Here is a 65,820-nt window from a genome sequence, read left to right as displayed (position 1 = left end):
TATATATATATAGTCTTTTTTCAGAAATGTTGGACTACTTTGCACATTCAGTATGGCAATATATTGTATGCGTTCACTCCTCAGTATATAGGACCGTTCTGATATTTATTCCTAAACTTATTGTGGTTGTTTTAGATGTGGGTTCGCATATCCACTTCCGTAGCTGTATCTGGCTGTAACTCCTGCTATGTGTTACAGGTCTATAGGATATACAATTCAGTAGATAGGTTACAATTTCTTTTGTTGTGTGTTGTCATTTTTTAGCAGACGGTATGCTGCAGAGAAAGTAAGGTAGACACATCCCCTCATTTCAGTAGTGCATGTTTCATTTGATGTCGAATTCCAGCCACAACTTGCTTTTCTAGTTTTGGACAGATTGTAGAAGGGTTGGAACCTCTGTCAGGGCTTTACTGCTGTCTACTTTATTGGAGTGGCTTCATTATTTTTCTTGCTGATCATTTTCACTGGGTTAGAAAGTCACAAGAAATTCAAAATGTTATACTTGTCACTGGAACTGCATGTGAATGGATGTCTTCCAGTAGGGACACCAGGCAGCTATGTCATTTCTCTTTGATTTGGGGAAATTCCTGCTACGTGTTTGGGTTTTTAAAACAGGAAATTAGGTAAAACCTTTCCAATGGGTTCACTGTCTAAACTAACCTATGAGGTTCTAACCCTTTCCCACTCTATTATACCCCATAAATGAAGTATGAAGTTCTACTTTAAGATATTAAGCAGCCTTGGGCTCACTGTCTTTTAATCCCTGTTCTTGTGTACGTGTTATATTAGTGTTGGGGGATTATATTGGGGACAATTAGGTGGTACTAGCACTGATGCTCTGAGGAGCTGCAGAGAACACTGGTCAGATAACCTTGTCACTTGTATATAAAACATACCAGCTAAAGGAGGACTGCATATACCTTGCCACTTGTTGTGGTTCCTCCAACCAGCTAATACAATATGTAGTGACATATGAGCCAGCAGAAGTGTGTGAATGCTTGCAGAGTATGGTGAGCAGTGATCTGGTGGCTTTTCAAGAAACGGACCACTGGGAAGTTGTGTATATGCAGTCGTCATTTTGCAGGTATGTTGTGCTTACAAGAGCCCTCATGATACAAAATGAACACTGGATGAGAAACAACTGGAAACCAGGGCTGGGCTACGACATAAAAGCTGTCCTTACATACTCATGTTTGAGCACCTTCAGCTTTGCGTAGTCCAATTAGCACAGAGAGTTGTCATAGTGTACATTAGGGGTTACCCTGTGAATGGGGCTGCCAGGACGTAGAGTAGCCAATGAAAGCTCAAACCAACATATTAATGCTTGTAGACCCACCAGCTTCCCCTTAATAGTCCCTTATCATCCCTCTGCTTGCCTCCAAGAATAAAATCGCCCTCAGCGGAACATTCTAGCACTACCACGGTTGCAAGTAAACCAGATGGAGTTTTGGCTCAATCAGGATCTGAAAATGCATGACATTTTTCATTTGAGATACCTGCTACAGCTGACAAGACGATGTCCATCTTCCTCCACCCTTCTCCTTTGCAGTATTATGTGTACTTCTGAATGACAGGTGCACTTTAATGCAGATACATTCTTCCATCCTAGGAACCTGTGGCTGTTCTCCATATTTGATCATTTTCCTATAGTTTAGACACCTTACTCCAAGGTCTCCTGAGTTTAAGGTACATATGTCGTCTTCAGATTTTGTGTAAGACACTAAACCATCTAGCTAAACATACATCCCCCCGCAAATAACTCAGTCATGTAACCTCCTGAGCATTTGTCAGATGGCACAGTGCTGGCCACCGTCTGCCCTTGTATTTTCAGTCTTAAACTGGTGGCTATGTAACATTTACTCTCTGGTTGTTGTCCCAACCTCTTCCCCAGCCCCAGCCTTGATGAAGAAAAATGAATTGTAGAAGATTTGAATTGTTAAAAGAGATGTATATATAATCTAGTTTGAGGAGGAAGCAAAAGGTTCTTCCAGGTGAGCTACTTAAATTGCTTTATTTCAAATAAACGCCTGCTTCTGTTCTGCAGGTATTGAGATGAGACCATACCAGGGCAATTGTTGAAGTCTTAATATATCGTTCTGAGTTGAAATGACTTTCCATTTTTACATTTGTTTTATCAGTCCCGATTTTGTAACCAGAAGCATTTCACCTTTCTGGTATCCCTTACGTGCAGTACTCTTTGCAAGCACCTTACCAAAGATTTAAAGAGTTTCTTCAGTAAACTAATGCCTGGGATGCCATATTCCATTCAACAGGCTGCCTCTAATTTGGTCTTAAAGTCGGCAGACGTCTGTGAAAGGCGCTGGGCCCATTCTGGCGGTGGGAGGGAGTGAAGGATTCTGAGAACTCTGAATACTGTAGTAGTGGCAGAGTAGACGCAATGGACAACAAGGTGGGTAGCAGATTGTGTAATAGTGTCACACATACTTGCTGCAATGGCTTGCCATTAGAAGGCTCACCTGCTTGTCATGTGAGGTGTAAATATTGCGGTCGGCTGCAATCTCGGCGTGTTCTGTGCCGCCATGGTTGTAGATGGAATTATTTTTTAATTTTTTGGAACATACTGCTGTTCTTGGAAAATGGCCGAAGTAAATGGCCCAATTTGAATGAATCAAACTGAATCTCAGTTGTCTTTAGTGTTAGACGTGAAAGGACTGGTTGGGCTATAATTAATGATGATCTACAAATAAAGAAAAATCAATATTTATTTTCACTACTTTTACCAGTTAAAAGCACGAAGCCCCAGACAGTGATGGACAATAGCTTGTATAGTATTGTGTATATTTTATATGAACTCGATTTTTCTTTCAAGGTGCTGTCCAATGTCTAAAACTAAAACCATAAACAAGTTTTTGGTTGTGGGATTGCTCCCATATACAATTGGGTAAGTTGAGAAACACATTGTGGCAGCTTTAAAACACATTTCATTCTGGATCAGAGGGGCGCACAGAATAGGGTGTTCAGGATAATAAAGGTAATGGCAGGTGCCTTGGAGTACTTTTCACATTACAAGTAAAATTCAATTGATGAATATAAATGTTACTGTAACCACTCTGAGTGTCATTACAGGGTACCATACTGGTACTTGCATGGTCCATAATGGAATGCCTAAGGCCTTTCACATGGGCTGATCAGGAGGGAATCCATGAACAGATCCACTCCTGATCAGGGCCGTACAAATCAGATGTCACCGCTGTGACATTTGTGTCCCTCCCAGTTTTTTGTTTCCCCCCCTCTATCTTGTGATGGAGAAACCTGAAATTACTTGACCCATTTTTGTTTATGGGGAATTAGATGTAAATTTACACTAGATTACCCCTGATACGGCACGATTAGGTCCGTCCAAACAGAGCACTGTTCCGTTAGTTTTTCCAGACCTGGCTGCTGCCAGGGGTAACAGGGTGTGAATGGACACCCATCCATCTAGACCTGGCTGCCCATAGACTAGCATTGGGCATCTGATCGGGTCCGCCTAAAAAAAACTGACAAGCAGACTCGATCTGAGGGGCCTCATCGAAGGCTTCATCCACAATCACACAATCTGCTCCTTTTACATACAAACTACATAATATACTTCTTATTATCAACATGTCTGTTTACAAGTGTCCCATTTTAAACTCTGCTAGCCAAAGTTTGGATGTAGCTATGCACGTGGAAATGGTGAAACGTTGCCTAACAACACATTTTCACATGTTTTTGAATGGAGAAGACTGAAAACTTCCAGGCTGCAAACCTTTTAACCTCGGTGCAACTCATCGCACTTAAACACACTAATGCTCAAAATGATATGTTTTTTTAACGGTCTGAGTAAGAATAGATCCTAGGATAGATAGATATATTATTGGATGTTTATAAGTTTTTGCATAACAAAAAGACAAGTAGAAAATCCACTTATAACAGATACAAAGTCCACAATGCCCAAAGCAGAATGTAGACCGGGTTTCTCAGAGATAAGCCTAGAAGGACATTGCTTAAAGTGACACTACACTCAGGAGTTAAGTCTTAAAAATACATTCCAGTACTTTAACTAGTAACAAAAATGTATCTTATGTGTATCACTCAGCTGTAGATCCTCAAATCATCTCTGAATTGGTGCTGACACTGTCCTTCCTTCTGGAGGGTGGCTACTTTTCTTCCCAATGGTCCCTGTGTGTGTTGTAAAGTAGTCACTGCTCCAAGCTCACTCCCATGATGGGCTACAATCTCACGTTTAGTTTACTAATTTGTATTGAGATTGTAGTGCATTACAGGAGCGAGCTTGGAGCGGTGGCTGCTTTTTAACACACACGGTGACCATGGGGAGCAAAAGTAGTCACCCTCCAGAAGGAAGGACAGTGTCAGCACCAATTCAGAGATTTCAGGATCTACAGCCAAGTGATACTCAAATAAGATGCAACATTTTTGTTAATAGGGTACGTGAATGCATTTTTAAGATTTAACTCCTGAGTTTAGTGTCACTTTAATAAAAGAAAAAAACCCATACACAATGGTAACATCACAACAGTTAAGAAATCCAGGCCCGTAAGTGTATTTTACCCATTGCAGTGGTGTCATGATGCAATCGAATGCATCAGTTCAAATGAAGCCTTTTAGAGTGATCACATGCTTCAAGACCCATGGCAAAACCAGACAGTGAATGATGGGTGCACACAGCTCCTGTATAGGATCAAACAACATTACTTTGACATTAGAACTGCTATGATCACACTAGTATGACAGAGGGTGGCTGTTCTATAAGGCTGTAGCTACACAGTGGTCTGTGTACATCATCTATGACATTTCCTGCCTTGGACAGATGTGGTCACTGGGACAGGATTTTGAGGGGAAGCATTGGCATGTCTGCCAGGTTTTTATTTCTATGCTTCTGCTAAATGGTTCACCCTCCTCTCCCGTCCTGAGGACAGGTCACATGGGCAGGAAAATGGAGGAATCTACTCATTGGAGACAGTCGGCAATAAAACCTGATGGACATTTTAACCCGTACCCTCTCTATTTTTAACATTCCTGTCATACTGACTTTCTCTTCAGTACTTTGGATCACTAACTCAGAGCAAGCATGCGCGTAACCAGCGTTATTCCGGCGTTCACGGAAAACACACTTTTCCTGTGTTTTTCCTCAAGGCAGGGCGACCTTAATGAGGACATTCTTTCTTTATATCTATGCTCCCACTTGTGATTGGTTTTAGCTCCATTTTTCTTGGGCGTTGCTTCTTGTAACTAATGTCACTCTTCGTTAACCTCCTGGTTTCCGATATGACTTTGACAAACCTTCATGCTATTTTGTGGTGGCTATTTCTTCTACTTAGTCTGGCAGGTGAGACCACAAGCATCATGTAGTCTGTCAGTTACACCTTAGAAAGTGTTTTCAGCAAAGGACTTGCACCTGTGTTAGGAGAAAACTAAAGGTGCCCATTGGTTGTAAAGGACACCTTACAACCATCGCAAGACTTTTGTCTTGCGATGGTTGTAAGCTAATTAAAAGCTCGTACGATTTGCCCATCTTGGACAGGCAGATCGTACTTGCGATCATCGAAAGCCCGCCCTGCTGAGGGACGGGCTTCTGATGACCGCAATGCTGAACGGGCAGTGTGCACACACCGGCCAGTTCCACAGTTGTCGAACGAGCACGCCACTAACCCGCCGACAATCGTACGATCGCGGGTTTTCTAGCATGCTCCTTCGACAAGACGTCCGACCGTACAGTAGAAACGGTTGCACGCCTTCCATACACCTTGCGATTATCGTACAATAATCGCAAGGTGTATGGGCACCTTAAGGCTAGCCTTGCATAGATTTCTCTCATTCAGGCTGCTAAAAAAACATGGATGGGGGATTCGCCAGTATTTGGCTATTGTATTCAGGCAGCACACACGGCTACCTGAATGATGGTTGTATCTGATAGGATGAAGTCACTATTCAGCTGATCATTTTCCACTTGGCTCAGTCAGTTTTTGAATTGACTTTTGTCAAACCAACAAGGCCACCCATAGCTGAAAGTTTAGCCTATTCAGCAGGATTTGGATCGAATTCAAGCCATGTATGGCCAGGCTAAGATGTACATAAAAGGTGCGGCTGAGTGGACAAATGATTGGTTTGCTTATCTTGAATAGTGATCATTGAGTTTACAATAATGAAGTAAATGCAGAGCATGTGAACTAGTCCACAGTGACCAGCTAGATCCTTGTTTCCACTTCTTTCCAGTACCTTGTACGCTCATTTTCTTGCAGTGATGTCTTAAATTCTCACCATTGCACTGATACTTCAAACTCTTGTTTTTTTACTCTATTTGCTTGCTAGAGGGCCACATATGTGCAGTCTGTCAGTGTTTATTGTACATATTGCTATTTACTCTCTATAATGACTCTTGTCATGAGAGAAACATGGAGCCTGCCGAGACTGGCCCCTCATTCTGAAAATGCCAATTTCCTAGCTGTCATGCCAACCCTCTTCACATTAACATTGCGTCATTCATCTAGAAGAAGTAAACAGATCAGGGCTGCTGACTTTCCTCGGACTTTGCTGACGTTCCTGATTTGTATGCTTGTCTTGGGTCAGTAGCTCCACGTAACAGACCGTAAACTAGCATTGTCAGGAGGTGCAGAGCAGTGCCATCCCCTGATTTCTTTTGTTGCAGGTTTACGTTCACATGTTGGTAGATGATGCCTTTCATTACTTAAGGTGACGCTAAACTCAGGAGTTGCACCCCATTCACACCTAGGCGTATTGTAATATGCGCCTCTGTCACACGGTTTGAATCGCGGTAAAAAGTTGCGCGATTCCAAAAGCTACTTGGCTGTATCCCAATGGAAAACGCCCTACAAAACGGCCCAAAGTAGTCCCGGGACCTTTTCAGGCGTGGGCCGTTTTGTAGGGCGTTAGGGACGGGCGGAAATACGGCGAGGTGGGAACGAGGGCATTGACTACAATGCAATTTATATTTTTGACCGTTTTGTAGAGCGTTCGTCGAGCGTAGAACGCCCTACAAAACGGTCAGGTGTGAACGCAGCCTTAAAGCTTAAAAATACATCCAAGTGCCTTAACTATTAGCAACAATGTATCTTATTTGTGTGTCACTCAGCTGTAGATCCTCAAATCATCTCTGAATTGGTGCCAACACTGTCCTTCCTTCTGGAGGGGGGCTACTTTTGTTCCCAATGGTCCCTGTGTGTGTGTGTTGTAAAGTAGCCATTGCTCCAAGCTTGCCCTGTGATGGACTACAATCTCATGTTTTTGTTTTAAATCAAATAATCTTTCAGAGGTTTTTTTTAGTTTTACAAAAAGAAAATGCATCGAAAATGCAAACAAATGATGACTATGAAACAAGTCAAAGAACAAAACGTAAAAACAGTTGCAGCAGGTCGGCAAACCAACAGTAGAGACTCCATTGTATGATGTTGCCACGTCATCCATCATTTGTCTACAACAATATCATATTTAGTTTACAAATTTGTATTGAGATTGTAGTCCATCACACGAGCAAGCTTGGAGCGGTGACTATTTTACAACACACACGGAACATGGACAGCAAAAGTAGCCACCCTCCAGAAGGATGGACAGTGTCCACACCAATTCAGAGATGATTTGAGGATCTAGAGCTACATTTTTGTTAATAGTTGAGGTAATTTAAGGCATTTATCAGATTTAACTCCTAAGTTTAGTGTCACTTTAAGGGTTAGTCCACCCCAAACAAGTGCTCAACTTTAAGGTGGATGGTTTAAACACCTCCTTCACAACATACACTTCTTTAATCTCTCAGATGCTAGTGGTGAGATCTCAGCGCTGCTCTTCCAACCTGCACAGCCATTACAAGTGACCTCACTTTTGATTTTTCATTTTGTTTTATTTGTGAATGTCAGGGAAAAAAAGCGTCTCTGGAAGAGAGAACAAGGGAAGGAACGCAAAGGTGGAGTTCATGCTGCTGGACAAATTAAAGCATAATAAATTCAGGCCAGTAAGGTTCACCTTCAGTTTAAGAATCCAGTTTAGGTTCACCAAAGCTAGAAGAACTACCGTGTACCGAAAATCCAGCATTTGTACAAAAACAAAGTGTTCAGAGATGGGGGATCATTTGGGGGGCTATGATAGTTGGAGCTTTTTGATTTTTTTTTTTTTGCCTTAAATCAAAAATGTACACAGCATTCGCTTTTCCAAAAACACTATTTTGATTTAAGATGGCGTCAAAGCCGGTTTAAGACTGCATAGAGTATCTACAGAAAAAAAAAATGTAAACTTGAAGTGTAATGACTGCTGATTTATGTTGCCTTGCACATTGACTGTATACACACATGAATGATGTATGTACAGTCTGTTATGAACTGGGAGCTTGTTGGCTGGGGATTTTGTTTTCCTTGTAAAATATAAAAGTATATAAGGTGTATGGCAATATTTCCCTGGATAAATATCCAGTTCTTAATGGTCTTTAAATGGTGTACATTTTTTTTTTTTAATTTGTAAAATTTTTACTGTACATTTGATGATCATGCATAGTGTGATTCAAACTGCTTGTAATTTAAAACACTATTTAATATTCAAAATAAAAGTTATATATTTATAAATCTCGTGCTTCATGTTTTTCAGTCTTGGTTGGATTGCGTACACGGTCTCCTAATTGTAAATAAAAGCTGTGCATGGCAATACTGTTCACTTTAGTTAATATGGTTGATTTAAAAGATAAACCCAAGAACAGGGACTTATTATATCACAACCATGGCCGCCATTCCTATGAGGCAGCTCATAGGAATGGCGTCTGAAGGTGCGAATTGTGGCCGTCAGCGACTAGTCAATGTTAGGGCAGAACGGAGAGTGGCAAGACTGGTACAAGACAACAGAAGGGCAACATTGCAGTGTCAGATTCCTCGAATCACCTTTCAACATCTCGTGGAGTCATATCTCGTGGCCCAACGAAGTCATCTCGTGGAGTCGTCTCGTGGCCCAACGAAGTACTGATGGGGTGGTCATAATAATCCGGCCACTCAGTGTAAATCTGTCAGGAAATGTTACAGCATAGAATTGTATTTGTACCTTAACATATCTGTTTGAGACAGTTTGGCAACAAAAACAAATTCCTTTCAGAGTGACAAATATTAGATTGTGCTGACAAGGTGCCAGATTTGATAGTGTGTGCCATATAGGTAACAAAAGTGGTGCCCTTGATTTTCTGCTCTAGGGCATATAAATATACCTTTCGGTTATTAAGTTCTGAGATAATCAGATAACAAACACTGATTATTTCTGACTGTTTTGTCATGACTTTCCAGTTGCCAGTTGACCTGGGCTTTAATAAGAGACTCAACACTCACATCGGACATATAGTAAATGTGACATTAGAAGTTAAAGGCATTTACAAGGAAGTACTTTATCGAGCTGGTTTCCCAAGAAACCCCCAACCCCAGAGCACACAGTTGATAAAGATGGAGCTTTACCATGCCCCATTTTTATGTATGCATCTTCATTGGCCAGAAGAATAATACATTGGTCTGGAAGCATCTGAAGAAGGGGGATGTCCGAGCTCTATCATTTTTATCTTCCATTTGAAAACTGTCCAGATGCTCAAAGCAAAACTTTACTTGCCTCCTCTCTAGCAACGCGACAGCTTCCGGGTTCAGGATCTTCTGCCATCTTCATTGGGCAGGCCAGGATAATGTAACTCCCATCCATGTACACCGGGGTTATTTATCTCGCCACACAGGAGATGGTGGGATTATACAGTGAGCTAATTATGTGTGGTTCAGTGTAAAGAGTTTGCAAGGAGGAAGGTAAGAATCCTTTATAGCTCAAGAGACATAGAGGGGAATTTTTCAAAACTGGAGCAGACAAAATCTGGAGCACTTGCCCATGACAACCAATCAGCTTCTCTCTTCAGTTTGATCAGTTAAGATTTAAAAATGAAAGCGAGAAGCTGATTGGTTGCCATGCACAGCTGCTCCAGATTTTGATAAATTCCCCCCATAGTATGCGTCTCCCGCAATTAAAAAAAGAAAACTCTTCCTGCTCATTATTTTGACCTAAAGTTCTGCTTTAAGGCCCCGTTTACACCAGGGCGTTTTGTTCCGCGCTGAAACGCATGCAGGTTAAAATCCCATGTATTCCTGTGGGGATCATTCACGCAAGCACGCTGAATTGTGCGTCAAAATACGCCTGTTTGAAATAGTCCCTGAGCTTCTTTTGTTGCACTCTATCAGCTCGTTTTGCTCCATAGACTTCAATAGAAATGCGCTGATCAGCGCGTCTGCATGTTTCTGCACTTTTTTTTAAGCACGGTTTTGCAGCGGAGACTGCTTTTCAGTGGACAACTGATAACCCACCTTAAAATTCCATTACATATGAACAGGAAACACGCATATAAAACACACTAACGCTGACGCTCTGGTGTGTGGAGTCTAAAGTCTAACTCCGGGCTTGCCAGCCCCTCTTCCACAGGAGCACCATACTGAAAGATAAAGGAAAGATATTTAGCACCCATACAAAGTGATGTATTGTTTAGTTTCATCCAATGCCTGCAAAAGAGGCACCAGAATTTATCCAAAAAATCACTAAATTACCAATACAAAGTTACCAGCAATCTAAATGTAATTTTTTTCTTTATAAATGTAATTTTTGCTTCAGCAGGTTCTATACACCATACAGATGCGCCACTTTACAGGCAGTGAAAAGGGACCCCCCCGGGCACCATATTTGAAGGAATTTTTCATTTTTAATATTTAATTTTAAGTGATGTTAAATCACTGCTCCTTTTAAAAATTGTATTTTTAAAAAGTGTTTTTTTCCATTCATACATGTCCCCCAGGGCAGTACCCGGATCCCCATACACTTTTTATGGCCAATAAATTGCATATAAGGCTTCAACATAGGGACATTTCATTTTCTGAGTTCTACCCCCATAGACTTACATTGAGTTCTAAGTTCTAATTAGAACTTTTTCCATGTGCGAATTAGAACCGAACACGGGGGTGTTCGGCTCATCCCTAGTTTTGAGGCCACCGTGGGCCTTGTTTTCAGGTACTAGTGACAAAAGGCAAGTAACAGATACAAGGTTTAAATAGAACACAACAGCCAATCAAAATTCCTGCTCATAGAAACACCCACAGACTGCTCACAGTGTACAATCGAGATCATTCCAGAGTGATCAAATACGAGTTCACAAATATTGAGTAATCCCGTAGAGGAAGGAAAGCATACAAAACCTATTCTATTAAAAACTGTGAATTCTTATCTGCAATGATCACTAAATTAAAGTGAGAAGTTTCCTTGCAACCATGGAGACTAGCCTGATAGATTAGTGGCCAATAGGAGAAGAGCAAAGCATGCGTTTTGATGTGCTTTCATTGATTTGAATGGAAAATGCATCAGTGGGGAAAATGCATAGATGCAAAGATTCTCTCAAGGTGAGAGCACAACCATGTAACATCTAATACCGTATCAATCTGTATGAGTGCTATTAGGAATACAATTTCTATGTCCATTTAGTCCCCATAAATACCTTTTGAATAGATGCCGAACAACACATTCACATTTCCTGTACGTCCACATTTCATTCTGCCTTCCTAATTTCCCCCATTGTAATCACACATACAGAAGCACTGTGTTCAGCTCCACCGACATCCTCCCTAATGTCTTGGCCTCATCCCCTCCAACCTCTCTTACAGCCTGGAGCCCCCATGCATGAGACACAAGGCATTGTGGGAGATGACCGAGAAGCACCAAACAAATCATCAGAAGCTGCTACTCAAAAGAGGTCGGGATATACAAAGCTTTGTTATTTCTTTTATAATGCTTGGTTTGAATCACTTATGAGACACTGGTGCATTTAGAGCTCCTTAAACATTAATATTGAGATGACTGCTATATTTCCAGTATTTGACACATTATGGTCTGTTGTCTTAGGTTTAATCTGATTGGCCCAAAACATCTTCACGTTAAAAATGGTTCTGAAGTCCTCACACTTTGTGATACCTATACGTATCTGTTTTGGTGCACAAATCAAACCATTTGTCCCTGTGGAGCCTCCTTGGAATGTGTTCTTGACCCCTTCCCAAGTCAAGATTAAAGGGAAGGGTGTGGGGGGGGTTTGGCTTTGTACCTTCACTTCCTGTAATTGCAACATAAAGTGAGAAGAAATCTCTCCAAAGTAAGGGTCTCCTTCCTCCACTGACCACCAATATAAGTGGTTCCTTCTACCACTGACCACCAATGTAAGGTGGTCCTTCTCCCACTTACCCCTTATTTAAGGTGGCTATTTGTCATTGGCTGGCAATGTAAGGAGCACTACACTGATCATCAACATAAGATAGCACATCTCCACTGATCACCAATGTATTTCTTTACTAACTGCCAATGTAGAAGGTTTTTGTCAGCTAGGTAAGCCACAATCTTTGTTCTTTCATTTATTTTTCTATCTACAGCTTCTCATTCAAGCTAATATACTATGCATATTGACAATTGTCTTTGAAGGGGGTCATGGATATTGTGCAGTGAGGAATGTTTGTGGAAGGGGACGTGGACACTGCACAGTGAGGAATGTCTGTGGAAGGGGACATGGGCACTGCAGAATAAAGAATGTCTGGAAGGGGACGTGGACACTGCACAGTGAGGAATGTCTGTGGAAGGGGACATGGGCACTGCAGAATAAAGAATGTCTGGAAGGGGACGTGGACACTGCACAGTGAGGAATGTCTTTGGAGAGGGGGATGGACACTGCACAATGAGGAATGTCTCTGGAAGGAGTTGTGGACACTGCACAGTGAGGAATGTCTGTGGAAGGGGACATGGACACTGCAGAATAAAGAATGTCTGGAAGGGGACGTGGACACTGCACAGTGAGGAATGACTCTGGAGGAGAGCGTGGACACTGCACAGTGAGCAATGTCTTTGGAGAGGGGCATGGACACTGCACAGAGGAATGTGTCTGGAAGGAGGGTGTGGACACTGCACAGTGAGGAATGTGTCTGGAGGGGATGTGGACACTGCACAGAGGAATGTGTCTGGAAGGAGGGTGTGGACACTGCACAGTGAGGAATGTGTCTGGAGGGGATGTGGACACTGCACAGTCAGGAATGTGTCTGGAGGGGGGCGTGGACACTGCACAGGGAGGAATTACTCTGGAGGGAGGCGTGGACACTGCACAGGGAGGAATTACTCTGGAGGGGGGTGCGGACACTGCACAGTCAGGAATGTGTCTGGAGGGGGGTGTGGACACTGCACAGGGAGGAATGTGTCTGGAGGGGGGTGTGGACACTGCACAGTTTGGAATGGGTGGTGTCAAGAAAGGAAGAGGGCTGGTGTTGGTAAAATAAGGGGTAGGATTAGATGGAGATGTGGGCAAATTAATGTGTGGGGCTCAGACTGAAAACACTTTTGTGGAACTTTATACTTGTTAGCAGCGTTACTTTTAAAGCCCCTTTAAACACAAATTCGCTATGACAGGCCACACAGGTTCACATTAATGTAGACCTTGCAGTAGAGTGCAATGTTTGCTTACATTGTCTGGGACACACACACACACACCTGTAAATATAAAAATGTTTTTTTTTCTTTATACATATGCTTTACTGTAGCAGTTACTAACTGGCACAGTTAAAAGGGACAATAAATGTTTAGAAAGATTTCTTTTGAGCCAAGGAGGCAACAGATTTTCAGCTATGGAATTACTAATTTTTTTATTTTTTTTTTGCCATAAGTACCGAAAGTGTGCAGACAGGATTAGGATATAGCTCACAAAATACCAGGACACATTTGCATACAAAGAGGTAAAGAAATGAATTAACAAGCAGTCAAACCAGTATTTGTGTGTCCTGGCAAGTGTCATAAGAATGTAGCCATGTGCCTAAAGTTCTCTCACTCTCTGTTTAATTTCAATGTAAATAACTATTACAAATCTATGGGAGACATTCATCACACTACTGCTACCACAACTGAGCTGTTTTCTTCCATATTTTTATCCGACGCAAAATGCACAGTGGGACACTTTTTATTTTGTGAGATCATTAGCAAAACTGGGTATTTTAGACCTATATACCATGCGTAAAGCAGACCTGGGGGTGAGGGGAGTATGAACCCTCATTTTTTACATACAGTATCTGCAATACATGTACATTTCCCAGTGTTTCATTCCTTTAAGTAACTGTCAGGAGAAGTGTACCCTAAAGCTGCCCATACACCTTACAACCATTGCACGACTTTCGCTGTGCGATGGTTGTAAGGTAATTCAAATTTCGTACGGTCTGCCCATCTTGGACAGGCAGATTGTACTTGAGATCATCGGAAGCCCTCCCCGCTGAGGGGAGGGCTTCCGATGATTGCAGTGCTGAGCGGGCAGTGTGCGCTTGGCCCGTGCGGCATTCGTCTCCCGACCACGCCACCTACCCGCTGGAAATCGTAGATTTTCAAGCGTGCTCGGAAGACGAATATCCTGCGACCGTACAGTAATAGAGGTCGCATGCTGCCCATACACCTGCCGATTATCGTACGATCGCAGGATCACCCGCGATTATCGTACGATAATCGGCAGGTGTATGGGCACCTTTACACAAGTCCCCAGTGCTGCTTCCTGTAATTAACTATTATTAACTAGTAATGAACTATTTTTTCCTGAAGCAGTACGGTGATTGATTGCAGGGGGAAGTTTAGGGTTGGTACCAGCAGAGGAAACTTTCCTGCTTTGTGATCCTTTGTTTGCACTTTAGTGGTTAAAGGGAACTTTACTTTGTCTATACTGACATAAGAACTTTGGGAAAGTTAAAACCTACACAGCGCCTAACAATCTCCTTCCCCATGTGACAGCCCTCAGGCCTAGTGATTGGCTGCTCAGATACTGAGCGCTAAATTGTAAGGAGGCAAGTGGATTGTCAAATGGGCCCCATACCTGGATGTATTTCTTGTGATGGATCCGGTGTGCAGGTAAATACAGACAGCTTACTGCCCCTTGTAGGCAGCAAACCTACTACTGTGTCTAGTATAGGTAAGTACAGGCTCCTTTTAATTTAGTAATTTGCAAAAACAACAAAAATGCTTCTCTATTATGAATTTTAGTATACTTTAAATAAAGTCACTCTTTACTTTTCCATTCTTTATAGAAACTTCTCATGAAAAGGATCTTCTCGGCTAAAAACAACTCTGGTGCTTAATCAATGAACAACTTTTACAATCTGTCCTCAGAGACCGAGTTATTCCTCCATTGGGCGCTGCCATCTTACCTCTCACAGAACATAGAGAATGTGAAGCCTGGTTGTCCATCACAGCCCACATGTCAAAGACACCGTAGACCTTCCTGTGACATATACTTGTCATTGTTCTCTGCATACACCAATAGCCAAGGAGTGCTCAGATTTAAAGAGCACCAGTCAAACACAAATGAGTCAATCATTTTGTGAGCTGAGCCAGTGTTTGAAAATGCAGACCATCTGTTCACTAGTAAAAGTCTGTGATTCATAAAAATGTCCAGCACACGCCTTCCAGACCTACAGCTATTCTGAGTGCTTCAAGTGAAATGACAGGTGTCACCATCAAAAATGTAGTTCAAAACATCAGGCATGACCAGCGCACTATAATGACTGCAAAAGCAGCAGGATGTTTATTCGCCAGCAGTGCTGCCTGAGGGAGGGGTCCATAGCGGCTCTGAAATGTTTCACTGCCTACTGGCAAATGAACAGCCTGCTGCTTATACCACCATTAAGGTGTGCTGGTGATACATGATGCTTCATGCCATGGTGAAGCCATACGTTCCTAGTGAATTTGAAGAATCTTGAATCACCCGACAAAAAAATATTTTTTTTATATTTGGGGGAATGTCATATAAAACATAGAATATCATGGTTGCAATAGATATTAAAGCGGACCTTTACTAATACTTTAAAATACCAACACACACACCTTTAGAAATGTTTAGTTATGACAAATCTTCAAACACAAACTTCTAGATAATTGCAGGCTTTGTATTCTTTGAATACTTTATTTCTCTTTTCTTCCCCAGTCTTCTGGCAGCGGCCATGTTTACTAAGGGCAGATTACTAGCTCTCCTATTACTTCCTGGATTTCTGGCACATGTGACTAGGACATGTGACCATGCACATCATCTCAGGGGAGGAAAATGCGTTTCCCTGAGATCTCATGAGGTTTGCAGATGAGATTTCCCAGCAATGCTCTGCTGATGACAAGGCAATCCCAGTGTGCATTGCGTTTGGAAAACTGAGGTAATTTTGCCCTTTCAAAGCAGGAAGTGAATGCTCTGCAAGTGTAAGTATTTCAAAATCACAGCATTTTACATCTGATATGTCTATGTTATTATTAATCATCATACATAGAGGGATGCATTGGTAGCATTTTATTTTTGAGTGTAAAGGTCCGCTTTAAATAAAGACATATGGGATTACAGCATTTTGGATACATTGCATGTTTCATCGAACAGGAATCTAGTACATACAGAGGATTTGATGCACCCTGATGGTGGAGTGGTCTATCTTTCCCCACCATTTTCTAAATCTTTGTACCTGTAGTTATGTATGTATAATATAGTCATTGATGATAAAATTACCATGTAACAATAAATAAAGAGAACATAGTAACAAAAAACCAAGCTAGGATATTGTCTTAATATTGAAAGTTGATGTATTAGGGGTGGTCTAAAGGGCAATAGCCTCGAGTCTACAGGCTTTTAGGAAGAGTATGAGGCTGGTAGGCATTGGGAAGTTGGGTCATTTTGTGAGGCAGAAGGTTTTCAGGGATCATTAGAAGATAGAAGATCCAAGGATCCCTATGTTGCCCTATGTTTCTCACTGTGATACCAACTGTATGTTTAAAGGCAGACATAAGATCTTAAGGTTGGTTTCTAGTGGGGATGCACTGATACCATTTTTTTCAAGGCCAAGTATGACTGAGTGTCAGGGTTGTACGGCTGGGCTGTGAGTGGAACCCCTTGGCAAGGACAAAGAGTCCAAAAAACAAGGTACAGAGGGAAAATCCAAAAGCGTAGTCAGGTCCAAGTCCGGGTCGAGGCCGGCAGCGAGGTTCAGAAACGAGAAGGCAAGCCGAAGGGTCGATAACGGGGGTTTCAGGCAAGGGTTCAGGAAGCAACAGGTTTACACACAGGGAGCTGGGCGATCACACCATAGAGATAGAATAACAGACAAGGCTCTGTCTGGTTTAAATACACAGGGAACCCAAGGACCACACCCTGGTTGCTGAGGCGACCAGGAAGCTTCCCTAACCAGGAGCCAATAGCAGGGCTGACTGGGCGGATGGTGTGTGCTGGGGACCTCCCCCAACCTGGCTAGCACCTGAAAGCACTAAGTGGCGCAGGCACGCTACGCTCGCGCCCCTGTGCACGCAGCTTGTGAACTACGCGCGCCCGTCGCTCATCTCACACATGCACGCCAGCTGCCCCGGCGCCACGAGTCCTGCCAGCAGGACGGGAACCCAGTGCCCTGCGCCACCGCTGGCGAGCCTGGTTAGAAGCAGCACGCCTGGTTCCCTGACACTAAGTACCGATACTTTTCATCAAGTACTCACTGATACCAATTAGCGATACTTTTTTATTGTGCCATGTGACAGTTTTTCTAAAGCTATACAGACTAATGATTTTAGGACAGTGGCAGGTCGCCAGGGTCTGGTCGCAGCTGCAACCGCTGCGACACTGGTAGATCTGCCACTGACCCAAGAAGTAGGAGGAGATCAGGATAACAGCCCTGGAGTCTGCACCTTTGGAGGGAATGTATAGTGTTTTTCTGCATATTTTCTTCCTTTTTATTACAGTTAATACAACGTTGTGCATGTTAATGTGTTGCATTCTCCTTTAGAGACAGCACACAATGACACAATGCTAAAAGAAGACTGTGGTATACAAAGCTCAGAGAGCTGTGAAAGCAGAAACTCATCCCATTATCTTCAGAAGGAGGATTTGGGAATCCTGTGTCATCAGGGCAAGATATGGGCCCAGAGGTATGCATTTTAGAACAAAATAACAGGCTTATAGGCAGCAAATAGTATTTATCCCACTACAGGTTTGACTATGAACACTGGAATATATGTTCCAGGGTCAAAAACAACAAATGGTATATTCACCAGGGCAAGTAATAACATGAACACATGGGTTTGCATTTTACAAAAAGCTACCAAATTCAAAGTCAGTAAAAGGTACAATATACACATATACTTTATATCCTTTGGATCTGGCATAGTAGATTGGCACAGAAGGCCTAGTTCCTCTCTATCACAAAAAAAAAAAAAGAAATGTACCGAGCACGTACAAATTCATTGTTTTTCAAACCTGGAGCTTTGAGGCAGGGTGGACAAATTTATATGGAATTCTGGTGCAAGTCTGTCCAATCCAGGGAGCAGCAGGATTTATTTTAGGGCCCAGCTCCATTGACGACAACTAGAGAAAACCTCAAAAGTTAGGCGCCAGCTGTAATTTTCAAGGAGCATTCGCTACATGGCTTCTGGGATTTGTCCCGCCCTGCTTTAAGGTAATCCAGCCTTGGCCTACAACAACAGGGATGTACTTTTTCTGTAGTCTCTTAGTAAAAGTATCAACCACCAACAATAATACCAATACCAAATAGTGACCTACAGCCTTCAAGTCCCTCCCAGAAGCTACAGGACTAGCTCATACCAGCATTGGGGCTGCAACTAGTTAGAACTATACTAGTGTAGTGTTAGGTCTATTGTACTGTTCAGTATACTCCAGTCATGTGACTGGAGGGCGTGGCTACGGCGCCATTCACCTGAATGGCCCGTCACACCCCCTCCCGCCCCACTAAAAAGTGAGCCAGCCGCAATGTGAGGCAGTGCATCCTGGCCAAAATCGTGCTTCTAATGTGACTGAGCCCTTACTCTGGCTTCCTGTCCACTAACTCCGCAGTGACAGTTAGAATCCAGATAAGGAGGCTCCTTCGAAGGGATGATCTCACATTTGCAGGAATAGTGGCACAATGTTATTTATGAATTTTTGGGTAGGGTGAGGTAGTGACTAGCTGGAGGTTCTGTGAGAGACCTTCCAAAACAACAGTTAAAAAAACATATTCTTTAAAAAATACCAAAAAGCAAATTGACACAATACTTACCAACTCCGCAAACACAGGAGCTCATGTGCCCTGGTCCCTAGACCGTGACAACTATTATAGTTTGCCTTTAAAAACAAATATGGAAAGGCAAATCTATATACACTTTCAGTTAAAGTAGAACTGGAGCCAAAACATTTTTAGTTTTGGATAGCGTAAGGTAGGGTTATATAACTATCCCTTTTTTTTTTTTTTTGCATTTGTGTACCATTGGGGAGATGTCCCTTTACTCCCTGTCCAATAGTCACGGCAAGAAGTGAGAGGAAATCCCTCCAAAGTGAGAAAAATCCCTGGTGGTCAGCAGGGTCAACTTAACTATTGTCCCCGTTGAAAGATTTTCCATCTATTCCTGATCTGGTGACACCCCAAAATTTGGGATTTCCTTTCACTCTCAGTGAAACGGTCACCAGGACAAATAGAGGGGGTGAATCTACCCAACGGGAACACAGACAGCAATAAAAACCTGACAGGTGTTCTAATCCCTCTCCACTCTATCCAAAACTGGCTTCAGTTGGGCTTTAATTTAAATCCTAAATTACATTTAACTGACGTAGACCCATCCAGGTTAACTTTTTCTGCCCGAGATCATATGAAAGAACATTTGCCTATTGATAGCAAGCAGGAAGGCCTTATAACGCGAGGTCGAAGTTCTCCAACACAGAACAAAACTTGTTTCTTGACCCCTAAAAGCAATCTGATAACTTTTGGGCTTCTATTGGAATCTCAACCTCATCCCACCTCAACCTTATCCCACCTCAACCTAACCACTGAACCTTCACATTCTCACATAATTCATTCCCACAGCTACCACAGCTACCTCATGTATCATTTCCCCCTCCTCTTTTAGATTGTAAGCCCTCAGGGGCAGGGCCCTCCTTACCATCTTGAATTGTATTGTAACTGTAATGTCTTCCTTATATTGTAAAGCGCTGCACAAACTGTTGGCGCTATATAAATACTATGTAATAATAATAATAATCTGGGTTCTATACTACAATAATATTTATAAATATTAGTAACCTTTTATATTATGTGCAGTAAGAAACACACTTAGTTGTTTTTGGTCACAACGTATATTTGTTCTTCCTGTTCCCTTAAAATAACAATGTACGAGTGTGGGCCAAGTGCCCATAAGTGTTCTTCCCTGTGGAATAATATAAATCCTGTTTATCAGGTAAGAGCCCAGGACTGGGAGATGGCCTTTCACTGATGCTGTAATTTCTATAAGACGTTTATCACTGTGTGTGCTCGATAAGGTCATCACAACAGATGTGCATGATTAAATTTCATGCTTATACTCGTGTGCATAATGCCGCTTATTCTCCACAATGTGCAAGGCTCTTTTACTGAATTGCACAAGGCATTAGGACTTGGCAATGCAATGAAAGGGTAAGTGTTTTTCTCCACACCTCCATTACAAACCAAAGTGTGTAAACAGATTTCAGAGAGGCCGGTGACACCTGTCAGAAAGACCAAGCCAGATAAGCAGATATTATACAGATTGTGTATAATGGGATCAGGTGTATTTCAAAAGTAAGTATATGATATGTAAAATGGAGGTTGTTGTGTGACTCACTGGTCTCTTGGGACCCTGTTACATGTCAAGTAATTTACCTTACTGCTACACACCGTTTTTTACACAAATTGGCTTCGTTTACATCTCTGTACTTTGCTGTGTGCGCCGGAATGCGATACAACGCATGTGTCATAGGAACACATTAACCAATGAGCCCATACACATCTAAACGCTGCATTTTTTAAAAATGAGACATGTCCGTTTTTTGTGCATTTTCATGCACTGCGAGGCCCATAGAAATCTGTGGCATTGAATAAAAACACACGTATATTGCATTTTAGGCTACGTTCACACCTAGGCGTTTTTCGCTCAAAGCTAAATGTGACAAAACACTCAAGAAATTCCATTCATTGCTATGTCCTTGTTCATACCTAAGCGTTTTGTCGCACAAAGTTTCCCATTGAAGTCGATGGGACCAAAAATGCTGTAATCTGCCAAAAAGTATCTCATGTACTTTTTTCAGCGACAGGCATTTTTCTGCTTGAGAAAAAAAATGCTCAGGTGTGATCAGGGGTCGTAGAAATGAATAGGATAAGCAGATAAGAGTAGCTGCATGACCAGCCCACCTGAGACTCTGCAGAGCCCACCATAGAGAGTCTCAGATGGGTTGTGCAGGATCTATGGTGGGCTCTGCGGGGCCTCAGGTGGGTCTTGAGTCCAGTGCGTTACTAAGCCCTGAGTCCAGTGCATTACTAAGCCCTAAGTCCAGTGCATTACTAAGCCCTAAGTCCAGTGCATTACTAGGTTCTGAGTCCAGTGCGTTACTAGGTTCTGAGTCCAGTGCGTTACTAGGTTCTGAGTCCAGTGCGTTACTAGGTTCTGAGTCCAGTGCGTTACTAGGTTCTGAGTCCAGTGCGTTACTAGGTTCTGAGTCCAGTGCGTTACTAGGTTCTGAGTCCAGTGCGTTACTAGGTTCTGAGTCCAGTGCGTTACTAGGTTCTGAGTCCAGTGCGTTACTAGGTTCTGAGTCCAGTGCGTTACTAGGTTCTGAGTCCAGTGCGTTACTAGGTTCTGAGTCCAGTGCGTTACTAGGTTCTGAGTCCAGTGCGTTACTAGGTTCTGAGTCCAGTGCGTTACTAGGTTCTGAGTCCAGTGCGTTACTAGGTTCTGAGTCCAGTGCGTTACTAGGTTCTGAGTCCAGTGCGTTACTAGGTTCTGAGTCCAGTGCGTTACTAGGTTCTGAGTCCAGTGCGTTACTAGGTTCTGAGTCCAGTGCGTTACTAGGTTCTGAGTCCAGTGCGTTACTAGGTTCTGAGTCCAGTGCGTTACTAGGTTCTGAGTCCAGTGCGTTACTAGGTTCTGAGTCCAGTGCGTTACTAGGTTCTGAGTCCAGTGCGTTACTAGGTTCTGAGTCCAGTGCGTTACTAGGTTCTGAGTCCAGTGCGTTACTAGGTTCTGAGTCCAGTGCGTTACTAGGTTCTGAGTCCAGTGCGTTACTAGGTTCTGAGTCCAGTGCGTTACTAGGTTCTGAGTCCAGTGCGTTACTAGGTTCTGAGTCCAGTGCGTTACTAGGTTCTGAGTCCAGTGCGTTACTAGGTTCTGAGTCCAGTGCGTTACTAGGTTCTGAGTCCAGTGCGTTACTAGGTTCTGAGTCCAGTGCGTTACTAGGTTCTGAGTCCAGTGCGTTACTAGGTTCTGAGTCCAGTGCGTTACTAGGTTCTGAGTCCAGTGCGTTACTAAGCCCTGAGTCCGGTGCATTACTAAGCCCTGAATCCGATGCATTACTAAGCCCTGAATCCGGTGCATTACTACGCCCTGAGTCCAGTGCGTCACTAAGCCCTGAGTCCAGTGCGTCACTAAGCCCTGAGTCGAGTGCGTTACTAAGCCCTGAGTCCGGTGCATTACTAAGCCCTGAATCCGATGCATTACTAAGCCCTGAATCCGGTGCATTACTACGCCCTGAGTCCGGTGCGTCACTAAGCCCTGAGTCGAGTGCGTTACTAAGCCCTGAGTCCGGTGCATTACTAAGCCCTGAGTCCGGTGCATTACTAAGCCCTGAGTCCGGTGCATTACTAAGTCAAGCAAAACAAATGACAAATGCACTCATCAATTCATCACCAGCCCTACAGCAAGGTGCACAAGAAATGGAGTCTCCAAGATGGAGACTCTCATAGTTTAGAGTTAGGACCGCACTATAAGAGGTGCCTTGGGGTGGCTGTGCGGCTTTCACATTTTCTGCAGAAGAAGTGTATCCAAACCTCTGTTGTTAACCTTAGTAGTGAGACAAGTTTTTTTTTACATGCTGGCTTGTCAGTGTGCCATGATACCTTTCTACTGTTCCAGTGCATTACTAAGTTCTGAGTCCAGTGCGCTGCTCCGCTGTACAGAAACTAATGTGACTGGTTCAGTGTTTTCTGTACAGCACTGTGGTATATGTCAAAGTTATTTAAATGTATAATAATAGAGTGAGACTGTGGGGGGATAGCTGGGGGGCCTAGCCACATAGGCTGTATGGGGCCCCATGATTTTTAATGGTGGCCTTTACTGTAATCGCGCTCTAATTTTTTTGAAGGGTGAGGCTGGAAAACTTTTTTTCCGATGAAGTAGTGGAGCTTTCGTATGTTAGATATCACAGAGCAAGAGCACTGCACATGCGCAAACGTAAATCAACAAAATTCAATGAGTTAGTATTGCTAACTAACGATTATCGAAATTGACATCGGTCTCTGCTTGATCGGGTATTTGAGCTAGAATCGAACGAGGGTTCTTGGCAGCAACCAAAATTTCCGATCAAAAATCTATAGGTGTATGGCCAGCTTTAGGTATATGGAGTGGACTTTCTAATTAGTGCACACTTGCAGTGTTTATTGGATGGTATCAGCCATTTACTGAATAGTTTTACTGTCTATTTGGAGTGGCTCTTTATGTTACCCCTATTTAAAAAATGTCATTACAACGTTTCCCTGTAGTACTGCCTAATGATCTACAGGGTTATTCACAAAAGGGTGAAGAGTTTGGAGAAGTGCACAATCTAGGACAACATTGCTGAACTGGAAAGTGAGCTAAATTGGAGAAAATTTCCAGCTCAGCTATGTTGTCCTAGATTGTTCGCTTCTCCTGCCTTCTCCAACCCCTTCACCCTTTTGTGAATAACCCTGTAAATCTCCAGTTGTAGCACAGCTGTGATGTTCTATTAAAGTCATTCTTCCACTTTATGAGACTAATGATCCCAGTCTCTGACAATGTATTATGGGTCAGTAAGTCAAATACCATCATTAATTACTTTATGGTAAAGGAGTTGTAAAGTCCCAGCATATCCTATCCTATTATAACATCAGCATTGTAATAGGAATACATACTAGAGTTGTTTTTGATAATACAATCAAAACTTACTTTAAAATAATCTCTTATGTAGTGAGTGCTGCCTTCCATCTGCCCATCACTTTTAACAACTTCCTAGATTCCCAGTGTGCTTTGCATCTCTTTCCCAACTGCTTGATGTGATGCAATCCCGATTTCTCAAAACTACATATCCCATCATGTATTGCTTCCAGCAAGTAATAGTAATGTTACATTGTTCAGATGTTGAGTTGTAGTTCAAAAGGCAGGCTCTGTTAGAGTTGTGACACAAAAAAGTGCTGAGTGATATTATGTCAGTGTATTAAAAAAATACAGTATATCCTATGGGCATCTTCAATAGGTTTACAAACTTCTAGATGGATATAGTTATTAGGAGTGGGATGGAACTTACGGAAATTCAATCTAGAAATCCATATTTATTTTTAGTTTTGACCATAGATACCCTTTAATGCCTTCGAAATATCAATGACCTTAGCAATGGTCACTTGGGCACCAGGCTAGAAAAACAGAATGTCACCAAAAGTGCTCTTATCACAATAAAGCACATTGTTTCAGTATGGCTGCACAGATATGCGTATTTACCTAAGTGTTCTTTCTAAATAGGAATGGGAACATTTACTTACGGAGCTACAATGTGACAACTGGCAGAGCTGAGCATGTGCCACAGCTGGAAGAGCTTCGAGGGCTTGTTTAGTTTTTGCATGTGAGATGCTGCCAGATCCCTCCCCCTTCCCCAACCGTGCACTAAAGCTACGTGTACTATCCCCGGGCTCACAGCAATAGCACAAGACGTCTGCTGCCTCCCTGCATGTCACTGAGCTGCACCTGACCTCCTGGACCCTGAAGACCACCCTGAAATCCCCAGAGAGAAAGAGAGAGCAGGTAACGTGTGTGTATTTACTGCAACTCTACCTTCCCTTTTAATTGCACAGATACGGGTACTTTACAACATGCACAAGTTCTTCCAGCTCAATGAAAACTGTGTCTAGTATAATATGATTGCTTCATAACTGGACCTTTAAATAAGGAATCTTTTGTTGTAACGACTTCAAGTACATAGCTGCCAATTTTGTAATATATACTGCCTGGCCAAAAACAAAAAGTCCCACACTCTAATATTTCATTGGACTGCCTTTAGTTTTGATTACGGCACACATTCACTATGGCATTGTTTTCGATAAGCTTATGCAATGTCACAACATTTATTTCTGTCCAGAATTACATTAATGTTTCACCAAGATCTTGTAGTGATGATAAGAGAGTCGGACCGCTGTGTAAAGTCTTCTCCAGCACATCCCAAAGATTCTCAATGGGGTTAAGGTCTGGACTCTGCGGTGGGCAATCCATGTGTGAAGATGATGTCTCATGCTCCCAGAACCACTCTTTCACAATTTGAGTCCAATGAATCCTGGCATTGTCATCTTGGAATATGCCCAATGTGCCATGAGGGGGGAAAAAAAATCCATTGATGGAAAAACCGTCATTCAGAATATTCAGGTAGGCAGCTGAACTCATTTTTTGGGGACATAACGTTGCTGAATGTAGACTTATTATCAATGGAAGGCTCTGACCTATTTGCTTAGCTAAATCCAGGTGGAGACTTTTGTTTTAAACAGGCGATGTATTTTAGCAACTGTCACACTGCTTCCAAGCTTGCTATACAGTCATGCAGAGAGCAGAGAATCAACTGGCATCATACACCTGAATGATGTAGATATTCCACCGCACACTGGACTGATATGTCCCTTATCATTCCTTGTGCGTGCTGTAGTAGCTTAGAAACTGGAAACACAAAGCGCACAGTTCACCCCTATCATGCGCCCTTGTAATCCACATTTGGTGCACGGATCCTGTGGCGTCACTAGGGGGAGCCTGCACCCGTGTGACACCATTGGAGAAATGACTGTCACCCTCTTTGAGAAGCCGGGCACTCGGTCATGGACCGAGAGCCTGACAGTTGCCCGATAGATTAGGAGACCCGGCGGCATACCTTATCCCGCCGGGTGAATGTCCCCTTCTCTCTCTGCCAGCATCCATTACCAAGATGGCTGTTGGCAAGTAACAGTGCGTGACGTCATAAAGCACGTGCATGATGACATCACGCGCATGCACATTGGCGTCACTGCGTGGTGTCAGCCGGTACCCGCTCTGGGTGACACCCTGCCTCGGCACCCACCAGCACACGATGATCTTCTAAAGAAGATGATCTTACAAAGAACAAACACTGATGTGTTTCTGCCTTACTCTGCCTTAGTCATAGCTTGGGGATGGCACGGACACAAGTAGGAGGTAAGTTACCAGCACACCATCATTTTATCAATCATCATATCACAAAATTGTAGCTACATATGTGTAGTATGATGATTTATAAAAATCACTAAAGTCGTTCATTGATGAAGACTGAATGGTGTGCTGGTAGCTGACCTTCTGCACACGAGTGAGACTCGTTTCTAAAACCAAAACAGAAATATGTTTTTAGCATTAAGCTTTGTGCTCTTCGGAAAAATATTAACTTTATAAGCCGAAGAACATTGATTTATAAAAAGGGATAAGTGAGTTAAAAGAACAACTCTGTTTTTGAAAAATTAACCCTTGAAGTGGTGCTACCCCCACACTGCAAGGGCTAACTGCTCAATCATTCAGGATTTATTGATAGATGCATTTGACGTGCTTCAATCAGGTTTTGCATTCCCATAAACTTGTACAAAGGTTCAAAAACCCTTCAAAGAAGAAAAATTCTTAAAAGTTTTTAAAAGCTAACCCATGCACCGCGAAGGGTTAAGTGCTCGTTTTGGTCTAGGGTCAGATATAAAGAGGAAATACTCACCTGATCCTCAGTCCTGCCCCGGCGCTCACCTCTCTCCGCTGTGGTATGTCCCTCGTTGTCCTAATGCATAATAGACCTGTATTAGGCGTGATGATGTCACCGGTCCTCAGACCACTGGAGCCCGAGGGAAGAAGAGGCTGTGAGAACCGATCTACCAGCCAGGAGGGACCGAGGATCGGGTGAGTATTCCTTATTTTCGCCCCTAGACCAAAACGAGCAGTTAACCCTTGCAATGCATGGGTAGCCCCACTGCAAGGGTTAATTTTTAAAAATCCTCTTTGGCATGCAGAAAATGATCAGTTTAGTTGTACAGTTAACCTTTATGAACTAGAGGTATTTCCAGGGACATTTCTTGAAAACTGGGAACTCTATTAGTCAATCAAAGACATTTAGTAACTTTATAAGTAAATAAAGTTTGTTTAACCACAATGCAAAGAACAATGCACCATAGAACCAGAGATCATAGCAACCAGAGATGGTATTATCTGTAAAAGCTGCTGAAAGTGGATTTCTATCTGGTTGTTACGATTGACTGTGTATTGTTACCCGGAGCATTATGGGCTCTTTTATTTAAAGCTGAAGTAAAGCTTTAAAAGAAAAGAAAAAAAAAAGCCCCCCCTGGAGCTATAAGCTATATGCACATGATCTTAGCACATTATGGCAGGCTTACCTGCCAAGGCGATCCCCTCCAGCAATGCACTTCTCCCTCACCTTCCATCTTCATCCCAGTCTTCTTCTGGCTTTCGAGTGTTTGGCTGTCTGATTGGCCGGGCCCCCAATGATGTAACTCCCACGCCCACATAGGGCTCAGGTCAGCGTACAGAAGAAAAAAATTGCTGAACTGTAGAAAGAAGCTTTTATGGCAGAAGAGACTTAGACTTGTTTTTTTTTTTCACATTTACTTCCACTTTGAACTGAACTCAGGGTGAGCCGCTAAATACACATGTGAAATGCATGTATGGTTTCTGCTATACTTCCCAGGTTGGTGACCTGACTTTTCGCTACTGCCGTAAAGCAATACAGCTCGGTCACCTTCCTACCCACAGCCCATAACTGGTCAGTGAAAGAGCAGTAGAATACTGATGTGCCATCCCTCTACTCTATTCTACTGTCAGCATGTTCCTTTTCAGCACACGTGCATTTAATGCAACTGATTGGGTACTAGTGCTGCCCTTCCTTCTTCTAGTCTGAATGCTACTGTACAGCCTTGTGTTCAGCTTTAGTGTCTGTTAAAGCCTATCCATGGACAAAGAAACTCCCCTTGCTGGCCACCCTGAGGCTAGGTTCACATCTGCACTACACCGCACGACACCTGGGATGCGTGAACGTGTGCAGGTGCGCACAGTGATCGACACATAACTCGCGGCTTTTTTAGCAGTGATTTGTTCACTTGTACGGGCGGAATTGCAGCGGGAAACCGCGTGATATACCCGGCACGACGGGTGCTATTAGAAAATAATGGCACTCACAGCGCGATCGGTTCACACCTTGGCAACTCCCGTGCGGCAATCATGCACAAAACCGCGCAGATTGCCGGATTGTCAGGAGTCGCCTAGGTGTGAACCTAGACTCACATTGCAATGGTTAACTGCTTGTTTAGGTCTAGGGTACCTGATCCTCATTCTCCCTGCAGTCGGAGCTCGCCTCATCTCTCCTATGCTCCGGCTTGTAGACTGTGCCTCGGCGTCCACACCTATAATTCAGGGCTATGTCTGTGAGGATGCCAGTGGTCCTCCGACCGCCAGAGCATTGTGGGCAAGAGGCTGCGGTTGCTGGTCTTGGAGCCTGCGGGATCGGGCATCCAGATACCCTAGACATAAATGAGCAGTTAACCCTTTGCAGTGCAGGGGCAGCCCCATTGGAAGGGGAGTTTTTTTCTTCCCCGGATATAGGCTTTAAATCAGGACTATGTTGCCTGCAGCCACGATCACATTTAAGCTCTCAGGTCCCACCTTTAAATGGAAGAGCCTGACATGTGGCTGTGGGAAACGGATTCATATATTGAGCATTGTGTTATTAAATAAGCTTATGCAATTTCTCAGCATGAATTCTTGGTTATGACTCATCTGTGTGTATTGTACAAGTGTACAGAGAATTAGTTATACAAACAGCAAGTGTAAATTATCTCAGCAATACTTTACTGTATTCTATGCTGGCTTGTTTAAAAGCTGATTGCACTCGGGACAAAATAATACAAAAAAAACATTCAGTTTATCTCCCCAATACATATAACATTTACCTATGCGTTATCCTTTTAAAAATGCTGCAAGTACACAAGCATACCTGTTGAACTGCCAGAAATCTAGTGTGTTCCTAACTTCCTGTTAGCACCAACAACACAGTGCCTTTTCTGTACTGAAATCCCATTCAGAAGATGTAAGCAATGCATGTATGGATGGAGCTTCCTCGCAGCCATAGCCCAGCCCAACACACACCACCTCAAGCTAACACTATGATTGCTCAGCGCGAGAACTGACAATACTGCGCTAGGGAGGGGCTGAGAAGCCTCTCACCGAGAAAAGTGGAAGGCACGCGGCGACCCACTGAACACAGGATCGCGACTCACTGAACACAGGATCGCGACCCCCTTTTGGGTCACGACCCACCAGTTGAGAACCAAGGCTCTAGCCGATATCCTGACCAGGTTTTAGCAACCTGCCGGCCAGAGCAACCCAGGTTGCTAAGAGCTGGACAGGATGATGTGTAAGGTCCTTACATATCTCCCCAACCAGCTCTTAGCAACCTGGGATGATGTCACTCCCAACATCTGGGAGCTGGGAAGACGCCAGGGGCGCAATTTGTTGTAGATATGCCTCTGCTGAGTGCATATTCACTGAAAATACAATTGTTCAAGTGTCAGATCTTTTATACAGGAAGGATAATGCCATAGGTACTATTATTTTAATATAAGTATGATTTCCATTATCAACTAAGGGACTTGCATGAATGGGTAATAGCCAGAAAAAGAGATTCCATAGTGAAGACCTCACATTGTTTGTAATACTTTTAGCTTGTACTGTACAGGAAGATAGAGAATATACCTGATTAACTTTTGTGTGCTGCAGAAGTTTTATTTATCTCCCTATGAGGGCTGCTATTGCTGACCTTCTAAAAATGCAAATAACCTGGCTGATCCTCAGGAAGCAGCCATTTCTGAGTCACTGACCTGGGACATATATGCTGATCAGGGATGTCTGATCTGCTTACTTGTTCTATGTCAGTGACTTGAAATATTAAAGCCAGTGGATCAGTATGACAGCCATGCTACCAGCACTTTTCTAACAAGAGGCCATTAATGTCAACCTCCATGTTTTCTCATGTCTTTAAAGCAGTATTAACCTCTCTAACTTTTTTTCAACAATGAATCTAGATCAAACAAATATATATTTTGCCCAGCAAAGGATTTCATAACATTTTTGCCCAAGCACTTATAGTCACCAACTCTCTCAGCTCAACTCAGCTTGCCTGAACTTCCTGTTCAGTACAAGATCACAAGGGAGAGCACAGTCTCCAGCAGCCGTCCATCTACTAGCTTAAAGGAGAAGTTTTGGGAGTGTAAAAAGTACTCTTCTCAATAGTTTGAGCCAGCATGTAATACTGCAGGTGTCACATACCGGCACTATAGCTCAAGAACTGAGCGATCACAAACCACTGATCATTCAGCTCACGGCTTCTCCCTGCAGAGAGGAGTGACTGTCATTCGCTGCCCCCTGGCAGGGATTCCCCCCTCCCCTCTCTGTTCCTCCAGCGCTCATTGGAGGGACAGACAAAGGGGGGGAGGGGGGGGGGCGACAGGCACAGCTGGCTATGGCTCTAGAGAGGCAGAGGCAGCTGTCAATCAGGTAACGGGGTGGATGTGGACAATAATGTTGGGATCTTTCCCGGCTGCAGTGTGGCTCTGCGCTGTCAGCATATAGCGAGCAGTAGCCGGCTGGCGTTTGGGACACAGGAGTACTTGTACTTGTACTTCTGTGACCCAAAGGGGACTAAAGCCCAAAAAAAGGTTTGGCCTTATTTCTCTTTTAAAGAAGGGAGGAGGAGCAGTGGCTCGCACTGCTGTGCCAGCATGTTTGTGGAGACACACACAGCTTACACACACAGCTTACACACACAAGGGTGGCTCCACAGGACCCGGCAAGGGAAAGGAGCCACTCTAAACAAGATGTCAGGGCCAGCACTCAGGAGAACAGCTGATTCTACAGGAAGCTAAAACTTTTAAATATGGACAGGCAGCATCCATTGTAAGTGACTTAAAATATTGTCTGGTTTTAAAAAGGTTCTACTATGACTAAGATGTTTTTTTCTTTAGGGAGGTCTAAAATCACTTCATCACTTTCTACCTAAATGGCCTCTTTTTGGTCTCACCTTATAAATCTTTAGCCATAGGTTTTATTAACCGTATCCTAAATGAAATTACATTATGTAGGTGGTGTATGTAATTCTGTATGCCAATGTTAATGATTGTTAATGAAGTGTGCATTTTCTCTCCAAGAACAATGAATACACACTGCAAGATATTTCTAGAGCAGCAAAGTCACTTTAACTGACAATGGCTCAAATACTGGCTTACCCAGCACTTTTATCTCGGAGCCCAGTGTTTTTCATGCGGTGCCTACATTTCTTCTTTTTAACCTGGTGGTCCTGCCGGTTGTGTGCAGCCAGGATCATTTCCAGAAGAGGGCTGACAACAATACAAGATTGCTGATGAGATTCCAGCAGTGTTCTCACTGTCTCTCTGTAGCATGAGCATGTCAGCACATGGGCGTTTTTATTGGCTCGTAAGGAGCATCAACAACACTGGAACTCAAAGTGACATGGGGACACCTAGAAGAAAGTATGTCGCCAGCACTCCAATGGATCTTCATCCAATTACATCTTCATTTACGTAAATTCATGACTTCAGAAAAAGTTTGCTTAAAGCACTGTTAAAGAAAAAATGAACTGAATACTTGTTGCAGGTCACCTGTTTAAAATGATTGGGGCTTTTGCTTTAGTATAACAGATAGGCATCTAGCATTATCAGAAGGAGTGCTGAGCAATTGCAGCCTATCAATGTCTCTAAGTCCTGGTTACCTTTAAAGGATACCTGTTGTAGCCACCCTGTCTTAAGCTGGGCTGCCTGCTTAGATTTAGAGGTTGTCAGGCGCTAGTCACTGATTTGGATTGATAGTTTGGTTTTCTGATGTTTTCCCTAAGCTTTAGTGATTGATTGCTTCTGGGAAGTGTCCCTGCAATAGTGTGGGAGGATGCACCAATCGGAGTTAGGAATGTTTGTACCTCCTCAACTAACCACTAGGAGGTTTGTAACCAGTGGTGCATGCTGGGAGAGGGTATAAATGTTCAGAAGTGCCCTTAGGAATTCAGTCTTTCCTGGGCTTCTGCCCGAGGGAAAAATGCTGTGAATTGTCTGATCCTCCGAGGCCGGCTGCCTTTGCAGGATGGTCATGTGCTCAGACTCTAGCCCTGGGACCTAGGCCTAGTGAGAGAAGCTTAGAGATGGAGAAGCCATGGAGGAACTTCAGTGTACATAGTGAACCTGAGGAGTTGGTCCTTTACCGAAGTGTGGTGATTTTTCTTTAATGGACTGGTAGCTACAACATCTGGTACTTTGCAACCAGGAGCTGAATTTCACAGACTGCCGGGTCGGCTTAAAGGTTCTCTATCTGTGAAGGCTGCAAGTACTATGTTCCTTTATTTTGCTGTCTACAACATCATGGGTGTTAACCCTGTGCCGTAACCCTCTCTCCCAAAGTTGTTCAGTAAAAGTTCATCACACATCAGAACATCAGTGTGGAAGCCAGTTTATTGGTTGCCACTGGAGGGTTGGTAAGTGCTTTTTGGGGCTGCTGTGGAACTTGTGAACCCAGGCTAGCAGAGCCCAATTCATCCAGCGGCTCCTTCAGGGGTGAACGCTACACTATACTTTTAGTACCTTTATATGACCACCACCCCTATGTCTTAGACTGGCCATACACAGATAGGTTTTTCTTGTTCAGTCCCGTGGGCTGAATGATAAAATATGCTTGATTCGCCCATCTACATTGAACAGCATTGGTGGGGGAATCCCCTCTCCTGCCAGGCTGTTTGATTCTGATGGTGGTGGGTGTGCCACTTTCAGAATACATGATCAGTTACTGCAGCTCATTGGCAGCAATCACTGTTTGGTTGAGAATTTTGGAAATGGCAGATTTGCCAAAAGTCAATTGAAATGTGTACTTTTGTCAAACAGGGGAGGTTGGACAAGGGTCTCAAGCTGGCCACATACTTTGGTCAAGCCAGCAGGCCAGCTTAACACTTACCTGCCCTTGCTCCTCCAAGATATTTGTTCAGTGTTTGGCCAGTTGACGGTTGGCTGTAGGGATGTCTCGATACTAGTATCAGTATCGGGGCCGATACCAGGCATTTTCATGTGTACTTGTACTCGTGAAAATGCCCCGATTCTTAAGGCCGATACCGGCCCTTTACATTTTTAAACAGCAGTGGCTGTCCGAGTTCCCGCCCTTGTGGTGACCTTGGCAGCCATCTGGGGACCTGCAGATAGCTGTTCATAGCAGTGCCTGTCCGGTTCTTTATCTCCTTCTGCTCCTTCCCGGCGCAGGCACAGCCACGGACAGTCCCAGGGGCGGAACTACGGGCAGTGGAGCCGCAGCGGCCACCCCAGGGGTAGAAGCTGAGGGATTCTGCCACCGATTGACAAGGGAGGACTGGGCCGGATGGAGGTCCGGGGGCCCAACTGCGGTGATGGTCGGCCGACAGAGAAGAGGCTGGGGCCCAGACCATTTTCAGCAAGTGCAGAAATTACCTGCTGCTCTTACCAGAAATGCAGCGTCCTTGTCACTTCGTGTGAGCTGAACTGCAAGCATAAAACTATGATATCCTATTTCTGTAAATCACTAATCCCATCCACCCCTATGTAATGGAGATGAACAAAGGCAGACATGCTTGAAGTGCAGCCTGGGTGATAACATAACTTCCTCCATAGATACAATGGATTAGTACATTTAGCCACCCAGGGACAGGAAGTGTGTTATTTGCATTACTACCAAGTGAAAAGGTACAGGAAAGAAAATGATTGTGCCCCCCCCCATCTAAGGACTAATAAGCTGCATTATATTTTGAGTTTAAATCTGCTTTAACTACAATAAAAGTTGTTAAAAAGACATAAAACATACGTATGTAGAGTATGCTTCCTGCAAGAGCATTACAATGTATGTCTATCATCTGCCCATTACTGTGACTCTATATTTTGTCTGTCGTCTGGAATCATATAACTGAGGCACTCTAGATATGCTTGCTGAGTGATACGGATTAGAATGCTGAGAGATGTTGGGCCTGTCATGATGAGCCAGGTAATAAGCAAAGTTGGCTGATCACTCAGCCCAGCTAAACCCACAAGTTCCCTTCAATTATCATCAAGTGTATGACTTGCCAATTATTTTTTGGATAGAATAGAGAACAGTTAGAATCCCAGAGAGCTTTCATTTTTATTTTGTTTCCAGTCCGTGTCCTGTTGTGATTATTGTCCTTCTGGCAGTGTTGTCACTATAGCAGGAAGTAAAGGGAAATCTTCAGCGGAGACACAGACAACAATAAAAAGATACAAGAGTTTCTTGCCTTCTCCCACAAAGTGCTGTACTGATATTGTGTAATAGAGACTTCACTTCCTGTTTATGTGACAACATTATCATTGGAGCAAAACGTGAAAATCTCCCTAATGGAGCCATGGATAGCACAAATACCTGGCTGGGGTTCTCACTATTCTCTGCCCTATCCAAAACTAAAAGTACATTTTTGTCTGGGGATACTCTTTAAACAAGAACTTATATTAACCCTTGCAGTGGGGACACCCCTGCACTGCAAGAGTCAAGTGTTCATTTTTCCCTAGGGTCAAAAATAACAAAGTTATACTCACCTGATCCTCCGAGCACTTCCTCCTGCCCATCTCCTTCTTCACCGCAGGGATGGAATGTCCCTCAGTGTCCTCATGTCCTATAAACCCAGTGCGGGGGTAGGCCCACTGCAAGGTTAATAAAATATTGACCCAGTTCTGCTTTAAAGTTGAACTCCAGACAGATAAAAAAAAAGGCAGCCCCCTTGCACTTAAGGCAGCCCCTTGTCACTGTATAACCATTCTTAAGGTGCCCATACACTGCACGATTATCGTACGATAATCGTATGCGATCGGTTTTTCGTACGATAATCTTGCAGTGTGAACAGAGACGTGCGACCGTTTCTACTGTACGGTCGCACGTCTTCTGTCGAACCAGCATGTTCGAAAACCAGCCGTGAATCGTACGATTCTCGGCCGGTTAGAGCGGTGCTCGGAAGACAAATGCCGAACGGGCCGGTGTGCGCACGCGCACACTGCCCGTTCAGCATTGCGGTCATCATTGCGGACTAAAGTCTTGCGATGGTTGTAGAGTGTATGGCCACCTTTAGACTGAAAAAAGGAGAGGCAGCACTAGGAGCTAATCATGTGTACTGCATGCATGACGGTACTGATAGTTAACAGGTTGACAGGAGGAGAGAGCAGAGGGACAATAGCATTGACTTTATTGGTATGATGTTGGTGCTTCACTTTCCAATCACAGCTTGGGACAGATAGGAGACCAAGTTGTATCATTTAACGGAATTAGAGAAAATTCATGTCACCAAGTGCTGATGTAAATGGCAAGACTGGACAGACACAAACACAAGACCTCTGGCAGGTAAAACAACTCCCATATCTGTATTTCATATATGCTTACCTGTTTTCCTGGTGTTCATTTTTAATGGCCTGTGTCCTTTGTATACCTCATTCTTGTACTGTCACTCTTTAGAATGGTCTCACTACTGTCAGTGGTATTGCAGATAACAGCACCATGTACTCATGAACAGCGATGAAGTTATTTTGTTGGGCAGTAAGAAAACATGCCCCGTAACCATAACACTGCCCCCACCAGCTTGAAGGGTTGTACTCATGCATGCTTTCATGCTGTTCCCGCCAAATTCTCACTCTGCCATCTGCATGATGCCACTGGAAACGTGATTCATCGGACCACATTACTTTTTCCAATGCTCGACTGTCCAATCCTTGTGTTCCTGTGCGAATTGGAGACGTTTTATCTTGTTAACTGCAGGCAGAAAAGGTGTTGGAACAGGCCTTTGGCTTCCATATCCCATACGATGCAGTGTGAGGCGAACAGTGCGTTCAGAGATCATTTGAGAGGATCCCTGATTAAGATCCGCAGTAATTTGATGCACTGTTGCCCTTCTGTTGTCCTGTACCAGTCTTGCCACTCTCCGTTCTGCCCTAACATTGACTACTCACTGACGGCCACAATTTGCACGTTCAGACCCAGATTTTCGGCTGACAGTCCAATCTTTAAACACTTTAACAACAGCTGCTCTTGCACATTTAACTAATTCTGCTGTTTTGCTGATACTCGCTCTATTGCTCCGAGTGGCATCCCACGTTCAAAGGCTGTTAAATCACGTTGTTTACCCATATCTTCAGAAACAAATCACTTCTACTGTCGTGGTAAACAACCTGTTTCCCCTTTTTATAATGGTCTGGCCCTCTAGCAACTTCAGTGCGAAATTATAGCTAATTTGCAAACGTCAGGTGGTCATAACAATCTGGCCACTCAGTGTATATATATATATATATATATAAGTATAAGTCCTCTATACGTAGTGAACAGATAAAGTGAAAGTGTCCAAATTCCTACTGTGAGTTTTTTAGCGCCGTACAACCTGATCCTATTAAGATATTGTACTAAATGATCGGTTATTTAAAGCCTGTCTCTGGATATCTCCCACACTACAAGAGCTCACTGTTCACTTTTGTCTAGGGGTTTTATTTTTTGCACTTACATAATCCCCTCTCCCCCGTTGGTCGGAGGTCACCTCTGTCCCCTCCGCTGCAGCTGTGGAATATCCCTCGGCGTCCTCATGTCTAATGCAGTGCTAGGGGCTATGGATCCTGCATTAAAGGTAATGATGTCAGTGGACCTCCGGAGCAGAAGGGGGAAGAGGCTTTGGTAGCCTGTCTTGGAGCAGCGGGAGAGGGGATCAGGTATGTAAAGGTATCGCCCGAGATAAAAACGAGCAGTTAACCCTTGCAGTGCAGGGTTAGCCCACTGCAAGGGTAGTTTGTTTCTTTTTAACTAGAGATAGGATTTAAGTGAAACAAACATTTGTACTAGGCTTTCACCTTCACCATTCAAACTAAAGGTGCCCATACACTGTGCGATTATCGCACGATAATTGCGAGAAATCCCGCGATCGTACGATAATCGTAAAGTGTATGGCAGGCATGAAAACCAGCCGAAAATCTTAAGATTTTCGGCTGGTTTGTGGCATGCTCGGGAGACAAATGGCGAACGTGCCGGTGTGCGCACGCGCACACTGCCCGTTCAGCATTGCGGTCATCGGAAGCCACAGCGGGGCGGGCTTGCGATGATCCAAGATGGGCAGATCGTACTTTTTTTAATTACTTTACAACCATCGCAAGGTCTAAGGTCTTGCGATGGTTGTAAAGTGTATGGCCACCTTTAGATACACAAGATTTTCACATGATCTGGTAGGTTTCACAGGCAATAGCTGATCATTGGTTCACGAGTAGCATTGCCCTTATGATGATTGCTCTCAGAGCAGAGTGGATCATTCCAGATAATTGTGCAAACAAGTGGAAAATATAATGAATGACTTGTACAAGTAACATGAAACAGTCCTGTATTTTTCTTCTTCTATAAAAAAGAACACTCCCAAAAATCTTCCCCCCTGGTGTCAGGCATTTAGGCAATCAGTGGGCACCTTATGGGGTTATTCACAAAGCTGCCGAAGGAATAACCGAGCCCTAGTGAAGTGAGCCGAACATGTTCGGTTGAGCCAAAGTGCAGAAGGACTTTGACTCAGCCGATCCAACATCGTGAATAGCCAAATGCCACTGAGCGACTTTCGGCTTGGCTATTCTGCTCGGTACCACGGATAGCAAATCAATGAGAATAGTTTAAAAAAAGTTGAAAAAATAATTTTAAAATGTAAATAAATTGAAAATTAAAAAAAAATTAAGATTTTTTAAAAAAGAAGCAAAAATCCAAAACAATTGGGCGAAGCTAGCAGTTAGCAGTTAACTCCGCCCAACTCTTTCCTATTGGCCGGGACCTGCTAGAGTCTTCTAGCAGGTCACGGCCAATGAATAACAACTGAGCTCCGCCCAGTTGTTATTGTTTAATGACAGTTCAGCGTCCCCTGGTCATTTGGGGGCACTAAACTGTCATTACAACTGGGCAGAGCCAGCCATGACATCACGGCTGGCTCCACGCAGCTGTCATTTGCGGGGCAAAAGGCCGGCCTTTGGCTGGCCGTTCTCCCCGCTTCGGCTGACACTCCTGCTCAGTGAATAGCCCGTACAGCAGCCCTTCGACTGAACCGAAGTGCTCCCGCAACCAAAGCTTGCCGAAGGATCAGCCGAAGCTACGGCTGATTATGTTTCTTTTTGTTGCTTTTTTATGATAAATCACTATTAAAACTGGCAGCATATACAGTAGCTGGCCACTTGTCCCCAGTGCTGACAGGTCACGTTGGCATCTTTAATGCAGAGCTGTCAGCAGGATCCAGACTGGTTGCTTGCAGCGGAGGGTCATGTGAGTATAAAGAATAATGGCTTAGTGTCGGGGCTTCAGAGTTCAGCTAGGTTAGTGTCATGTTAGGGAATATGAATTGTGGGTCACGATACAAGTGACACAGTGGATTTGGAGACATTGTGAAGAACAGAACATGCAGAGAATAAATGTCAATACTAAGCAGGTTACTGCAGTTTAAAAGGACACGCCATGAACAATGTTAGGAGGTCACGGTGATGCACAGTCTTTGGCAGCCTTGACTGAGTTTCAAAATACTCTGTCAGTATGTTGTTGGAGCATTGATATCAGCAGTACCTCTACTGATGCTCTAATGTCTACAGTTTACTTAAAGCCCAAACAAAAATCGGTACCCTTGCAGTTAGGCTGTCCGCACATTGCAAGGGTTAAAGTGACATTAAAGTCACATTCTCCTCCCCCCTTCCCTTGCTGCTTTATGGACTTACCTTACATGATGCCTCTTGATCCGATCATCTTCTTTCCATTAGTTTTCAGCAATCCCTCCAGTGCTGGTGCCGGTCTCTGATCCGGCACTGACTGCTGTGTTTTCCTGCCCCCTCCCCCCAGTCTGTCCGCATGCACGCTGCCGGGCTTTGTGCATTGACTTACATTGTGTCTCTCCTCTTCTCCCGGCCGAAGATCTCTACGGCGCATGCGCCCGCCTCATGATCCTTCACGGCCGCTCGAGAATCTTCAGACTTTCAGACAAGAGTAAGCGGCGGAGACACAGGAAAGTAATTACCTATTTGGTAACTTTTTAATTTTGTTTCTATGTTTTTGTATATATTTACTGGTTGCTAGATATATGCAAAAAAACAAGGTTTAATTATATTTTTAGGGCTCATTTTTTACCTATGGCTGGAGTAAAGCAGATTTACTTACCTGATCCACGCTCACACTGGCTCCCTCAGGGCTGTTAGACCGGTCCCTCACTGCCTTTTCTGCCCTGAGCTCTGGTGGTCTAAGCACTACGGATGTCATTACATCTACTGTAGGTTTCACAGTCCTGCATTAGACATGATGACGCCCAAAAACAGTCCACCAGCCAGAGCGGATGGGGAGAAAAGGAGAACACTGACCACCTGGGGAGCGGGGATCAGGTAAGTAAATCTGCTTTACTCCAGCCCTTAGACAAGAATGAGCACTTAACCCTTGCAGCAAGGGGGTAGTCCCACTGCAAATGCCATTTTTATTTGGACAGAACTGGGCTTTGAAAGATTTGTAGAGTATAAAACCCTCTATCAAGTTTTTATTTCTCCCTGCTGGACAGATTTACCATTTCCTGTGAAGGGTGTTAGAAGAGGAAGTGAAGGTAAATCTCCCCAGCAGAGACACAGAGAGAAATATAACAAGCTCAGTTAAGTGGGGAAAGGTTATAACCTGTTTTTTATAATTTTTTCTTTCCCTTGTGGGGCACTTTCCCCCTTACATTCTGTCCAGGTGACCGGTGTCAGCACAGGATTTAGAGGGAAATTTACTCAATATGAGCAACCTAGAAAGCATTTAAAACCAGAGAGAAGATCTGAACCTTTCCCACCCAATCTTAAACTAAAAATAAGGTTTGGGCTGAAGTGTGTACCTGACTTGAGATGAGAGTGTTGGCAGTGGAAGTATACTTTGCTTTTAGTTCAAAATAATGTTCATGTACATTTGTGTGTTGACATAGGTTGGCCCTCACTAATCCATGCAATCCGGAAAAGTCACTAATCCAGCATTGTTTTAGGCAAGTTATATATCTCTCCTGCTTGGCAAAGTCATTGTCAGTCTCTTGTGTCGCTCCTTTTAATGTTTAGCTTGGCCAATGATTTATTGCCTTACCTGTAAAATGATGTGATGAGAAATAGGTTGTTAAAGAAACATGCAGTCTACAATTGCTGACCTTCTTAATTATAGTTAGATGGCTGACATGTCGAATCTCTGTAATCAATTATGTAGCTGAATCTGGATTATCACACCAGTAGCAACCGCTGAATCTAGCTGTAAATCTAGAGAAATTGAAAGAATCACAACGAATCTACATCATTGTTCATAGGGGACGAGTATCTAATGGATAATGTACATGGGCTGAAATCCAAGTGATCCATAGCAATTGTTTTTCTCATCTACTACTATAATTTCTAATGGTGTTATTCATGTTAGGAGCTGCAGTGTTCATGTCAGCACACAATGTTAGGCCCCTTTCACATGGTCCGATCAGGTGGCGATCCGTGCACGAATCCCTTGCTGAACGAAACGGTGACATCCGTGTCCAACCACTGGAATTACCAGACCCATGTTGGTCTATGGGGAATTGGATTTAAACAGACATGTGTCCGTTTACATCAGATTATCCCTGATCTGACATGGTCAGGTCCATCGAAACAGAACTTTGATCCATTTTTTTTCCCGGACCCTGCAGGGCCAGGGCAACTGGATAGAAATGGATTCCCATCTATTTAGATCTGACTGCCCATGGAGTAACATTGGGCTTCCAATCAGATCTGCCTGAAAAACTGACAGGCGTGCCTGAGCAGAAAGCCCATGTGAAAGGGGCCTTAAAAGACTATGATCAGGCTATGTTGGACATGTGGTGTTGTATACTTGTACGCATTGTAATTAAACCTGCACTAGGAACGTGCATGGTGGTCATATTATATTGAGAAGGTGGGTTTTCTATAGGCCCAATTCACAAAGCTTTACACAAGGATGAGAATCCTTATATTTAGCCTTGTGACTGTTCTTTTCAAATCTCATTGGACTCCGTAGAACATAACTGTCATTTAAAAAAAAAAGATTTTTTTCCCTGGTGTTTTAGCTTTGCGCTTTGCGAATTGAGCGTATAATGTCTGTAATAGATATGTATGATGACCATGTCTAGTGATTCCTTTGGGAAGTGTAGTGCCCTACATGTCTACAGAGTAAAATAATGGTATGCAATCATGAGCAGTGGTCTATGATGGTCACGCCAAGTGATCAGGTTGAGTTGGAAGCATGTTGTCCTTTATCTGTTTAGGACAGCCTTTCTCAACCAAGGTGTCGTGGCACCCTGGGTGCCTTTTTTGGCTTTTTTTACCCAGTGTAATGCCTCTGATATGAAGAGGACTCCTACTGAAAGGGGGCTCCTGATGGGAAGGGGAACTCTGATGTGAAAGGGGGCTCCTAATGTGAGGGGAGACTCTGATGTAAAGGGGAACCCCACGTTTTTGCATGGGGTGCCCCCTTTAACTCCATACCAGTCCCCTATCCCAGATGAGGGTCTGGTATGGATCTTGGAGGAACCACATATTGTTTCTTAATTTTTTCTTTACATTTAGACAGTGGTGCCTCGAGATTTTGCATACCGTACAAAGGGTGCTGTGGCTTAAAAAAAAGTTGAGAAACACTGGTGTAGGGTGCATCAGAGTATAAATTATTCAGTGGTCAAGTTTTGTTGGAAGACAAGTTATGTCTGCCAAATGTTCACTCCTTAATGGTTATATATTTCCCGGTTTGACAGCAACATCCCTAGAAGTTGTTTTCAAATGTTAACAGGTTTGTCCTTGGTCCTTGAGCAGATGCCAAACGGCACATGTGGGAGCCTTCAACTGTTTTGCAGTGACTAAAATAACTCTCCATCATATTGGCTGAAACTCAATTTATATGTGATAATGATTGGTGATGGGTCAAACAGGCCCGAGATTGGTTCAAATTCGTTCTTTAGAACACCCAAAAAGTTTAAATTCAATGCAAGTCTATGGGGGTAGAACTTTCAAAAACAATTGTCCCCTTTAAGAGGGCTTACATGCAAGTTATTGGCCATAAAAAGTGTATGGGGATCCGGGCACTGCCCTGGGGGACAGGAATCAATGGGGGAAAAAAAATCTTTTTAAAGGAGCAGTGATTTTAACATCACTTAAAGGGTAACAATAAAAATGAAAAATTCCTTTAAATATCATTTCAACAGAAAAAAATTAAATGTGTTTTTTTTTTTAAAGCGTGCTGTTCTCCCTCCCAAACAATAGCAGACCCTTTCGGTCTGGTAGGATTGTTAAGAGGGACCCGATTTAAAAAAAAAAAAGCGTGAGGCTCCCCTTAAGTAATTCCAGGCCCTTGAAGGAGAATTATGAGGCGAGTGATTTTCACTCAGCCTCATAATCTGAGCCGACCTGTGACAATGAAACTGTCACAGGTCAGCTCAGTAGATCGGGAAGTGAGCGAACACATACCGGCGCTCACTCACTTCTCGATCTATCCGTGCAGAGAGCCGTGAGTGTCACTCACGGCGGGTACAGCTGGCTCTACCTCTAGATAGACCGAGCCAGCTGTCACTCATGCAGCTGGGTGGATTCAGACAGAATTGTCGGGATCCGTTCCTGCTGCGGCGTCTCAGTATAACGCGAGCTGTATACTGAGCCTAGGGTGAGGGGAGGACGCTAGTTTGTGTCCTCCTGTTACCCTTAGGAGAACTATGGAGAAAAGCCCTAACCCCTAACCCCATAGTTCTCCTTTAAGGCCTGGTAGGAATTTTAGGAGGGACCCCATGTAAAAAAAAAAAAAAAATACAAAAGTTTTTTGGGGGTTCCCCCTTAAAGTCATACCATGCCCTTTTTAAGGAGGAACCTTAAAAAGTGGGGGGGGAGTGGGGTCCCCCCTAAAACTCCATACCAGCCCTTGATCTGCGTGGGGTGTGGGCAGGTGGCTTATTCACCTCAGGGTACCCCTTTAATGCGGCCTCCCCCCCCCTTGTTAATGAGTCCTTTATCACAAAAACAAACCAAAAAAAATGATCCAACGACGTAATCCAGGGTGAATCACAGCGTCCGGCGTTGTCCATGATGACGACTTGACAATATAAATAGAAATAATAATTTTTTTTAAACGACGGCCGCCGCCTTGTCCGCTGCGATGAACACCCGCCACAGAATGGCATTTTGACAGAAGCCGGCAACTTATAAACAATTGGGTGGAGCTAGCAGTGACAGCTAGCTTCACCCAACTGTTTACAGTTGTAACAGGTGAGCCATAATTGGGCAGAGTCATCATGACTTTGCCCAATCATGGCTCTCACAGTTCCCTGTGGCCTGATTGGGCAAAGTCTTGCACCTGACCAGTGGTCAGGTGCAAGGCTTTAGCCAGTCATCGCTCTCCAATGCACACAGTGCATTGCGGGGCGTTCAGCAGGCGAACAGCCCGCCGAATGCGCTGATAGTTTGTGTGTTCGGCCAACACACAAACTAGCGATGTTCGAGTCGAACTCACGAACATCGAGCCCAACCCTAATAATGATATCAGACTGTGTAATTTCAAAGACGAGTCTCACCACAAAGAAGCTCTCAACTGCAGCATTATCAATCACAAAGATGAAATAATATATACGATTTCCTTTGATGATAATCAAAGAAGAAATCATATATGTGGCAACTTAGAGTAATTTAGGGCTGCTTTGGAGGACCCCAGAACCCAAGAACCCAAGAACCTAGGGATTGACACTCTTTTAAATTGCTAGAAGTAGAATTTCGTGTTTATCCCAACACACAGTGTGTTTCCAAAGTTCAGCTTTGGACTTTGCTTTTCAAGTAGGTTTGTTGGCTCAGCTATCAGGAGGGCATTGTGATCTGTATTTTATTTGTAATCCTCTTTCATCACAACACCGGGTGAGCCTTCCAAAACTCTTTTTAGAAAAAAAAAATGCAACCTAGGATTTTACAATGATCCTTTTGCCCCTCCTATGACCGGAGATCTTTTAAATGCTATTATCAATGTGATAAAGAAAATGTTAGGATGTCTAAACATAAATAAGGAACTTTTAATAACATTTGTAGATCTTTAACCTCCCCTTCTGAAAATGTTTCATGACCAGACCACAGTTGACCAGAGTTTTTCTACGATTGGATGCCCAGATCAAGATAACCAATGTCAGTATGCAAATGTTAACTTGACAATAACCCTCTTGTCAAATTGTTCTGTTTGACAGCAGGTCTGAGAACTAGGAACACAGCAAGTTGCACATTCCTAGTTATCTGCTGCAAGATTATTTAGTGCTCTCATGACAAGGGGTATTCTGCATTCAGACTTAATAAGACATATTGAGGACATTGAGGGGTTGAATATCAGGCCGTCTTGCTTGCCTGTTTGTTCCCGGGCTTATGACATTGATGATAAAACCCATCACTAGGCAAAAAAAAAATAAAGTACTTTTGCACTGGGGCTACCCCTGCACTACAAAGGCTAAGTGCTTGTTTTTGTCTAGGGGCTGGTGTAAAGCAGATTTACTTACCTGAACCCTGTTTTCCCGACAGTCAGTGCTCTCCTCTTCTTCCCCTCTGCTCCGACTCGTAGACTCCTCATGTCTAATGTAGGTCTATGGAACCTGCATTAGATGTGATGATGTCAGCGGTTCTTAGAACACTGGAGCCCAGGGGGAATTAGGCTCCGAGGACTGGTCTAGCAGCCCCTAGGAAGCGGTCGGGAGCGGGAATCAGGTGAGTAAATTACTCCAGTCCTAGACAAAAATGAGCAGTAACCCCACTGCAATGGTAACTCAACTGCAAGGGTACTTTTTTTGTTTGCCCAGAAATGGGCTTTAATGGCTTCATTTTTTACTGACTTTTCCAATCTGCATACATATTTGAGAACTAAATACTGGAGCTGGTTGATAACAAAACCTACCAAGCAACTTGCATTTTCAATTGGAGGACATCAAAGGCAACCCCCATAATTTGAGCTTGGCCTAACCCTTCTTGCCTCATCAGCCTCCCTATTGGCCATTCCTTAACCATAAAGGACCAGTAGGGAGACTTGGAATGTTTTAAGACACTGGGCCAAGCTCTACGCTTACAATACAAGTTGAAATTTGCATATAAATTAATTTGCCCATCTCCTGATCTACTGATCATTTTCACATATAGATTTAATTAACTATGATGTATTTTCATATGTATTGAATTGCCCTGGTTTTATTTGAAGACCAGTCTGCGTTATATGTTTTAGCTTATGTTATAAAGTAGTGCAAATAATGATTGAAATGTGCCAAGGGCAGGAGCCCATAGCACTCAATAGGATTTCATTTCTTAACACTCAGATCAATAAAGTAAGTTTGCTGATTGGTTATTTTGGGTTGGTGAACTTTGCTTATTAAGTGGGCTTTTAAAAATATATTTTCTGCATATGCAACTTTATTTAGCAAAAGCCTTTGACACTACATGAAACCAGTACCTCTATGCAAATGTGCACGTGGTTGTCGGTGTTCTATCATTTTTAGATTCATTTAAGGACCAAGTAATAGGACAGGTGTTTGTTGGTTTCAAACATCTGTAGAAGATAAATATTTTTGGTAAAATTAAACTTTCAGGCTTATTCATTAAGGTATCACTCAGGGGTTATGTGCAAAGCACAATAATCCATATTGACCAACCAGAATACCAGGTTTCATATCACCCTTGCTCTTCACACAGCTATATTGAATAAATCAATCTATTAATAAAAGTATTCACCCTCGGCACTGTGTTTCCTATGAGAATCTAGCAGATACAAAAATGGTGAAGATGTTATATGGCATAAAACATATCACAAACATGTCATCCAATACACATTTGTATTTGGTTTGGATTACTAATAGGCAATAATAGGAGAGGAATCACCACAGTTTAGCCCTTTGGGGCATCAATGTCAAATATTAAAGCATATCTAAACCCCCCAAACATGTAATTTATTGCATCTAATCAGGGCTTAGATGTAGTTTGCTTTTTTTCAGGCTTTATTTTCACCTGGTGATCCTGTAAATAACACACTTCCTGTCCCTTTGTGGCTACACTAATTCCTCCACTGTATCTACAGAAGGAGCCATGGTTGTCACACAGGATGGACATGTCTGCCTTTGTTCATCTTCATTACATGGTGCATTAATGAGACTAATGAAAGATCAGGATGTTTGTGCTTTCTTTTCAGCTCAAAGGAAGTGACAAAGACGCTGAATTTCTGAAAAAAAATAAAAATGTTCTTAGCCTGAAACAAATTAAACGAATGTAGCCACCACGTTTAAGGACTGGTAAACTGCAATATACTAAATTCTTGTTTTTGGGTTCAGGTGCCCATATATTGTATATCATTAACCCAGGTGTGTACCCACAGATCATGGGGCCCCATAGCAAAGTTTGGATGGGGTCTTTCTTATGTCAGCTCTTCTTGATTAATAATGTCAGTGACAGCAGCAACTTCTGCAATCCTTATTGGGGCCCCCTTCCACCCCCAGGCCCCATAGCAGCCGCATGGGCCGCTATGGCTATTGTTACGCCACTGCATTACCCATCATCCAATGCCAGTAATAACAAGGGGGCACTATGACCAGGGTAGAAGGATTTTGGCAAGGCTGCAATGGTTTCAATAGGTTGCCTATAGTTTGCATGTGTGTCAGATAAGAACATTGCAGTGACAAGGATATTGGTACTTTACATATACATGCACACCCAAAGTATACATGCTTACATGTACAGTATATAAAAGAAGGAAAGATCGCTCTCGCAACAACTAAAATCACTCTTATAACTACTTAGATTAATGGGTTGAGGCCAGTCTGACTTGCTTGGTCTGTGCCTACATGTGTATATCAAGGAAAGAATGCTCTTTCAACAGTCTGAACATTATTTAACATCTACGATTAATGGGTTGAGGCCAGTCTGACTTGCATGATATGTTTGACTTGAACCAACCTTGCTTTTGTGTAAGCTTCCTCCTTTCTCTTTGAATGTGTATGTTGCCATGAAAAATGTAAAAAGCTTAGACTGTGGAACGTTTGGTGTTACTTTAACCCCTTAAGGACAAAGGCATTTTTTTAATTTTTTGTTTACATGTTATAATCCACATTTTAGGCCTGAAAGTTACTTAAAACCCCCAAACATTATATATTTTCTGAAAGCCAATACCCTATAGAATAAAATGGTGCCAGTTGCAAATTTTTATGTTTGGCGACATTAGCGCAACTTATTATCAAAACAAAAAAGTTTGTGAAAAATTTACTTAAGTGAAATGTATTGCCCCGAAACACCATATAAAACCTTTTTTATTTTATAGGTGAGGTTACAATGAGTAAATAGATACCCAACATGCCAAGGTTCAAAATTGTGTGTGTCTGTGAAACAGAATTCAGTACCCCAAAAAGCCCATTCACAACGCTTTAAAAGCCTCTACAGGTCATCAGTTTAGAGATACACGTAAATATTGGCCCTAGAATTATTGCTCTCACTCTGGCGTGTGCGGTGATACCCATGTGTAGCGCAGTGTCCGTTTTCGTATGTAGGCGCACTCGACGCGTGTTTATGTGACGACGCACATGCTCGCGGGGGACTTAAAAAAATGTTTTTTATTATTTTTCAATTTAATTTATGTAAAATTATTTTAAAAAACGTACAAGCCCCCCATGTGATAGCATATTGGTGGGGATAGGTCCTCTTTAAGGGGATACTGGGGGTCCAAAATACCCCTAGTATCACCTTTACACTCCAAATAAGCCATTGAGGTGCAGATCGGAGGGTTTGGAATCGCTTCTACTGTAAAGCCAGAGTCTGTTTAACCCCTTGAGGATTCAAGACGGGATTATCCCGTCATGGGTCGTGAAGGGGTTAAGGAACGCAGAGTAAGGATCATGTCATGGTGATCTTGCCGCTAGCAGCAACTTGCCAGAAACATGACCGTCTAGAGTGCAGCGTGAATACGCACTTCTATGGCGTTACGTCCTTGCTGGTTGACCTAATTAGGTTTGGCTCCAGTTCTATAGTGTTTTGGTTGGCAAGGGAGCAACTCCAGAGGAACAAGTGAGTGCTTTCTTTGGTAATCCCATTGTTGTTGATTTGCTGCCAGTGACAAGATCACTAATGTGACGTACACTTAGTCTTAAAAAACATGGAGGTACCTAGGACTAGTCAGATGTTCAGAACCAACAATGATGTCAAATGCTTACTTTCTTTATATTGGTCAAAAACCATATGACAATATCTTTTAAACCTTGCACCGACGGAAATAAATGGTCCATATCTTAGTATTTCTTTCTAAACATTTGCCACTTATCACCCTGGAGAAGTTTTCAATGTGAAGGTATTTACTTCAGCTCTCTGTTATTTATGTCCCCTCATAACTAATTAACACCAAATTATTTGTATTATTATACAAGATTTATAAAGCACCAACAGTTTGTGCAGCGCTTTACAAAATATAGTGAGACCGTACAACTACAATACATTACCATACAAAAGGTTTAGATGGATTCTGCTCGTGAGAGTTTATAATCTACAAGGAGGGGCAAATACTACAGAAGGTAATAACTGTGAGCTGAGGGATAAGCTGATTGAAGGAGTAGATGTAGTTTGAAGAGGAGGTAGAATAGGCTTCCTTGAAGAGGTGATTTTTCAGGGTCACCTAAAGGCAGGCAGAGTAGGAGATAGCCGCATAGGTTGGCGTAGAGAGTTCCAAAGGATGGGAGAGGCTCTGGAGAAGTTCTGAGGCAAGAGGAGGTGATGAGGGAGCTAAAGAGAAGGAGGTCATGAGAGGAGTGGACAGGACGGTTTGGGTGATATTTTGAGATGAGGTTGGAGATATAGCCAGGGGCAGAGTTGTGGGTGGCTTTGTATGTTGTTGTTTATTGAAGTATATGTTGTAGTATATTAAATTTTATGTGTTTCGCATTTGGAAGCCATTGGGGGGATTGGAAGAGAGGAGAGGCGGCCACTGCATGGTTGGTGAGGGGGATCAGTCTAGCAGCAGCATTCATGGTAAACTGAAGGGGGGATAGACTGTGTACAGGTAGGCCAACAAGAAGGAGGTTGCAGTAGCTGAGGCAAGAGATGATAGGTGAGTGAGTAATTAGCTTTGTGGTGTCAAAATCTAAACAAATAAAGAGCAAGAGGGTTTCATGCTAATTGTTTCACAGACTCCCAGGGGCTTGCTCCAGATCAGTAACTCACTGAGGTATTGAAGTCAAACACAGCACGGCAGCTAGAATTTTTAAAATGAGATCAGCAATGGCAGCCCAGATATTTCTCCAATGACAACTCTAATATAAACTGATGCTGATGTTAGCAAACAGTCAGTTTGGATTTCTAATGCAGTTTTGAAACTAAAAACAAATAACTGCAATGATTCATAAAAACGTGTTTTCTATGTCCCCCATCTCAGTAAGAGCAGTTAAGCTTATCAATCTCTTACCATATCACAAAAGCTTTGTGCTTATCAGCTAGTGACTTGTTTCCTGAAAGAAGCTTTAGTCATAGGTGCTAAAACTTTTTTTTTGCACATTTCCCAATCAAACAAGGGAACCAATGTTATGTAATTATTGTTTTTTACACTGTTCAATTGTAAGGAGAAGTCTGTGAACCTTTTGAGCCCATTCACACTTGTGCATTGTGTTGCATTGTCATGAATGGGCTCTCAGTGCTCCTGAGTGCATGAAAAATGCACCTGCACTATTTTTGACAACACACTGCACCACAATGCATAGGGCATTCACATCTGCGTGTTGGGGTGCACAGGTGCAGATTTACTTGCTGTATACATGCCTCGGGGTGCCATTCAAAAAGAATGACTGTGCACCGCAACACACATATACCTGGAAGTAATGGTAATGCGTGTTCACAAAATCGGTTTACCACGCATTACCACAATACACATGAGTGAATAGACCCTTTAAAATGTCTTATTTTCTGTAGGAATGGCTCCTAAAAGGTTTGATTTTCTCCTAACTGCTAATAATACTATAAAGTACAGTCTTGTATAACCAATAGCACACACGGCATTTTACATATCTTTATTAAACAAATTATTTAAATTAAAATATTAAATCAAATGTCATTTGTTATGATGAAAGGTGCATGTACACTTTTCATATATTTCACAACTAGTAGAACCTTTTTTATTGGTGGTAACTAGCACAACCCCCCTTATTGGTGGTAACTAGAAGAACCTCCTTTAATGGTGGTAGCTAGTAGAACCCCCTTTATTGGTGCTAACTAGAAGAACCCCCTTTATTCGTGGTAGCTAGTAGAACCCCCTTTATTGGGGGTAACTAGCACAACCCCCCCTTATTGGTGGTAACTAGAAGAACCTCCTTTATTGGTCTTAACTAGTAGAACCCCATTTATTGGTGGTAACTAGAAGAACCTCCTTTATTGTTCTTAACCAGTAGAACCCCGTTTATTGGTGGTAACTAGTAGAACCCCGTTTATTGGTGGTAACTAGTAGAACCTCCTTTATTGGTGGTAACTAGTAGAACCCTCTTTATTAGTTGTAACTAGTAGAACCCTCTTTATTAGTGGTAACTAGAAGAACACCCTTTATTGGTGGTAACTAGTAGAACCCTCTTTATTGGTGGTAACTAATAGAACCCTTTTTATTGGTGGTAACTAGAAGAACCTCCTTTATTGGTGGTAGCTAGAAGAATCCCCGTTATTGGTGGTAACTAGTAGAACCTCCTTTATTGGTGATAACTAGTAGAACCCTCTTTATTGGTGATAACTAGTAGAACCCTCTTTATTGGTGGTAACTAGAATGACCTCCTTTTATTGGTGGTAACCCAATAAAAGGAGGTCCCTACTTTGGGATCTGCTCATAAAAAATCTGCATAGCTATTCTTTTCAGCGAAACTGCAGGTTCATTCTGTGCGAATTAACCAGCTGTTGTGAGAATTGGGCAGAATCAATTGTTCTTAGTGTGTTTTCTCTTGTGGTCGAATGTTCATAAGACTATAAATAACATAAATCAGCTGGTGCTTGTGCTCACTTGCAGAATAATGAGCACTAATACATTATGAATAGTCCTGCCAATTCCAATAACGCCGGTATTACTATGTTGCAAGTACATACACTACCACAGACGTGTTGTAAATAATGATCACCTACACTGGTGCTGATGATTTCTTTTGGCAGATAGAAGCAATGTTGCAAAATGAAATAAGTAAATCTAATCACTGCTTTGCAACACATATGAGTTTTATTGGAATAGATGGGGCCATTCATAATATACTAGTGCTTCTTTCATCTGCGTGTGAGAAATAGCAACAGCATGTTATTTATATCTTTAATAAAATTCAACCCAAAGAGAAAATACCTTAAGAATACTCACTTATGACCCATTCTCACAACAGCTGGTAAACTCGCAAAGAACGAATGTTCCTGCAGTTTCAATGGATCAATAGCTATGCAAAAGATTTTTAGACCATTTGAGTAGCTACAAGTTAGACCTACAGTGTTTAGATGACTTTCTGGTATATACAACAGCATTGTATGTTTTTCTAACATCTTGCTTGAGCTACCTGCTTCAGAAAGGACTAGATTCTGACCTGGTCCTTGTATTGCCCATTCTAAAACACAAGCTTTAATTTCTTATATTTAGCCAATCCTTATTTTTTTAAATACATTTTGGATAGAGAAGGAAAGATTAACCCCTATCAGTTTTTTTTTTCCTGCTGCCTATGTCCCGATGAGAAATTACCTTTTACTTCTTGTCATGGAGACACAAAAGGAGGTGAAAGAAAATCTCTCTAAATGGAACTGTCTCCACAACAACTTTCCCTCTTGGAAGATTTCCTCTTACCTCATGCTCTGATGAAAACTGTACAATTCTGGATTTCCCATCAATTTCTGCCCTGGTAACAATGGACACCAAAACAAGCATAAAGGGTGAATCTTCCTAGCAGGGACCCAGTTGGTAATACAAACCTGACAGGGTTTTTTTTTTAACACTTCCACAATCTATCCAAAACAGGTAGACTTTAAAGTAATTTATCAAAACTGGAGCAGACAAAAGCTGGAGCAGCTGTGCATGGCAACCAATCAGCTTCTCCCTTCAGTTTGTTCAGTTAAGATTTGAAAATGAAAGGTAGAAGCTGATTGGTTGCCATGCACAGCTGCTCCAGTTTTTGTCTGCTCCAGTTTTGGTTAATTCCCTTCTCTCTGTTTTCTTCAGGGTTTTCGTTAATTTGCATTGTCTAACCTTATTTGCATTCACTAGGCATACCAGACACTATAGAATTCTTGGATATAATTTCACAATCATTGGCTCATCAATTATTGCAAGCCAGGACATGTGTGATGGAGGAAAAAAATGACCCATTTGATCACTATTTGGGGTTGGATGTAAATGGACATGCGTCAGCCTATATCTGCACATATCCAGTCAGGTCCACAAAAGCAGACCTGGACACAAGCTTATTGCATTTGGTCCAACAGACCTGAATGGCCCCAATGTAAGCGAATGTACACAGACACACAACTGCTTATATCCGGCCACCCATAGGAATACATTGCAGTCTATTTTTAATCCATCTAATCATGAGTCAAAAATGACTAAAGGAATCCTGTGTGAATAGTGCCTTAAGGCCTGGGAATTATCAGCCTGGATCTATAGCACTCCCTCAGGCCCCACTTGAGCCTGAGTGGGCTGCTTGTAATGGAGAAGTTACACAACTTTGAAAGGTAAGGAACTGAAGGGTCTGTATTGCTCAGCTCTCCTCACAACAGCCCCTGACAGCGTCATTCCACATCTATCACCTCCAGTGTTTCCATCTCCCATCTCCTCTCCTGAGCCTGGCTGAGGGGAACCTGGATCTGGCTGTATTCAGCCCACAGGTACTAATCCCAGAAATGAGAACACAGGATTCTTTCTGGAGTCACTGGGCAGACCATGCTCTACAACAGGGGTGCCCACAATTTTTTGTGTTGGGATCTACTTTTCAAATGACGAGCTACATGAGATCTACCAACGAAAAAGAAAAACCTTCCTCGCTCTCTCTTTCTCCTGGCTGCCTCTCCTCGCTTTCCTGGCTGTCTCTCCTTGCTCATCCTCCTCGCTGTCTCTCCTGGCTATCATTCCTCATTTTCTCTCCTGGCTCTCTCTTCGCTCTCTTGGCTGTCTCTGCTTGCTCTCTCCCCTGGCTGTCTCTCCTCTCTCTCTTTCCTGGCTGTCTCTCCTCTCTCTCTTTCCTGGCTGTCTCTCCTCTCTCTCTCTTTCCTGGCTGTCTCTCCTCTCTCTCTCTTTCCTGGCTGTCTCTCCTCTCTCTCTCCTGGCTCACCTTGCTGTATTTTGCAAACAGTGCAGTGCAACAGGTTGTGTAAAGTAATATTCTTTGATGTAATACATAGCACTTCAACCACCAATATCCACCAGAAAGGTGTCAGGGAGCTGGGCTCAGCAGGCTCAGGCTAATAGGTAATCATGTGTGCACAGCTAAATAAATATACCAAAATGGAATATAGGGGCCACCATTCACAACCTTCATGATCTACCAGGATCAGCTTTGAGAGCTACTGGTAGATCACGATCTACCTAATGGGCACCCCTGCTCTACAATAATGTAATTGCCTCTGTTCAGGCCCCTCACATCATCACTGAAAACACAAACTACATTTCCTTAGAACACATTTAATAGCACTGGCTCTTTTATAACACTCTCTCCTGTACAAATATGCTGAGAGCTCAGTGGCACTCACTGATGTCTATTTGCACTTTATTTGTCACAATGGATCTCATGTTTCATGAGGCTCCAGTGCTGAATACACAGTCTGCAGATTAAGAATCATTATTCAATAACACATTGAACGCCAGAAAACCTAAACATGTATTTACAGCTATTCGCTAGAGGAGAAATGTCACATTTGTAATGTACCCTACTTAAATCCAATTGTGCCTAATAATAATAATAATAATAACTTGTCTCACCTTTCTTGTTTTACAGCAGTCATCTTTCATCTATTGTACTGTTTATTACCCCTGAATGTATTTTCTTAAAGGAGAACTATGAGGGGAGTGCTTTTCACTCACCTCATAGTTCTAGCCGACCTGTGACAATGAGACTGTCACAGGTCGGCTCAGTAGATCGGGAGGTGAGGGAACACATACCGGGTTCGCTCGCCTCTCGATCCTGTCACGGCTCTCTGCCGTGACAGGGGGAGGGGCTGGATTCCCCTCTCCCCGCTCCGATCTGCCAGCGCTGACTGGCGGAACGGACGGGGGAGGGGGCGGGTACAGCTGGCTCTGCCTCTAGATAGGCAGAGCCAGCTGTCACTCACGCAGCTGGGCGGATCCCGTCATCTAAGTCGGGATCCGCTCCGGCGTCTCAGTATACCTCGAGCTGTAGCTCGCGGTATACTGAGCTTAGGGTAACGGGAGGACACTAGTTTGTGTCCTCCCGTTACCCTAAGGAGAACTATGGGGAAAAACACTGACCCCATAGTTCTCCTTTAAGGCTCTCAACTAGCTTTAGGTCCCAAGTGCTACATAGGCTGTGTGAAAGCACTATGCTTGCTTTGTATTATCACAGCCTCATACAAAATGATATATAGTTCGCAGCACTTATGCACACTCCACATTGCTCCTGGAGGGCAGGGACTGATGCAAATGAATAATATGTAAAATATTGCATAAATTGACAGCGCTGTATAAATAACTACCTGATAGAAAAATTCAGGTCCCCCTCTGCTGATTGACAGCAGCAGTGGGCGTTTGCATTAGTTAGTTTGCTATTGGCTATTGCCAAGTGCAATAGCCAATAGGAATCTAGCTATGCAATCGTATGCCTTTTTTTTTCTTTACTGACTGACGGTCGGGCCGTGGCTCCCGATGTCAGAAAAGAAAAAAAAAACGATCGCAGGGAAAGGTTTAATCTGCTTGATAGAGCAGATTAAACCTTTCCGGGAGAAAATGTTTCTCTCCCGGGCGGCCGGGAGCCGCTATCTAATAGCGGGAGACTCCCGGAGCTTCCGGGAGAGTTGAGATGTCTGCGGTAATATATAAAAAAGTAGGACTAAAGTCCACAAATACATCTGCTCCCACACCAACATCTTCTTATGGGTGCAGGGATAGGTGCACTAGATTGCATAGCTCATGTCCTTGGGGTTAAAAAAAAAACTTTCTGCAATGTTTTGTTTTAAGGCCGCAGTTCAGCTTTAAAGTAACACTGACATTACAGCAAAAAGGTTATATAAACTTTGCCTGCAAAATAAAATTTATTACTTAAATAGTAATGAGTTAAGTTTAGGTTCGGACCTAACCCTGTCCAAACCTGAGCTCCTCTGAATCTGAAGGAGGTCCTCCCAAACATGAAAGGAAGTTCCGTCCACGTCGCCCTATCAGCTGCAGGCGGGTGATGTCACTGACCTTATATCTCTACATGCCAATATTTACTAAATAGATACGTGGCCTTATAAGGTAAATTACATCAGCACAAGCATCACACCCTTTGTTTACATGCAGCTGCAGGCCAGGGAATGTCTGGCCGGCGGCTAATTAATTGGAAGTGCTCCTCTTTTCTTTCTGGTTGTTACTGAGACAGAAAGTGGGAGGAAATCCATTCATTTAGCGTTATCATGAGAACAACATGTGAAGGTAAATCTTCCAGTGGGGACAATCTGTCTAAGAGAGGAATTCATCTAAGTTTGCAGAGATTTCCTTGAACTCTCTGTTGGGTCTCCAGGACAGGAAGCGAATCTAACTAGCAGGAGACAGACAGTAAAAAATAACCTCATTTTTAATCCTTCTCTATTCAATCCAAGACTAAAACAAAGGTTTTGGCTTTACATACACTTTTTAATACCTACCTCTCCAGTAAGTGGTGACTTGGATCTTCATACAAAAGCGCTCAATGCCTGATAATGTCAGCACCCGAGCAAGGTATACTCAACAATTCCTACTCTTGCCCTCACCACCTCTACACTGCAGGGTTCAACCCTATGTAAGCTCCTGTGTGGGATGGTGTCAAAGCTCACTCCCCCCACATGACAGAGTTTGGTTCTGGGCACTGGGCACTCAGGCTGTCACATGGGTAAGGTCAAATGATCACCCATACCCAGGAGACCCACTCAGTTAGAGCAACAAAGCAAGGTCTCCAGTGGAGTGGGTAGGTTGCTAGGAAACCCAGATGAGTAAGTATATGTTGCTGGGGGTAGCTATTCAATCCCAACTCCAGGGAAATTTACAAAAACTATAATATGAAAATAAACATGAAAGTAACCTCCTATAATCTGCCCATTTAAAGCAAAGTGGCAGTGCCTCTTAAAGTCCAACTGACAGTCCACAGCCAGAGTGAAGGGGGAGAAGAGCGAGAGCAACAACTTCCGGGTGTCTGGGGATAAGGTAAGTAAAAGTGCTTTACTCTGGTCCCCTAGGCATAAAGGAGCATTTAACCCTTCTAGTGTGAGGGCAGCCCCACTGCAAAGGAAAACATTTAATTTCCTTGAAGATAGCTTTTTAAGAGGTACTGTCACTTTGCTTTAAATAGGCAGATTTAACAAAACTGCTTTTCTGTCAAACTTTTATATAATTGATTTTGTAAATGGTAAATATCGTTTTAAATGCTACCGGAAGATAGCCAAATCAGTCCCTAGAAAAAGTAGAAATACACAAATATATTATATAAATATATACAATATACATAATAAAGAAAAATTATTATTATTATTTATATATATATATATATATATATATAGCTACATACATACACACTGCAAAATGTCAAATTTTGTTGCAATTGTAAAACTGTGTAATGGCCCTGATTACGTGGGGTTACGAAGGGCTTACAGGACCAGTAATGCTGTTGTACTAAGTACACATATGTACAACTTTTAGGTACAGAAATTTGTTTTGTGGTGCTGAATTGTGAAACTGCGCTGTCATCTTGAAACAGGTGCAGCAATTCTCACAGCAGCTACCAGGTTTCAAGATACTGTTTCTGATTCTCTCATACTGCTTTCCACAGAAATTTTAATGCATAGAGCCAGAAGGGCTTCAGTCAGTTTCGCTCCTGCTTCTACTGCAAAATGAAGACGAAGACAAGAGCAGCAAGACGAAGGCTGGAGATTGAACTGGAAGATGAGGATGAAAGTGTGTCACAGCAGACGTCAAGTGAGGATGATAATGATAAGTGTTTTGTGTATAAAGAGAGGAGTAAAGGGAAGAGTCAGGAGTCCGGGAAGAGCACGAGGAAAAGAAGGCAGATGTCACAAGGGAAGGAACATAGTGTCCGAAGACTGGAGAGCAATGAACGGGAAAGACAAAGGATGCATAAACTGAACAATGCATTTCAAGCACTTAGAGAGGTCATTCCACACGTCAGAGCAGAAAAGAAACTCTCCAAAATTGAGACGCTGACTTTAGCTAAAAATTACATCAACACATTAACTTCTACCATACTGAACATGTCCAATGGATGCTTGCCCACTGTTCAGGACACTGGCTCTGGCCGCAATGGCAGTAAGTTTTACAAGCATTACCAGAAACAACACGGAGAGGAGGACAATGATGAACACTTAGAAAAATACTCCACACAAATTCACAGCTTTAGGCAGGGCAGTTGATAAATCCGGTATATTTTTTTTTACTTTCATACTAGGCACATTCTCAGAAATACGATATATTCAAAATAACATTTTGCTACTACAGTGTACCAATTATATAGATATATTGCTTGTCCACCCACCAGCACTTTACACAGCCGTTCAAGAAATCAGTTCAGGTTTTCATTCCGGATAATTGAAGTTAAATATGATTTTATTTTGGGGATACTTACGTAAGACATAGGTGTAGATTATGGTATTGTGGCAGGGGAAATTTAATATTTAGACTTTTTAGGTAGGGTAGGGTGGTTGGTAATTCTGTAATATATGTGTATTTGAAAAATATATGTAAAAACTGATGAGTTCAATGGCAAACAGTCACAAAATCAATGTTTAAAAAAAAATAGATGTAGCATCTGATTTGCAAAATAAAAAAAAATCAATTTTTTTTTACCTTATGTCAACTAATAGTTACTTGATCGCTACTCCGAATATTTAAAGTAAAATTCAATAAAAATAAAGGCGCCTTGGGTAACAGGTCATCATCACTGTTTGCACTGGCCTATGAAACATGTCCAGTTGATGTAAATAAGTTTTAGACATTAAGTATCAGAGATGTAATAGTGTCATGTATGGTGATCTTGATGCTGTAGAAGTTCATAATATGGCAAGTAAGGCAGCTGTTACATTAAGTGGATTATTTGTGCATCGGACAACCATCAATAACATCACAATGCTCTAACCAGTGTATTATTGGTGAATCCAAAAAAGCACCAAAGAAATCACAATGCTCTAATGAGCGCAATAATAGTGAATCCAAATAAGCACCAAAGAAATCACAATGCTCTAATGAGCTCATTAATAGTGAATTTAAACAAACCTCAAAGACATCACAATTGTGTAATGAGTGTGTTAATAGTAATCCTAGAAGCACAATGGACAATGCAGAAATTAGTACATTTTACAATCACTAGAGACCTCTCAATGAATTTGTGAATTATTAGTAAAGACAACATCAGAATACTAAGCTCAATGCATTAACTGGGCACCTGACAATCACCAGCAACATCACAATACTGCATTGAGCGTATTAAAGGTGAATCTGACAAGCAATGAAACATCACAATCATGTACACAGTGCATTAATAGTGCCCCTGGTGATTACCTTAGACATCACAATGCTATACTCAGTGTACTTATAATAGATATGACAATCAGCAGAGACACCACAATGCTGTACTCAGTGTATTAATAGTAAATATGACAATAATCATGAACAACACAATGCTGTATCAAGGGTAATGATGGTGAACAAAACAAACATTGAAACAGCACAATGCTTTACTCAGTGTACTAATAATAAATATGAAAATCACCAGAGACATCACAATGCTGCATTGAGGGTATTAATAGTGAATATAGCAAGCACCAAAGCATTACACTTCAAAATGTATTTTTTATTGAGCCTGCAAAATGTACGTACACTGTACGTCGTCAGTCACGAAGGGGTTAATACAAGATATAGCAGAATTAGATTTTCATTTTATTACTATTGGGCTTTAAGAAAGGGCAGTCATCTAAATATTAATATATTAAGAAACAAAAAGGTATTTTTTTAGACTAACTATGCATTTTTAATGTCTATATTCAACTTATGTTGTAGATGGGTTTAGCTGGGAATTGTTACCAAATACTTTTGTGCCTGGGAAAATAAGTTTATTGGGAACTTTGCTGCCGTATAGTAAAGGGAATTATAGGCAACGGATTGCAGTTATTCCTTAGAAATGGTCTGAACCTAATAAGCTTATTAATATGCCTGGCACATTATCTGCACATACTAATTCCATACAAATAAAATAAATGGTAAATGAGGTGCTCAATTTTTCCTTACAGGGAAATGCTGTCTGCATGGGATTGGCTGAAAACTTCCAATGTAACTGAGAATTTATTGTTTATTTGCTCAAATAAATAAACAATATTTGGACCTTCTAAAGACCCTCCTTTGGCAGGACAGACCTTATCCTTTCACCAAAAGAGGAAGGACATGTTGACAATTGATGCAGTTTAACTGAACTATGGGCAGAATTTGGTCAAGATTGCATGGCCCTTACAGTGTCCTGACTTGACCATGCATGATGGGACGTAGTTGCTGCATGACAGTTCCTTGCTTCGAATGAAGATATCTGTGTGTGACCACCTTAAATGATACAAAGTTCACAGTTTATCCTAATACATTGTGTACAAATACAATGGCAAGGAGCTTCAGTCATTGAAAATGCTGAATTTACTAAGGCAACCCTATGGGCTTCGTGTAGATTGTTTGTATTTTGTTTAAAAACTCTTTCCTGTGGATATATGTATGTAATTTGTGTAGTTTGTGATAAAGTGACTTATAAGTGATGAAACTAAGGTTAGTAGGGGGATCTGTCTGAATAATGTACTTTTATCTGGCAGTCCTTTTGCTAAAGGAGCCAATATAGCGCTGAAGACATCATAGTCAGAAGCCTGCAAAATGTAAACCATTAATAATGATTTCAGTTCTGGACATTGTACCTTGCAAATCAATCATTAATCGTGTATCAATTAACTCATGGCCTCTGTAAATCCATTCAATCATAACCATACATTTAACAGAATTATTTGTGGTGATAACAGTTTTCACTACAATCAGCTTTGGTGTTTTCAGAGAAAGGTGTTAACGCTACAGCATATGAAGACATGTTATACAATCTAGTTCTTCCAACATTGTGACAACAGTCTGGGGAAGGCATTTTGTAATGTGCCATGACTGTACCCCGTGCACAAAGCCATTTCCATAAGGAAATGGTTTGAGGAGTTTGGTGTGAAGGCCCTCATGTGCCCTGCACAGAGCCCCGTTCTCAACCGTATTGAACACAATTGAGATAAACTGGAACGGCGATCGTGAACCAGTTCTTCTCATCCAGTATCAGCACTTGACCTCAAAATTCTCTCTTTGCTGAGTGGGCACAAATTGCCTCAGACACTCTCCAAAATCTTTCTGGAAGAGTGGAGGTTGTGACAGCCACAAAAGCGAGAGGAGTCTATATAAATGGCCATGGTTTTGGAATTGGTTGTCTAACTTTGCGGCTATACCAGTTTCCGCTTTTCTGGGAAGACTTTCCATGAGATTTTGGAGTGTGTCTTTGGGCATGTGTGCCTATTCAACCAGAAGGGCATTTGTGAGTTACTGGTGTTGGATGAGAAGATCTGGCTTGCTAAATTATGTTCCAATTAATCCAAAGGGTTTTTTTTAGGGTTGGGGTCATGGCTTAGTATGTCAGAATTAGTAGTTCTCACACCTCAAATTCTTACATACATCTTTTGGAGTATTTACCACTTATCAGGGTGGTTACATTATAAAAGGTTCTATCTCTTTAAACCCCAAAGACCATATGATGCCCTTTTAACGTTGTGGCAGCTGTTTGGCCAAGGTGAAGCAATATTTTTTTATATTTTATAATGTTTAACCCCTTTGTGACAGGAGACTAACACTGTACGTCCTGCCACGAAGTGCCCAAATGACTCACACGTACACTGTATGTGATAAGCTATTTGGGGTTCTGCAAGGCTGGTAACCACTGCGAATGAGCGGTTTCCTTTATTAACGGATGCCTCAGTATTGAGGCATCCACTAATGAAAGAGTTAAGCTTTTTTAGACACCCAATCCCTTTCAGGAATCGGGTGTCTGACAGTGAGAGCAGAGCCGCATTTACTGCTCTCACTGACAGCTGGTATAGATCGGGAAATCCTGATGTATACCGGCTTTTTTTTTCTTCTAAGGCTGGGATCACACCTAGGCGTACCGAATACGCGCGTTTGCCAGCGCGTTTTTACTACGATTCGCGGTTAAAAAAAAGCGCGTTTCCGAGGGCTATCCGGCTGTATCCTAATGGACACGCGTGGCAAATACGCCCCAAAGAAGCTCCTGTACTTCTTTTGGCGTAGGGCGTTTTGCAGCGCGTTCCTACGCGCTGTAAAACGCCCAGGTGGGAACCATGCCCTTAGGCAATCATTGGTTTTCACATGTTGAGAGTTTTACAGCGCGTAGGAACGCGCTGTAAAACGCCCAGGTGTGAACCAGGCCTTAGATACATGTTTTGATTGCTGATACAATGTTGCAGGTTTTCTGATCATTGTTGGAACGATCAGAAAACCTTTAGTGACATCTGATCCTGAAATGCTGCAGGATCAGTGTCACTAAGGTTATTATTAGTTGTTCTTAAGTTTGAAGCAGCCTAATAATAACCAAAAAATTATTAATTTATCAAGCAGTAATAATGAGATTAATTGATGACTGCTTGATATAATTGAATAACTAAAATACAAATTTAAAAAAATAGTGAAAAGTGTAAAAAAAAACAAAAATATAGTGTAAAAAATACAAATAAATGTAACAAAAATCCTAGGAATGTGAGGTTTTTCCAAATAAAGGACAAATAAATAAATGTATTTTTTAAAATACTTTTAAAAAATATTTTATTTGACCTAAGTGAGGTGTTAGGTACACATAACGCATATACATATATAGCCCTATCTGTCCTCTAAAAAACAATCTATAATATGTGTGGGTACACTTTGTAAGAAAGTATATTACTGACGTGCAAGAATCACACATCAAAAATGTCAAAAGTGTGTCAGTCATTTACATACAGAAACTAAAAGCAAGCTCAGTCATGAAGGGGTTAAACACTCCATACAAAAAGATTACACTCAATATAACATGTCAGCATGAGCAGTATACAATATAGCAAAAAAAAAACAACAGAATCATATATAGACCAAATGGTACCAGGATACGTGCTTGTTCAGGGCTGCCTACATGCTAAAGAGAACCATGGTGTCTATTGTATACAACCAGTGGTGGTGGGGGTGCATTTTTCAGCGCAAGGCACTGTTTTCTTTTTGTTTTCCTTTTGTTTTTTAACTTTATAGAAATGTCAAAGTGACATCCTATCCATCTGTATACACTGCAGCGGAGCAAAGACCTTGTGAGCTCCAGTGCAGTGTGCAAAAATGCAGATATAGAGAAAGGTTACAACGTGTTCAAATCACATACAGTAGATATATCAGCACAAGTTTCCTCCAATGCATTAATGAGACACGTGTGTTGGAAAAGAGGACTTCACAAGGGGCTTTGCCTCCCAAACATTGCCATGTTAAGGTGCTCTCCTCTTCTGTACCACGCCGACATCATGTGATATTGAGTGTAATCTTTTTGTATAGCGTATAAAACATTCTAACATATATAGAATATTGCTGCAATACATTTCTTGGTGCTTTTGGTGTATTCATTTTACCTTTATGCACCTTGGCCAAACAGTTGCCACAAGGTTGAAAGGGGACTTTTGTCTAAAAAGTTTTTGTACTGTATACTGTAGCATTAACGGTACCCTTCACTGGAAATGCCTGAAGTGAATAATTTGGAGGGGTGTCCACTTTCCGTCATAAATTGTATCATCTAGAACAATAAAGAGACATTGTTTATCCTCTGCAGCTCGGCAGAAAGATATTAGAGGCACATGCACAATAATATTGATTGTTACCAACATGTACGGTTTGGAAGCACATTGAATGGTTGGAAACGCTCCTTACTGTCCCCTACGCAAAGGATACTCACCTGATTGAAAAACAATACTTTACTCACTGCATCAATCTGCAAATCCCCATGCTTTACAATGATTCAATAAAATCTGAATTGTTTCCATGAATACCATCTTGTCATTTGTCCTTCTGTCAATGTAACCAACGTCTTACATGAGCTAGCCCAGTGGTAGGCAACCATGGCAATCTAGCTGCTGTGGAACGACAAGTCCCATGAGCAAATTGTTGGCGCTATATAAATTCTGTATAATAATAGTTATTACCAGACTTTAGAAATGTAGTTGAGGGCTTGTTCACACCAAATCTGGACCAGATCTGCATGAGAGTGCGTGTTGCTGTGTTTTTGCCGTGTTCCGGTCCATTCCTTTCTTTCTTTTTTAGCCTGAAATGGGCTTTCAGTGCGTTCCAGTGCATTTGCATGCATTTTTTATGCGTTTGCAAGCATTTTGGTGCGTTCCAGAGCAGAAATAAATAGGACATGCTGCAGTTTTTCCACATGCTTTGGAACTGAACGTTGTGGTGTGAACTGGAGCCCAAAATACCATTGGAATACATTGGATGCCTTTTTGATGCGTTCTGTAACTGCTCTGATCTGCATCTGCTCCGCACTTGGTGTGAACAAGCCCTCAGGGACTGTGGGATTTGGAGCGGGTATTATAGTTATTGGATACAAACTTAAAGGACAGAGTACTGGCACGAAAAACAAGAGGATGTGCCTGAAAAAATGTTGAAAAGAGCACAAAAGAGTGTGAATGAACTCTTCGTCAAGACTGCTCAACGACATCAGGAGACCTCATTTCTTCTTGACAATCTTTCCAGAATACTCTGGTTGGTGTGATAAGAACACTAGGCAGATTCCAACTGTGATCAGCAAGTTACAAGAATAACCCCAACACCTGATTGTCACCTACAGTATATCCCCAGTGGACTCTTTCAGCTCCTCAAAAACATGGGCAGAGTCAAAAATGTGTCTGCTGAAATCTATAGATTTTTAACTGTCCCAAAGGTTCAGAAAATACCACGTCTGCAAACAGGGGTGTCCCTGGCCTAGACTATTTGCCACTTGAAGCCAAGGGGGGTGCTCCCAATGCACCTTATAGGAAAGGGGATCGCTAGTGATGCATGTTTTTTTTTTGGGGGGGGAGTTGTGTCCGATGTCCCACCCAGCTCACTGATATCACTGGTTGCCAGGAGCAGGCAGGCTATTTATAGGCCCGTTGACTCACACCTCATATTTCCATTAACTGTAAGTTCTGGCTGGTTAAATAATTTGGCTTATATCCCCTACAAAGACGGATTAAAGAAGAATGGAGCCCAAGGTAGTATTAAAATAGGCCCGCTAATTGCATTGTCTGTGCTGGCATTGGGAAGTGACAGACAGGTACACAGCTTTGGCCTACATTGCTATTCCCTGGGTTTACTGGAGGAGCTGAGCCTCTGGACATCAACTAGGTCATGCGATCCTGCCTAGGGTGCCTGGTGGATGATCTGGCCCTGATTCCTTAGGCTGCCCATAGATATTAGAAAGAGCTTACATGTACAGACATGATCCAAATGCCTTCAGGGGTGCAAATCTTTCAAACACGGCAGAACAACCCAAAACCTTGTAAGGTTGGCTCTGCCAACTTAGCAAATTAATGTTCAGCTAGATGATGTCAACACTGCTTCTCTTGGCGTTTTCTAACCTGCCTCAGCGATGTTCTCCCAAATAGCTGGCAATAATTGGGAAGAGTTTCCTTAGAGAAAAACAAAAATGACTGCACTGTGTGACACTCATGTGCCGCTTAAGAGATTCTGGCAATAAAATGTTTCTATCAGTGTTCCCAGGTCAGCCAGTACAGTGGTACCTCGGTTCACGAACGCTTCTGTTCGCAAACAGGAAGTTCATAAAAAATGTTTCCTCCGTTCGCTAACTCCGTTTCGGGTGACGAACACAACCGCAGCCATTTTCCCTGCTCTGATACATGGTCATGGCTTCCTCTAGCGGAGATCACAGTTTGATTCGGTTCACGACCAGAATCGCGGAACAAATTAAGTTTGTAAACCGAGTTACCACTCTATAAAGGGGATCCTTCTTACTGTTCTTTTTTTGTTAGATTACGGATAAACATGAGCAGAACTAAAACTTCATGTAAGGTAGACACTGATCTTAATTTTCCACAGGAATAAAAATGAATATACCAAATGGTGATGTCATTGGACCATTCAAAGTATATGGAAACACTAAAATCTCATATAAGACTTACATATTATTGTCATTTTCAAACTAATTTTCAACATTTTAAAATGTGCATCTTTCATTAAAATAATATCTTGTGATCCTGCCATGACGGTCCTTGTTCAGCTACTTCTTATTGTAAGGTGACAGTGCTCAGCTCCTTACTCCCATCTTTGCCCCTGCATTGCTATCCGGTCACATGGGGTTCCAATGGAGACTACAAGTTGTTGTTTCAACAAACACTGCATAGGCATGGTGCAGTGGCGGAACTACCAGGGTCGCAGCGGTCGCCGGCGCGACCGGCCCTG

The 65,820-nt window shown here is 42.5% G+C and overlaps 1 protein-coding gene across 1 annotated transcript; it reads left to right on the top strand.

Annotated features, from left to right (window-relative positions):
* Window positions 1-24,716: 24,716 nt before the first annotated feature.
* On the top strand, window positions 24,717-57,909 carry BHLHA15 (basic helix-loop-helix family member a15). Its single transcript, XM_018570955.1, has 2 exons — window positions 24,717-24,828; window positions 57,095-57,909. The coding sequence occupies exon 2, from the start codon at window positions 57,156-57,158 to the stop codon at window positions 57,690-57,692; it is 537 nt and encodes a 178-aa protein (XP_018426457.1). The 5' UTR covers window positions 24,717-24,828; window positions 57,095-57,155; the 3' UTR covers window positions 57,693-57,909.
* Window positions 57,910-65,820: the final 7,911 nt, after the last annotated feature.

Source organism: Nanorana parkeri, unplaced genomic scaffold (genome assembly GCF_000935625.1).
Source record: "Nanorana parkeri isolate BGI_ZX_2015 unplaced genomic scaffold, ASM93562v1 scaffold3, whole genome shotgun sequence".
In the NCBI taxonomy this organism is placed as follows: Eukaryota; Metazoa; Chordata; class Amphibia; order Anura; family Dicroglossidae; genus Nanorana; species Nanorana parkeri.
This window is presented reverse-complemented; position numbering and strand designations above follow the sequence as displayed.

What these genes read in the sequence shown, in the direction of transcription:
- BHLHA15 (XM_018570955.1), top strand. Translation starts at nt 57,156, where the DNA reads ATGAAGACGAAGACAAGAGCAGCAAGACGAAGGCTGGAGATTGAACTG.